The following is a 72,089-nucleotide window of genomic DNA, read 5'->3' as shown; positions in this document are numbered from 1 at the left end:
TTTAAATATGCAATTTCATTTAAATAGGCCTCTGGACCTGAGATTCACCTCTTAATCCGATCACCTGGCACCATGAACAGAGGCAAAAAACGAAACTTCACGGAGTCTGAGCTCGAGATTTTGCTCCACGAGGTAGAAATGCGCAAGCATATGCTATTGGAACCCTGTCAACAGGGATAAATGCAAAACAAAAGAGAAGTGAGTGGGAGTGTGTTTGCGAGGCCGTCAATGCAGTGGGGTCTCAGCAGCGCACACACTGAAATTAAAAAAAAGTGGTCAGACCTCAAGGTGGAGGTGAAGCGGAGGGTTTCTGCCCACCGCCGCAGCGTGACCGCAACAGGTGGGGGGACGGGAGTGGGGGAACTCTCCCCCTTCGATTTGAGAGTGGCCGCCTTGATCGGTGACACAGCTCTCACCGGAGTGGTGGGAGCCCATGAAGGGGACGCCGATCATCCCCAAGGTAAATATGCTGAAGTCATAAATGCTGTAATTATACTGGTCATACAATTGGCTGCTTGCAATACACATAAGTCGTGCGTAAAGATGCCAGGATATTAAAGACTTTGACTCGTGTTTATTAACTTATTTTTTTTATTTTTGAATAGACAAGCAAGGAGAGGGCACGGATTGCTCCGTCGGCCCCGGCGTCTCCAGCGCCCTTCGGATTTGACCATTTGCGATGTCCTCTAACAACGCTAACGCAGCCATTTTTTAAACTATTTTCTTCATCCATTGCGCATGCTTTTATAGCCACCCATATAATTGCAAGGTGTGTTAATTGTTCATTAGTGTGTCTCTGATGTGCAAATCACTCTGAGTCATTGTTTTCACCTTTTTTCCCAGTTTCCCAGCGTCACCTCTAAGTGTCGCCAAAGGAACAATAGCTGTAGAAACGTGCGTACGACAGCTCTGGAGCTGGCGTGGGGACCGCACATTTTTACGGTCATTTCACGTTTTGTACATCTGAACGTGAGCGTGGAAAAGGACGTACGCCACGTTTTTGTGCGTACGCAACCTTAGTACATGAGGCCCCAGGTCCGTGTGGATCATGGCAGAGAATTTTACCTGACACTGTTCATGCAGGAAAACCTCCAGGCATACCGAAACAATCAGGACAGGCGCCCATATCTGCAGACAAAATCCACTGAAGTATGCTTCCCAACTACATTTCGCACTTGATGTGCACAGCTTAGAATGTGTAAAGTGCTGTTGTCTAAATGTCTTGGTGTGTCCAAGCAGAGATGACTAGAATGATTTCACAGCTATGAGTTGTAATCAATGAAGTTTCACAACTTGGAATTCTTTTTCTGCTTTAGAACCACAGAATTGAAAGGATATGGGTGGAAGTTAACAACAGGGTGAACGATAGTTATGTTATTATAACTCTAGTTCTATGATTGTAGGCGTAGCCGTCTAGTTTCCCACCTGCTGTACCCTCCAAATGCTGAAAGAAAAGCGTGGAGGATGAGCGACGGTATTCACCACGCTATATACACGATACCGTGGGAAATGTGGGCGGTGCCCACGCTGATAGGTCCCCCTTATGGGGACAAGCCCATAAGGCGAAGCCTAGACGGCTACGCCTACAATCATAGAACTAGAGTTATAATAACATAACTATCGTTCTATTTCATGTAGGCTACGCCGTCTAGGCTTCGCCTTATGGGCTAAGGTGAAGCTGCGAGCGGAGCCCGATCAATGTACTCCTGCTGGACCCCAGTCAAAACGACCTAAGTCACCAGAACACATTAAGACTCAAAAAAGCCAAGGAAGTGTAAAACACAACAGCTTAATAAAAAACTAATTCCTCCTAGATCAAGCAAGGCAATGATCAAGGGAGAAAAATGTGAGTCTGTAAAGACTCCGGCTCTAATCCGTGCTTCATGGAACCCATGAAGGTGGGAAAAGAAAAAGGAAAAAGGAAAAGAAAAAGGAAAAGAAAAACCAGAGCAACACGGTTTCCATTAGGTCCGCTACTACCGGGGGCGGAGCCACATAATCCGGCTCTCCAATAAGGGGACTCTCTCGGCCGTTTTTAGAAGAAAAAACGGCGGGAGTGCCACACTGGCAAACAAAGCCACCTGACAATTGGCGAGCCAATAGAAAAACCTCCCTAGCCTGTTTTTCATTTGAAAAAAGGTGGGAGAGTGAGACTGGTAATCAAGTCCAACTCGCCGGCCGGCGAGAGGAAATTCAACCACGCCGCTTTAAAGAACATGTCTATATTCTTAAGCCGTAAAAGGGGTCCCGGACTCTAGCACAGAGTTGCAGAGTGAGCCCCTGGACATGTCTAACATGTACAAAAGGACAAAGGGGCCGGGGGAAGACCAAGACGCAGCCGCGCAGATGTCTTCCACCGAAACGCCCTTGAGTAGAGCCGTTGAAGCGGCCACGCTCCGTGTGGAGTGAGCTTTAACGCCCAACGGTGGCGCCAAGCCCTGCCGAGAGTAGGCTAAGCAAACACCCTCACATACCCAGCGAGAAAACCGCTGCTTAGAGAGAGCGCGGCCCCTGCTAGCGTCGCTATAACACACAAACAACTGTTGTGTGGAGCGGAACGCGGCCGAGCGATTCACGTACATAGCCAACGCCCGAACCGGGCATAGGAGATGCAACTCTGCCTCCGCCTCATCAGAATGAGGCGGGGGGTGAAAAGCCTTAAGCACAATATCCCTCGACCGAAAATAACTATTAATGTTCTTCGGGAGGAACGCAGGATTAGGTCTGAGCAACGCAAAGGAGCTGTCCTCGTTTAGCAACAAGCAACTCGGGCTGACAGACAGAGCGGTTAGCTCACCGGCCCGCTTGGCAGAAACCAAGGCCAACAAGAGTGCCGTCTTAAATGACAAGGCATCCAAGGGGGCCTGAGAAAGAGGCTCGAAAGGATCCCTGGACAATCCGCGCAACACGGTGGGGAGATCCCAGCGTGGTGTAAGCACGCGTGAAAACAGGCCTAACCCGTCTAGCCCCACGCAAGAATCTCTTGACCAGTGGATGGCTGAAGATCGGTCCACCATCACAGCCTGCATGGCCAGCCGAAACGGCTGCCGCATAGACCTTGATAGTGGAGAAGGACAAACCTTTTTCCAATAAGTTTTGCAGAAACGAAAGCACGCTTCCCACCTCGCATTGAGATGGGACAGCGTGGTTCCTCTCACACCAATTAGAGAAAGGCGCACCACTTCGCCGCATAGAGGGAAGAAGTAGAAGGCGCATGAGCGCTCTGAATAGTGTTGATAACCGTCTCAGGCAAACCTTTGCCCTGCAGAATCAACCTCTCAGGAGCCAAACCAACAGCCGTCCCGAGACATCGGGCGGGTGGTGCACCGTCCCGTGGGCCTGTGAGAGCGCATCCGGCCTGAACGGTACTGGCCACGGCGCTGACCGCAAGAGCGGGGCCAGCTCTGGAAATCACAGAGCTGAACGGTTCTCCGGGGCCACTAATATCAGGGACAGACTCTCCTGTCTGACCCGTTCCAGAAGAGGAAGGATCAGCTGGAGCGGGGAAAACGCATACAAGAGAGCCCGCGGCCAAGGTGTGTGTGCCAACGCATCTACCCCCAACGGGGGAAGATACCGAGGGCTGAGGGAGAACCACCACCTGCAGTGCGTGTTCTCCCTGGACGCGAAGAGGTCCACCTGTGCTGTCCCGAACTTCTGCCAGATCAGTCTGACAATGTCGGGATGTAACCGCCACTCGTCTCGGCGGGGACCGCCTCGAGACATGAGGTCCGCCCCAAAGTTCTGAGCGCCCGCGATATGCAGGGCTCTCAGACTGAGGAGATACTGATGAGCCCAAAGCCAGAGCTCGACCGCCTTTCGGTGGAGAGCAGGGGAGCGTCCGCGCACCAGGTGAAAGAAATGCAACAGCATTTTCCTCACAGCGTCGAGCTCCAACACATTTAAGTGTGCTGTAGTGGGCGTGCGCCACTTGTCCCCGACCGAGTGAGAGAGGCACGTTCCTCCCCAACCCGTCAATGAGGCGTCCGTGAAGACCACTACGTAGGACGCCACCCTGCCCAGGGGAACACCCCTGAGAAGGGCGGAGGGTCTTTTCCAATATTCCAGGTCTGGCGACACCGAACGGGAAACGAGGAGCACCCTGAGCTTGTGTCGCCTGGAGTCTAACCGTTGGCGAGCAAACCACCGCTGGAGTCTGCGCATAAAAAGCAGACCCAGGGGGACCACGGGGTGGGCAGCTGCCATCAGCCCTAACAGGCGCATGGTGGACAGGGCGGTCACGTTTCTGCGAACGCGAAAACGAGAGAGCGTCGACAGGATGGCGTCTCGCCGAGGAGGTGAAAGCATCGCAGTCATGGTGGCTGAGTCTAGGCAAAGCCCCAAGTAGACTGTCTGCAGGCTGGGGAGCGAGGAGCTCTTCTCCCAGTTGATGGCAAAACCCAGGAAGGCGAGATGGTTTATCACCAACATGGTGTCCCTTCTCGTGGTCTCTTCTGAGTTGCTCAGAAGAAGCAGGTCATCTAGGAGAATCCTCTTTTCCTGACGCCTGAGCGGTTCCAACGCCGTCTCCACACACTTCGAGAAGGTGCGCGGAGCCAGGGAATAGCCGAACGGCAGACACTGGTACTCGTATGCCATCCCCATAAAGGCAAAGCGGCGAAACTTCCTGTGCGCCTGCCGAACAGGGACGTGGAAGTAATCATCCTTGAGATCGAGGGATGTGAACCAATCGCCCTCTCTCACACACCGGAACAACGCTCCGACAGTGAGCATTCTGAACTTCCTCGTGGCAACGGATCTGTTGAACACGCGAAGATCCAGAATAGGTCTCTTATCCCCTGGCTTCTTGGAAACCAGGAAGTAGCGGGAATAAAACCCTAGGTGAGACTCGTGGGGGGGAACGACAGTGATGGCCCCCTTTACCAAGAGACGTGTCACCTCTGCTGCCAGAGCCCTGCTTGCAGCCGGGTCCCGTAGCGTGGTCTCCACCAACCCCATAAAGGGTGGGGGACGACGCTTGAACTGTATGGGATGGCCCCATCTCAACGTGGTGTCCAACCACGATGGCAGAACGCACCGCTCTTGCCAACACGCATAGCGGTCGGAGAGAGGGCGAGCCGACAACTGAGGAAGACCGTCCAGGAATAACTCGTATTCCTCTGCCCCTACCGCCTCCACACTGCGTGTGAGCCAAGGGGGGCTTCCCATGAAAGGGAGGAGGCACAGCGAGCGTAGGAGACGTACCAGATCCAGCCGCTGTAAAAACAACGAGCTGTCTAGACGTTGCGCTCGTGCCCGCTGAACAGGGAGCGAGCCGTCCGGCCGCCGCACCTGTGCGCATGCGCTGTCCGCAGGCTGTAGCCACAGCGCGCGGACCCGTCTCCTCACCTATAATTTCGGGGAACTGGGAGACCGGTACAAGCGGCCGTATCCACGGGCTTGTGCAACGAGTCTCTGATCCGTCCACGAGGCTCCAAGGGACGCCGCTTCTTAGAAGCAGGTGAACCAGAGGCCATGTGAACACGCCGTCCGACCGCCGTCCTACAGCGACAGGGCTGAGAGGGGAGGGGAAGAGGCAACATGGAGGAACGCACCACAAGCGTAGGACGCAGGTGGCCTGAGGAATATCGCTCTTTAGGTACCATGTAGCCTACCGCTGTTCGGCCGAACGGTCTTTACTTTTTTTTTTTTTAATAGGGAAAAAAAAAGTAGGAGCAAGCTTCCGGAACTTACCGGTCCGTGGCGCTGCTCTACCCGGCTGCTGCGGCACCGGGGCTGGAGTCGGAGGCGGCCCCCTGGAACGCTGGGACCGGCCTGGATCCCGCCTCCTCCCAGCCTGCTGGTGGGAGGAGCCCGTGAGAATCGCCCCGAACCGGGAACGATTCTCACGGACTGACTGCTGGTGCGCGAGCACCTCGGAGAACCGGGGACCAAATAGGCCATCAGGCGCTAGTGGACCCTGGACGAGGCTGGCCCGCTCTCCTTCCTGCACCGCAGTGTGGGAGAGCCATATGACCCTTTGAATCATGGTAGCCCACGCCGGCCGAAACGGCTATCGGCTGGCATAGCTGGAGGATGGCGCTGGAAAAAGCGGGAAACCGCCAGCCATCTCGCGGCTTCCTCCGGGCCGTAGGCCTCCCTGTCAGCAAACAAGGAGACCATGGCAGAGGAGAGCAGGGCCATGTTGTTGACCGCCGCCGCGGATTGCCGGCCTAACGTCCGTTAGGCCGACAATCTGCTTCTGGAGGCGGTCGGGGGGCATCGGCTTTTCGTTAGGGCGCCATCCGGCGCCCGGACAGAGAAGCGCTGCCAGTGGAGGCTCCAGGCGAGGGATCCCCCTCGCTTACCGGAGCCTTCAGGGTAGAAGGGTCCCCACCTGCAGCAGTAAACAAGTGCTGCACAGGCGGGAACAAGGGGTAACCCGCCGGGAAGCAGATGGGGTGCGAAAGCACTCGCCCTGCATATTGTCAGATACGGGGGTGAGAGGCGGGGCCGGCATGGGAAACCCTTTGATGGCCGCCGCCTCACCCATGATCTCCCCGCGACGGTGGCGGTTGTAACCCGAGAGCGGGAAAAACCAGACGCTGAGTCGCCGTCCATGGAGGCGTCGTCGTCGGCGTCGATGATGCCATCGCGTCAGGTCCACCGCAGGGGAAAAGAAGAGATGCCTGGAGAGGATCCCCTCTTCAGGCAGCTCCCGGCAGGCGACACAGGAGACGGGGGCCGCCATAGCAGCCTCGGCGTGGTCGGTGCCGAGGCACACAGAGCACGCCAAGTGCCCGTCACCCGGTGCCAGGGAGGCGGGACAGGAGGCGCATAGGAGTCCTGAAAAGGACCTAGCTCCAGGAGCGCTCTCAGGTGGCCCTGAAAAGGGGCCGTTTGTCCGCGGCCTCGCCCGAGCCGCTGCCACCGGCTCGGGAGATCCGTGTTTAAGTCTTCATCTTCTTCTTAATAGTAGTTCTCAATTTCTCGCTGATAAGCACAAGTGCTGAAAGAAAAGGGAGGATGAGCGGCGGTATTCACCGCGCTATATACACGATGCCGTGAGAAATGTGGGCGGTGCCCACGCTGATAGGTGCATAGTTTGAATTTTCAAGCCCATAAGGCGAAGCCTAGACGCCGTAGCCTACATGAAATAGAACTACCCTTTGAAAGCGGCTCTTGTGGACCTACAGGACAAGGAGCTTGTCAATATGGAGGACAATGCTGTGAAGTTCTGTACATCTAAACTTCTGTGCCAAGTGAGCAGCATAGGCATCGAAAGGGTAGTGGGAGCATGGAATGCTCATGCGATACCAGGTGAACTTCAGGGCTATGCATATATAAACAAGTTGGTGTTAAGACATTTAAGACGTGGCAGTTTTACATGGAACTACAAACAATGTCCCATCTCTGAACACATCACCTCATTTTTTTTTTTGTACAGGAAGGGGTGTGCCAAATCACTTGGCCGAAAATGGCTGCAAGGTCAAACTGTCAGAGGAGCTCTTGCCATCGCCCCCAGAGGCAGCTGCGTGGTATGACCGGGAGCTGAACTCCTCTCTGGCCAGGGACTCATGCTTCGGACAAGACCCTTTCACAACACCTGAAGCCAAGATGAGGGCAGAGGCAGAGTTTGTGGCAGTATTTACCAACATGGCTGTGATGTACAAAGGTGCAGTGCACAACCACTTTAAGCCTTTTCAGGATGCCCTGCTGTACCTAATTGACTCAGCAAGAAGGCATGCCTAAGCTGTAATCTGTAACCACAACATAATAAAAAATTGCTCATATAACAAATGAAACATGCCGTAAGCATTGGTCATTGTTTTTTCTGTCTCGATAAAGCTGATTGAAAACTGCAAATTAAGCTCAGGTGAAACATTTGCATTAGACTCACCGCCCATTTTCTGTGAAGGAAAACACAGTTTCATTTAGAACAACTTAACATTTGGTGTTAAAAAGGTACTGTAATAAGTGTATAGAACTCAAAGAGCAAGTGCACAAAAACAAAATAGTGTGTTGACAAAACAAAGACTTATTGAGATACAAGCTGTCACGACTTGGCTCGAAAGCCATGACAAAAGGAAGGACGCAGTGTTTAAATACAAAATAACAAGTAATTTATTATAACAATGAACACAAACAAAGACGAACAGGAGCAAAACGGTAGAGCGTGGAAGTCAGTAAAGTCAGTAATGTAGAGTGAGTGCATGGATGCGTGAACAATAGAGTGAGTGCATGGATGCGTGAACAATGCAGTGAGGTGCAGTGAGGTGTGTTGCATGCCAAAACGTAACGGGAGTGAAAAGAAGCTCCAACGGGTAACGGGGTGGAAACTGTCTTAAAGGAAACACACACACACACACACTAAAAAGAAATTAGGCATCAACTTCAAAGTCCCTGAAAAAATCAGCAGCCGGAGACAAGCCACACACTGCTAGGACGTTGGCAGCAAAGTTTGCTGCACGGCACTTCAGGCAGAAGTCGGAGGAGGCACACCACCGCTGCACACAGACCCTGCAGCCCACCAAGGATTCACAGCATGTCGCAAATTGTGGATCCACGAAAACCGCTGCAGAACACACAATGACAAGATAAATAAATGAGGTAAATTAAACAGGTCACATCCCAGCTGACATAATATAACCTACCTAAGACGTAGGCTACACTAAAGAATTTTAAACGTCTGCCCAGTGAAACCAACCCACCCTGCTCCGTCTCCACCCGTTCAGTACTTACAGCTTTTCTAAGTTGGTTTCGCACATTTCTCACAACAGAATTAAAATTCTCAAAAGTTGTTGTTCATGTTTAACATTCTGGTGTCACCTATGCAGTTCTAAAAGTCAGTTTCTCAATGCTTTCAGCAGTTTCCTTTTGTCCACCCATGCAAATGGCTATGTACAAATCTCAGTTTTTTCATCAGAAATCAATCGCTTTTGTAATGATAATCAAAAACTTTGTCATTGAATCTATGAATGCATAAAGAATGAATGAACCTCTACTCCACTCCTCCACTCCAGTGCTTTATACATCTCTGAAAAAAGACTACATGTCTCAGTTATGTGCATGTGTGGCATCAACGTTTTTCCATACCTTTGCAAACCAGGCAGGACATAGCATCCTTGGCGGGCTGCAAGCTTGGTCTTTGCAGGTGGGCAGTAGCCACCTCTGACAGCTTCTTAATGGCGTTAGCCACATTCTCCAGGGACTCGGCAGCCACCTTCACCTCCTCTGCCCGGTCCAGCACGGTGTTGTCTTCCCTGCGACTGCAAAGACATGGATGGACGAATAATGAGTGACAACATGTACGTACATACCTTTGATATCAGCTTTTTAATAGTACACAGTACATAGTACACAAAAAATGACACAGAGGAAGAGATTGTCATCGGTGACTGGACAGTATAACTATCTCTATCTCTCTGCCTCTCACACCCGTATCTCTACCTTTCTCCTTTTACTGAGGCTGCTGTTCTACCAAATCCCGCCACCCACCATCTGCGCCTTTTATCTGACTTTTATCTGACTTCTGCCTGCTTATTATATTATGAAATATATGTAAATGAATTTGTATGTATGTATGCTACTAGACACCTGCATTTCACTGTACTCTACTCTACTCTGTCAATTGTATGGATGAACTGACATGTGACAAGATGTTACATACCTCACTTTGGCCCGTCTTTGCTGCTGGAGGTCCTCAAATTCCCCCTCCAGCAGCACGAAAACATTTCGGCTGTTCTGCCTCCAGAACTGCGATGCTGAAGTACAAGACAATGTTTTAGATGACTGACTACTACTTTTGTAATCTTAGCAGAAACAGAACTTCTTTCTTTTGTCCTTTTCATGGACATAGACTGACCATTGTGTATGATGTGCTTTACAAATAATATTTCTAGTGCTATTGTTATGTGTACTGCGCAATTATCAGTCTCATAACTTACTTCTTGTACCATCGGAGTCCTGTATTTCATTGCCCTGACTGTCGGTCAGGACAAAGGTATCCTCCACCTGGCCCAGGGCCTCCCTCGTCTTTAGAAGGATGGCCTCCACATTCGCCTCTGCCTCTGAGAAGCGGACCACCAACGTTTTTTTGGTCAAAATGCGGTTGCCCGCTACCTCCCCCACATTGATGGGCCTACATAGACCATAAAAGAAATGTTATGTATGCAGTCAAATCATGTCATTTCAAAACATACACTTAAAAATCCTTCTGTCACCCTACCTTTGAAAGGTTTTCCCAAAGTGCCCTGAAGCCCTCGGGGGGGAAGGTCTTTGGCCCACCGGAGAAGGAAAAGGGGACAGGTGTAGGTGAGGCGGAGGGAGAGGAGAAAGAGAAGGGGGCTGGACCTGGCGTTGGAGGTGCAGCTGGGGTTGGCTGCCCCTGCACCTCAAAGTGGCCCATGGTCATCATGGACCCTATGGGGAATTCCCCAGAGGGCAGGGGGAAAATGGCCCCATTGCTATCATCTGTCAGGTACATGGCATCTGGAGCGACCTGGGGAGAGACAGAATCAGAGAACATGTATTTAGAAGTGACGTTGCAGGAATCACCCGGAAGTAATTTGTACATTGACATTAAATTGATGCTGAACATATGCACATTAAGACGTTGACATTGCATGGGAAAGATGTGAAAAGTCCCCTCATGTTGTGACATTCATACCGGAATTTCATCTGTCTGCTGTGTATGAATGGAGAGTGCACTTGGCAGGTTGCTAGTGCTAAAGTACGTTTGAGTTAAAATCACAAGCTGTTGCTTGCAAATACTGTTTTGCACTAGGTTAAAACTATTGCTCACACAGTGCTCCTCATTGTCACTGTAATTGTTCCTGTATCATTGGGATTGTGTTCTGGAAAATAAATAATGTAGTGGCGTAGCCTTCATACAGTGCTAATTCTACTCAAAACAACCGTTCCTCGTCTTTTTCAAAACTCAGAGCGCGATTCTATTTTTTCAGAGCGTCAGATTGAATTTACGAATGCACCCCTAATCCGCTTTTGCATTTGTTGTAAATTTACGATTTCATTTAATTTAATTTATATGGGACACCATGGAGGCAAGGAGTTGTCCGTGCCCTTGTTGCTAGAAGCTAGTCTAGCTGAAAAGTCATCATAGCCTGAGTTTGATAGCGGTCTTTCTCCTGTGTCACAGTCACGGTGTTGATGCATTATCTACAACATAACGCAAAGCAGCCAAGCAAAGGCAAAATGTTAATTTCAGCTCAAACTGAAGCGGACTCATTTCCCAAACCAGAACATGATGTTGCGCACTGTGAAACTGTGCACTAATTCTTTTTGACAGTAAGGCGAACTTTCATTTGCTTAGGCTAACGCCTCGTGCCCACTGCACCGTCAGTCAACGGACGTGGGAAGGCGTGGCTGACGGATGGGGGAGTAGTCTTTGCAGAGGCATCCGTCAGCCAATCAAATCGCTTCGCCGGGTTCTTCCCGCTTCTTCCTGCTTGTTGCGAGGCAAGATGACCCGCTTTCCCGCTTTCCAGTATCGTCAGAGCCCGAGTCGCGTCACAGTGCTTAAATTTGCATACGCGATCTGATTGGATGACGGAACCGTCGCTGCCGAAAAAGTTGAACATTTTTCAACTTTCTGACGGTGGCGAACGCTCCAACTCAACGGACGGATCCACAATGCATTGCGCGTCCGTCCCCATTCAAAGTCAATGGGCAACGGTCAACTGACGGAGGTAGTGGGCACGGGGCGTAAGCTAGCTAGCGCAGTTCACCTTGAGTAGTCTAAGCATGGCCCAACTTGCATAGTGCAATTTTACGACAAAATCAATAACCAACATGCACAATATTGCACGATGGCTAATCATCTTCGTGGTTTAATGTATTCACCTGAAAAATCCTCCCAACCTTCTCCACAGTTAGATCATCCTCCCGGATCCTCACTCTCTTTGGCCCTCTAAATAGTGTAAACGACTCCATGATTGATTGATGATGAATGAATTAATGAATGTCAATGTCAATGAATGTCATCAGCAGGGTTGCCAGGTCAGTGTGACAAAACCAGCCCAATGGCAAATCAAAACCAGCCCAAAGGCCAATAAAACCAGCCCAATATCAGAACTAAACAAAATATGCCCCTGCCAAACCATATGCACTGCTTTTTAAAGTCCAACAGCATTGCTATTGTGGCGACACGAGGAGGCTTTACTATTTTATGTCAGAGTATCTTCTCTATGTTACCGACAACGCCACCTTGGGTTAGGGCCCAAGGACCTATACACTATGAGTATAATTGTCACCTCTGACGATAAGACTATCAGGTTTGTTCAATCAGGGAGGGCGGGAGACAGAGTTCAAATATAACAAAGCATTTTATTATTATGAACACAGTTTGGCATAAAAGATGAAAAAGAGAAGTAAGCCCAACTGGGGAAGGAAGTGGGTAAAAGCTGAGGCGTAGGCTACCGGCTGGGAGAGTGGTCGTCAGGGGGAAATTAAATCCAACGAAAGAAACAAGGGCACCTCGCACACACAGCAAAAACGTGAAGTCCAAACGAATAAAAACTAAAAACAAAGCACACGCACACAAGGGATCACCACCACCACCCAGGAGGACCACCGCCACCACCGTCGGCCTTCAGCTCTACGAGAAAGGGGGCACAGTTAGGAGGGCTCACAACTGACAGACAATATCACATAACAAATCAAATCAATAAACTAAAGAGTATTAATTTGCAATAACCAAAAATCACTCAAAATGAAAGAAAACAAGAAAATTAAAGAGTCTCTGACCAGAGATAAACTCAACAAGTAATCATAACATATGTTTTAAACTAGGGTGACCAGACGTCCTCTTTTTCCCGGACATGTCCTCTTTTCGAGACCTAAAAAATGCGTCCGGCAGGGATTCCAAAAACGTCCGGTATTTTGCCTCGTCGCAAAAAAAAAAATATATATTGTTGGGCAAAATAACCTGCTGAGCACATCACATGTACATTATAAATATAGCTAACTCCTACCCCAGCCTGATCAGCACATCGCATGGCAGTCACCTTACAATAGTCAACTCTTAACGCCTGATGAGCACAACACATGGCAGTCACATTCAACTTTTAAACACATAACACACACATGATAACATAGTCAGGTCGAGGCCAGAGCTAAGGCCCCATTTCTCCGCCAGGCAAATGGTAAACACTCAGACAATGCACTGTTTCATCCTCAGAACGGGAGGGCCACAATCAGGAGACTCTTTGAGGCGCTCCCCCATCAGGAAGAACACGAGGAGATACACTAGGGCCTGAGAGCCAAGGTCACGCAAAGCACTGTTTCATCCTCAGAACGGGAGGGCCACAATCAGGAGACTCTTTGAGGCGCTCCCCCATCAGGAAGAACACGAGGAGACACACTAGGGCCTGAGAGCCAAGGTCACGCAAAGACACACAGAACCACATACGTCTCAAACGCACACACCTCACCAAGAGGAAGATACAGCATAAAACTGTATCACACAGACACTTCTGCCCCTTCTTCTGAAGCAGACCTTCCACGGAGGCGAAGCTCTGGACGAACCATCAGCGCTGATTAGGGACTTAGACATATTCGATTTCTCACGCTTTATGACTCTGTATAACCGTTGCCACTTTACTTAATAAATCCAAGGTCCTCGTGCCGATAGACTTTATTACCTCTCCGTCTCATTTTATCTGATCCAGTAACTAGACAGACCGTTTTTCCCAACAATTTGGTGACCCTCGACGTGATTTTTTCTGAATTGAACACGCAACGGGGAAACGAGAGACGGAGAGCGGCACGGCCTCGGGACCCCGGAGCACCGGACCGGTTCCTGCAGTCTCACCTCGCGATCGCACAACAAAAGGTAGGCAGAACCTGTTGATAAAATCCAAACTCTGCATAGTTATATAGGAATCACATTAGGAGGTGAGACTGTGAGAGCGGTTCGCTACGGGATATCTCGTGGGGACGAATAGGACTGTATCCCAGCATTTCCCCATAAACCCGATTAACCCTGAACGCGTGACACATCGAATATCGGCTCGTTGCATGGTGAAAGAATACCGACGAGACCATAGGGCCTATAAGAATCGGTCATAGTGAATGGAGAATACCGATGGCCAAGTAATGGATGTGTATCAAGCGGGTTAAAGGCCCCACCAGTGTATCAAGCGGGTTAAAGGCCCCACCAGTGTATCAAGTGGGTTAAAGGCCCCACCAGTGTATCAAGCGGGTTAAAGGCCCCACCAGTGTATCAAGTGGGTTAAAGGCCCCACCAGTGTATCAAGAGGGTTTGAGGCCCCACCAGTGTATCAAGCGGGTTAAAGGCCCCACCTGTGTATCAAGAGGGTTAAAGGCCCCACCTGTGTATCAAGAGGGTTAAAGGCCCCACCTGTGTATCAAGAGGGTTAAAGGCCCCACCTGTGTATCAAGAGGGTTAAAGGCCCCACCTGTGTATCAAGAGGGTTAAAGGCCCCACCTGTGTATCAAGAGGGTCAGAATCCCCCTCTTTGTTTGTGTATTAAATAAATAAACTAGGCTCGTTGCGTGGTGAAAGAACACCCTCGAGGCCTAAGGCTCGCCGCCCTTGATAAGTGAATCTGAGGTGCCTGAAGAAGCACAGCGATCTCTTGACCATATATTCATTGCATATGCGGGGACTGACGGACAGACACCTGAACTGACGCAGACTAGGGATAGCAGAGACCTCTCACCCCCACCTTCACGACCAGAGAGCAAGTGCGTGTGTATGGAGTCGAGAACGAGAGTCAGCGTGGGTGGAAGAATAGGAGAGCAAGAGTGGGTGTATGTTTCTGTGTGTGTGTGTGTGTGTGTAAGAGGCCCAGAGAGAGAGGCCCAGAGGCTGTGTGTGTGTGTGTGTAAGAGGCCCAGAGAGAGAGGCCCAGAGGCTGTGTGTGTGTGTGTGTAAGAGGCCCAGAGAGAAAGCGACGAAGTGGCTGTGTGTGTGTGTGTAAGAGGCCCAGAGAGAGAGAGAGAAAGAGGACGAGCGTATTTGTGAGCCGGTTAAATATAGAAATAAATCAATTAATGATAACCCGGCTATGTGTGCAACGCGTGCTTGCTTTGTTATGCTCAACGCTATTTTGCCGTGTCTGCTGATTGTAGGTGCGGGACACAGAATGAGAAGTCTGTTGATAGGTTTCTGTGTGCGTCTGTGAGAAAGAGGGAATCTGTGAGTGAATCAGTGGGTGTGTATGCGTGGTCCGCTCTATCTTCGCCCGTTAAAACGGGTAAAGGAAAGAATAGATAGATTGATAATAATGAATAATGTCTCTCGGACGTATTGCTTCGGTCTATGGCTTAACCTGCGGAAATAGATAAATTGACAATGATAAATAACCTTTTTTACTGTGTTGCTTCCATTTACTGTTGGACCCGTTAAAACTAAACTTAGATGAATTGACAAATGATAAATAACCTTTTTTACTGTGTTGCTTTCATTTACTGTTGGACCCGTTAAAACTAGACCTAGATAAGTTGACAAGGATAAGAGATATCTCTTTTACTGTGTTTCATTGAATTACTGCTGGACCTGTCGCATAGATAAACTGCGATACTAAACAACATCTCTTTGCCGCGTGGGTTGATGGTTTAGTCTGTTGAAGCGGATTAATCAATAAGGACAGATAACGATTATTGTCTATAAGGAATATCTGGATGTATTGAATAACGTCTCTAGGCCTTGTGATTGTTTTTTGCTTCCTCCCCCTCTGTTTTTTCCTCCTTTTTTCTCGTTCTCCTCCTCCAAGAGTGACAAGGGTTACCCCCTAGTCTCTCATCCGCTCTCGTGTGTTAGACAGGCCACACAGAGTTATAGCATCACGGCCGCCATTTTTTGAGTTCTCTCACTCAGTCCCAAGCCACACCTCCCCCTCCGCCAAATCTGGACCACTCCAGCTCTGCCCTTCCCCAACTACACCGCCCCCTGCTGGAACACTCCAGCCCTACCCTTCCTCAACTACACCGCCCCCTGCTGGAACACTCCAGCCCTACCCTTCCTCAACTACACCGCCCCCTACTGGAACACTCCAGCCCTACCCTTCCTCAACTACACCGCCCCCTGCTGGAACACTCCAGCCCTACCCTTCCTCAACTACACCGCCCCCTGCTGGAACACTCCAGCCCTACCCTTCCTCAACTACACCGCCCCCTGCTGGACCACTCCAGCCCTACCCTTCCTCAACTACACCGCCCCCTGCTGGAACACTCCAGCCCTACCCTTCCTCAACTACACCGCCCCCTACTGGACCACTCCAGCCCTACCCTTCCTCAACTACACCGCCCCCTGCTGGAACACTCCAGCCCTACCCTTCCTCAACTACACCGCCCCCTGCTGGAACACTCCAGCCCTACCCTTCCTCAACTACACCGCCCCCTACTGGACCACTCCAGCCCTACCCTTCCTCAACCACAGCGCCCACTGCTGGACCACTCCAGCCCTACCCTTCCTCAACCACAGCGCCCACTGCTGGACCACTCCAGCCCTACCCTTCCTCAACTACACCGCCCCCTACTGGACCACTCCAGCCCTACCCTTCCCCAACTACAGCGCCCACTGCTGGACAACAACAACCCTGCCCTTCCCCAACTACATCGCCTCCAAATAGACAGCATCAATACCAATCCAACCCCGACTCTCGATCACCCCCTGTTAGAAGAATTATCCCAGTCACTAATAAAGCTAAAAAAGACAAACCTCCCCGCATCCGGCCTTCAGTGCAAAGGCGTCCACAACCCCGACCACCCCCATACCAGGCTGTCGTAAGAAGAAGCGGCGAACGCGCCCACGATGTCGGACGAGCAGCGAACCAGAGCCCTGAGCTGGTTGTGCCTCAACGCTGAACCAGGGAAGATATTGAAAGGCCAAGACCGGAAGAAATGGGAGGACCGATGTGAGGTCTACATCAAAACCTGGCAGAAAGAGGGCGTGATCCGAATGGGACCCCTCGACCAGGCCGGCCGGGCCGCCATACGCGCGCACATTGGCAGCCAGTATGAGCAGGCAAAGGTCCGCCGCAACAACGCTGGAACCAAGGCGGGACGAACGGATGCACTCGAAGCCCAAGACCGGATAAAACAAAAGAGAATCTTAGTATTAAATGCATTGGCCTCTTGCCTCCTGCCCCACACCCTAAAACCAGCCCTCTCCGCCAAGAACCCCTTCCTAGCGGACCAAGAAAACCCTGCCCGACCGAACCTGATAGCCCCAGTCTATCCAACCCCTGGCCAACCAAGCCGGACAGCTCCGCTATATCCCTCCCTACCGGAGGCCGATGTGCAGGCCCGCCCACCTCCGTACTCCCTCCCCTATGCCCCGACCGACTTCCCGCCCCTGCCCACCCAGGTACCCGCAGATGGAGTAAGTGACACCGAGATGGGTCCTACCCAGGTCCCTGCGCTCCCCCATCTCATGTACCCAGTTATCGAAATAACCCACGCCACCCCTCAGTCCCCGGTCACGGTGACCTGGCAAAGCCCCGCCCCCCTGGAACCAGAACGAGCCAAAGAAGGGACCCACTTCACAAAGAGAAACCATCCACAAAGCAAGGAAAGCCTGAAGCTGGCCACAGCTTCCGCCCCATGCCCGATGATACCAGGAAGAGCCGGACCATTGGGGCAAGAACCACCCAGCACCGAGAACTGGACACCCCCCTCCTCCAGCCCCGGCCATGCCCAGGCCCCCGAAACCAGGCCACCACTACCAGAGCAAGCCCAGTCGGAAGCAGAAAGGATGATGACGCGGATCGGCGTCCCTGGCGCCAGAGCATTGGACTTGGCCGCCTTCCTGATCAACCTATCTTCTAAAGAAGAAGAAGCAGAAGTGGCAGGAGCAACAAAAGAAATGAGGAGACACTCCGGAATTCCCCAGGGGAGACACGGAAGAAGCAAGGAAAGCGATGAAGAGGCCGCAGACACCTTAGAGTGGGACCCACAGGGAACAAAATGGAGAGAAGAAGCGCTGGAAAGAATGACCCACAGCATCGAGACAGAAACCCAACTCCTGTCTCGACAGATACGGGAAAGGGAAGAAGGCAGAGACCAGAGGTGGGGAAGAAGCTCCATCCACAGGACAATTGGCTCGGGCAGATCACGAGCCCGAAGTACCGAAACCCCGATCACGACCCCGGTCGCCACCAGCACTCCACAAACTGGCCCCCCGACACAAAGGAGCCAAGCCCCCGGCCGCCGGATGAACCACGACCAGGATGAGGGCCCAGAATCAATGTACCCACTAATAGAAACCCCTGCAGGACGAGCCATGTACACTCCCTGGACCCACCGCGACCTCAAGGGACTAGTGGAAGACCTCCCCTCGCTCAAACTGGGGGCGGGCAAGTGGATCAGGAACCTCGAACGACTGACCACAGCCGACCGGCTCACCATGGGGGACATCCGAGCGGTCCTCATGAGAGGAGAAGGACCCCGAGCAGTCAACGACGTGGAAAACGCGGCCAGAACCACCAGAGAGCCAGACGACTCCCCCTTCGACCCCTTCCGCCCCCTATGGTGGGATGCCCTGAGGGGCCTCTACCCATCCCAGAACTCAGCAGCATGTATGACCGGCCTGAAAAGAAAACCCAGTGAATCAGCGGGCGAATACCTTACAAGAGCCACTGAACGATGGAAAGACGGATTCGGAACCCTACCAGGAGCCTCCGCCGCCACCGAAGCCATGTTCCGGATCGCGGTTGAGACGGGTCTCTGCACCAAAGTCCGCGAAGGCCTCAAAACAGTGATTGGACTCGGAAGAATGAACGCCATGGACTGGGAGGAGGCCATTACACACCACGTGACCCAGGAGCAAGACCGAGAAGACGAAGACCTCAAAGAAGAACGCGACCTGAAGAAACGACTCTTGCGCATGGACGTGAAGAAAGCAACCCAGGAACACAACCGGGACAAGAAAGAGTCCAACAAAGACCACGCCTCCGAGATCATGCCCCTCGAAGTGGCCCAGCCTCCGGCCCCGCCGCCTACCCCCAACCCCTTGGTACAGCCAAGTGGACCTCCTCCGACCCAGGTGCAAGCCCCTCCCGCTCAAACATGGGGACCCCAACCCCCGCCGTACCCGTACCCATATCCACACCCCCCCCTTCCCTCGAACCCAGCAACACAGATGGGACCCGGGATGTACCAGAACCAACAGTCCCAATATAGAGGCGGATCCAAATGGAGAGGAAGGGGCCGGACCCCACGCGCAAACCCTACCGTGTCCTACCCCTGCTACATTTGTGGGCTCATAGGACACTGGGCGAGGGACTGCCCCCAGCAGGGACCACCAGGGATGCAACACGACCAACATGACCGTCAACAGCAACCCGGTCCGCCCCACGGCAACCCTGGAAATGGATCAACGCATGCCTCAAACCCCGGAACCCCGATGTATCCTCTCTGGAGGGACCCGGGATACGACAGCCAATACTGACGGGACCCGAGAACCTCGAGAGGGACCCAGGTGGTGAACCTGGGAACGGGAGCCCCAATGGTGGACGGACTCGTAAACCAGACCCCGATTCGTTTCATGGTCGACACCGGAGCCACCGTATCCACCATCGGGGACCTGAACCATGAAACCCCACCCCTCTCCACTCGAACCCTGACTACCATGGGGTTCTCGGGAATAGAAAAAACCAACCCCCTCACCACCCCCTTGCCGCTCACCATCCTGGGGCAAACCTTCTACCACTCCCTCCTATATGCCCCCGAGTGCCCCACCAACCTCATGGGTAGAGACATCCTGAGCAAAATCAACTGCCACATCAGCTGTTCCCCCGAAGGGACTTCAATGACGACAGAAGCCGACCAACCCCTCCAGATGATGCTGGTGCATGAACCCCCGCCCCTGAGCCCCCCGTCAGACGTGTATTGGATCCGGAACATGACTACCCCGGACGGACTCAAGCCCCTAGAAGAAACGTATCAAGAGTGGGCCCCCTGGATCCATCAACAGGGAGACTCCTCCCCACCGCACGACCCCCTCCACACGACCCTTAATGTCCTTCGTGACCCAGACGAAAGCTACGACGAACAATGGAGACGAACAATGGAGGGAACCGGCCAGAAGTGCTTCTATGAAGAAATGTACATCGGACCTGAGGGGGTGGCGGCCCCCACCCTTCTCACCCCAGATCAACAATACTGGTACCGTCTCAAACCCGAGTCCCGACCACACGTGACTCTGGCAGTGGCCAGGCACCACACGGCCATGAAGCTGGGGCCCATGGTCTGCCGAGCGGCTCAAGTACGAGAGTGGGCCCTCACCGATAACCCACACATACACATAGCCCCTGGCACAGGCTTGATCCGAATCTCCTTTCCCCGGACGGCCTCCTGGGGGGTGGCAGAACGAGTGGAGCGCGACCGACCGCTCGCCCCCGAGGATGTCAACACCCCCAGCCCCCTGGACGCCGAAGACCCTGACGTAAAGAACATGCTAGACGACCTCCCTCAGAAGCTCTGGGCCACCGGCGCCTACGACATGGGGTTTACCCCCCAGCACAACATCCGAATACCTCTCAAACCCGATCAAACCCCGATACACCAGCCCCAGTACAAGGTCAGACCCGAGGCAGAAGTAGGGATCGCAGCCACCATACAGGGACTCAAAAAGGCAGGAGTCCTCCGACCCTCTCAGTCCCTTTGGAACACCCCGATTCTCCCAGTAAAGAAGGCGGACGGACTCACGTGGAGGATGGCCCATGATCTCCGTCTAGTAAACGACGCCACGGAAGGACCCCCCGAGAGGGTGCCAAACCCGCAGGTGGCGCTCCACGTGGTTAACCCCGACCACCTATGGTTCTCTGCAATAGACCTGGCCAACGCCTTTTTCTGCATCCCCCTGGACAAAGACTCACAAGACATCTTCTCTTTTACCTGGAGGGGAGAAAAACTCACCTACACCCGAATGCCACAGGGGTACCGATCGACCCCCACCATATTCAACGACTGTGTGCGGAAGGACCTCAAAGACACTGTACTTCCCGACGGAGTGGTTATGGTCCAATATGTAGACGACATCCTGCTCGCCTGCGCCTACCAGACAAGCCTGTGTGAACGCCACCAAGATCCTGCTCGAGACCCTAGGGAAAGCAGGGTACAAGGTCAAGCGGCCCAAACTACAGGCTGTGCGGCCCACGGTGAAATTCCTGGGGAGGTTAATCGGAGGAGACACCAGAGACATAACCCAGGACACCCGAGAAACCATCCTGAATTACCCAAAACCCGCCACGGTTCAGCAAATGTTGGCCTTCCTGGGCCTGTGCAATTACAGCCGCCAGTACCTCCCGGAATTCACAGAACGAACGTCCGAACTCCGCCAGATGGTCACCACAGCCGGGGCCCGACACCTACGAGCTCCGCTGGAATGGGACCCAGGAAAAGACACCGCCTTCCATCAGCTGAAGCAGGCCCTCCACTCAGCCGCCGCCCTCCAAGCCCCCGACTATACGACCCCCTTCCATCTGGACGTCACACAGAGGAACGGAAATGTAGCGGCCACCCTCTGGCAGGCAAAGGCAGGCACCCGAAGGATCCTCCACTACCACAGCTCGGCCCTGCCCACTCCGGGCCTAGGACTCCCTCACTGCGCCAGACATCTCATGGCCATCGCCATCGCCCTACGAAAGACACAGTTCCTCACCATGAACAACCCCACGGTGGTGCACACCACCCACGGAGTTAAGGCTGCGGTGGATAGCTCACTCTTCACCCTGTCGGCCGCCATCACCCAGATCCGGTTGACCGAGGCCCTGACAGATCCCTCGGTGAGCTACTCGACGAAAGGAGTGAATATGACCGGAGAGTATCCCGCAGACACGGACGGCACCCCCCACAACTGCACGCCTCGCATCCTGTCGGAACTCCGAGCACGACCAGACCTCCAAGGGTCACCCCTAGAAACACCCAAAGCAGTGTGGTACACCGACGGCTGCTGCTACAAGGATGCCCTGGGAACCAACATCGCCTCTTGGGCGGTGGTGGAACAGGGGCCGACAGGGGTCTGCCACACCAGACACTCGGGGATACTCCCGGAGTATCCCTCGGCCCAAAGGGCTGAACTCACTGGCCATGGTCGTAGCCCTCGAAGCCGCGAAGGGCCTACGCCTCGACATTTACACCGACAGCAACTACGTGTACGAGCTCTGCCATCTCAACGCTACCCAAGCAGAAAGGCGGGGTATGCTGACCTCTACAGGGGCGCCCCTGAAGCACAGGGACCTCGTCGTCCGCCTACTCCTCGCCATCCAGCTACCAGAGTCTGTGGCCATCATCAAGTGCCAGGGCCACACAAAAGGAGACTCCCTGGTCACCCGCGGTAACAACGCCGCCGATGTCGCCGCCAAGAAGGCGGGGGGCTACACACCGCCGCTAGTCCTTTCCCTGCTGGACCCCCTAGGACGGGGAGCCCTACCCGAGGAGCATGAGCGACCTCCTGATATACCTTGGCGAGATGCAAGAACACGCCGGTCCTTATGAGAAGAGCTGCTGGATCGCACGAGGATGCACTCGGGACGAATCCGAAATCTACCGCTACTCAGATGGCAAACCGGCACTCAGCTCCCGAGCTCTCTCTCTCATGGCTCGGTCACACCACTCCCGCACCCACCAGGGCACCAACGCAACAATGGAGACAATCCGGCGAGACTGGTGGCACCCCGAAATGAAAGCCAGCATCCAGGAAGTGATCAAGGACTGTCACGCCTGCCAAATACACAACCCACGCCCAACCCACAAACCCCCCAGAGGAATTTTCCCAGTTCCCCAACTACCCTTCCAAGAACTCTACATAGACTACACCGACATGGGGCCGGACAACCGCGCTCAAGGGAGACGCTACCTCCTGGTGATCGTCGATAGATTTACCAAATGGGTAGAGGCCTTCCCCACCAAACGTGAAGACAGCGCGTCCGTGGTCAAAATTTTGTTAAATGACATCATTCCCCGTTGGGGTTACCCCAAGCTACTCTGCTCGGACAACGGGTCACATTTCTCTAACGCCAAATTGCAGGAGGTAGAGGCCGCGTTAGGAATAGCACACCGGTTTGGCTCCGTCTACCATCCCCAGAGCCAGGGACTGGTGGAAAGGGCGAACCGGACTCTCAAAAGCGTGATCGCAAAGGCAGTTCACCCGGGGGACACAGGTCCCCAGCAACAACAATTGCTGCAGGAAGAGCTAGCGGGCTACGCCTCTAAGAAAAAGATGACCTGGATAGAGGCTCTCCCATTGGCGTTGTTCAGCGTGCGCTCCCATCCTAGCTCCCGGTGCGGGCTTAGCCCCTTCGAGTTAGTGACAGGTAGGCCCATGCCCGGGCCACATTCTCCCCCCAGGGGCCCGGTACTAGACCATTATGATGAAGCCCTCTTAGAATATGTACAGGCCCTGACTCTCGCCTCCCGAGCCTTGTACACACAGGTCACCTCCCTCCCGACCCCCGCAGATCCCGACCCCGTCCTCGTTAATCCCGGGGATTGGGTCTGGGTCAGGGTCCACAAGAGACAAAGCCTTCAGCCACGGTGGGAAGGCCCCTATAAGGTACGTCTGGCCACCCCCTTCTCTGTCTCCCTTTCAGGAAGGAGCGGCGCCCGCTGGCACCATCTGTCTACCACCCGCAAGGCCGACAACCCGCATGACCGCACCTTGGCGACCGTTCAACGCGACCTCGCACGGCTGCACCATGAGACTACCACTGACGCCACAGGAGGCCCGGACCAATAGACGTTGCATCATCGGCATGGTAGGAATAGCCGGGGCCATGATGGGTTTCTTCATCCTGTGGGGAGTGGACTTCCATACGGCCATCCCGGGGAGGTCCCCCACCATCAAGCCCCCGTCTACGACGACACAACCCTCATCGGGACCCCCAACCCAGAGTCCACACCGCCGCAGGAGACAGACACCCCTGCAAGCCGCCAAATCCCCCAGCGACCCCTGCCTCAACAAATACGGTGGGCTATCCCTAACCTATACTTATGGTTCCAGCGCCGCCTATACCTTCCTCCTATGCGACGTCGTTCCGTGCGTAGGCGGACCCGCAGCCTGGGAGAAGTACGATGCATACATCTGCGATGCACCCAAGGGTTCCTTATCGGGAGTCCAGGGCAACGGGGTAATGAGGTCCCCGGACTACAGCATAAGCCAGCGCTGGTGTCGAGGGTGGGGAAATGTACTATGGATGACAGGGAAGCACCAGGGGTACTATGTGACTAACCGCTCTCAGACTCTCCACAGGCCTCACGCGACGGCCGCACTACAGGCGAATGGCTTCCTCTCGGGAAGGCAACGGCAGAATCACCCTTACCCTCAGGAACATTACCAGCAACCCGTACCAAGGATGGGGTAACCCCAAATTCGGGTCGGCTCGGGTGTGCGGTGTGGACACTGACTCTGCCTATCTCGCGTTCGGGGTATACCATTCCGGCCCGGACACGCTGGCCTTGTTGAAAATAAATTTCAGGATGGCCCCCACCACACCCACCGCACCAGCCTCCAGGGCCATCGGGACAACTCCTAAACCCCCCGTCCGACCCATAATGACTCGCGACGGCCCGGTCACGATTTTTGATTTAGATACCGTGGGGCGACTCCCCACCCACGATTCCATCGCGCTCGCGACCGGCTACGCAGACGATAATGCATGGCTTAGCTGGATTGCTGCTACGGTCCGATTCCAGGGGCTGTCCGACTGCGTAGCCTGTGCGTCAGCTCGCCCCCATCTAATCTCGACCCCAGTACTGTTCGATTTTACCAGCGACCCCATCGGCTCTCACTGCATGTTAGCTCTGTTTGTTACCCCCGAACCGGCCGGCTGCGGCCTCCTTAGCTCTCTGTTTCCACCCGGCCTTAACGACTCAATTCCCCCGGTGTACTCCCCTGGGGAGTACACCCACTCTTGCATCACCAGGGCCGGAGCGGTAAATGTTGGGGCGGTACCACCATCGTGGTGCCACTCCATCACGAACGTTACGCTTTGGCCCAACATGACCGAACCGGGCCTAGGACGCCAAGACCTATTCTGGTCCTGTGACAAATTCACCCTTAGACTTACACTCCCGGCACACTGGTCCGGAACCTGCATTATAGTGCGCCTACTTATGCCCGTCACGCTCTTTACCCGGGGTTTGCCCGGGCCCGATAACCAAACTACCTCTCGACACCGCCGCGACTCCGCTCTCACCGACCACTTTGACCTAACCAAGAACACCCCCACGTACATGGATAGCATAGGCATTCCCCGGGGCGTTCCGAACCAGTTTAAGTTAGCAGATCAGATCGCCGCGGGTTTCGAGAACATACCCCTTATCTCTGCCATATTTCCAATCACCCCCAACAAAAACGTAGATCGCATTAATTACATTCACTACAACGTCCAGCGCCTATCCAACCTTACTCGCGACGCGGTAGAAGGCTTGGCCTCACAACTGGCCGCCACCTCTCTAATGGCGTATCAAAACCGTCTAGCCCTAGACATGTTGTTAGCCGAGAAAGGGGGGGTCTGTTCGATGTTTGGGGCTCAGTGCTGCACCTTCATTCCCAACAACACGGCCCCTGACGGGTCAGTGACAAGGGCCCTGGCCGGCCTTCGAGCTCTTTCCGTCCAGATGGCAGAGGACTCTGGGATCGACAACCCCATGGAGAAATGGATGACCGACATGTTCGGCAAGTGGAAGGGCCTTCTCATGGCCGTCCTGACATCCCTGGCCTGCTTCGTCGGGATTGTGGTCTGCTGCGGGTGTTGCTGCATCCCCTGTGCCCGCACCCTCTGCTCACGCCTCATCACCACGGCCCTCGAAAAGGAGAAACAACAGCCCCCTCCCTACTCCGAAGCAGCCCCCCTCATGCCCCTTCTGGATTGCCTGGACGAGCTTCCCCTGGATGACCAGATGGTGCCTGAGTACGAGCTCGACTGTGTCTTCGCCGAGCCGGACATCTACCCGTGAGTGCTAGTGGCCTCTCCAGGTGCACGGCCCCGGCGTCCTGTTTCCACCACCGTATGCTGAAACCCCACCACGACACCCCCTTTTTTCCCCCCCCCCGCCTATGACGTGCTAGTAACCTCTCCAGGTGGGCTGCCCCATTCCCGCATTCCCGTCCCCGCCAACGGCACCACCCCCCTCCCACCTGATGCACCCACGTCGCCCGGACCAGGGATCTGCGTTCCGGCACCAGGGACTGCGGCCCGTTCCCTTAAGGCTTGAGGGCGCCCCTGGCTGTATTTGCTTCTGTACGCTCCACTGTTTTTAGCCGCTCCCATATCTATGCCCGCGTCTACGCAACCGACGCCGGGAACGTAAATGTTGTTGTGTATATCGCTGTCCCACTAGATGGAGCTCGGGGATACACACGGGCGAGATTCCAGGGGCCTTGATTGCCCGTTTATCAGATGAGGTCCTGAGCGCAGTTGAATAAAAGGGTCTAATGCTCAGGTGGCGCCTTGCGTCCACCTGCCCGTGATGACGCTCAGGGCTATTCCGTGGTTTCAGTTGTTCCCGTGCCCCGTGCCTACCCTGGATACCCCATGCGTGTGATTGCTTATTGTTACACGACCAGCTAACTCCTCCTCACATCCTTAGTGTGTGGTCACCTAGGGATGGGTTGAGGGGGATTGCCATTCGTTATGCACCTCATATCTTTCTGATATTATTATTATTATTTAGGGACACATTTCATGGTTGCATTTCTTTCCTGTGATTGTTATGGTGTAGTGTTTGTGTGATTGTTGCGTTTTTGTTTGTATCGTTATTGTTTACTGTTAGTTTTATTGTTGCATTTTGTTGTTATTGTTATGGTTTGGTGTTGGTTTTGTTGTGTATCACCTGCTGCCACTTTATTTGGTATTGTCTGTTCGCGATGTAAGGCCGGGGTGGATGCCACCCCCTAGGTGGGGTGTGTATGGCATACCCATGTCTGAAGCATGGGTGGCGTTTCTCCCACGTGGTTTCCCCATACACCCGGTCCAGCGACTTATTTTAGTCCCATACTCATGGTTGTTTGTTTTTATGATTGTTTTGCCTTCTTTCTGTTACTTCTAAAAGTGTTATAATGATAGTCCCGCGCTGGAGTCCTATCCCTCGTATCCCTAATGAGTAAAAGTCGTCTTGCGACGACTTGAGGGGGATATGTTGGGCAAAATAACCTGCTGAGCACATCACATGTACATTATAAATATAGCTAACTCCTACCCCAGCCTGATCAGCACATCGCATGGCAGTCACCTTACAATAGTCAACTCTTAACGCCTGATGAGCACAACACATGGCAGTCACATTCAACTTTTAAACACATAACACACACATGATAACATAGTCAGGTCGAGGCCAGAGCTAAGGCCCCATTTCTCCGCCAGGCAAATGGTAAACACTCAGACAATGCACTGTTTCATCCTCAGAACGGGAGGGCCACAATCAGGAGACTCTTTGAGGCGCTCCCCCATCAGGAAGAACACGAGGAGATACACTAGGGCCTGAGAGCCAAGGTCACGCAAAGCACTGTTTCATCCTCAGAACGGGAGGGCCACAATCAGGAGACTCTTTGAGGCGCTCCCCCATCAGGAAGAACACGAGGAGACACACTAGGGCCTGAGAGCCAAGGTCACGCAAAGACACACAGAACCACATACGTCTCAAACGCACACACCTCACCAAGAGGAAGATACAGCATAAAACTGTATCACACAGACACTTCTGCCCCTTCTTCTGAAGCAGACCTTCCACGGAGGCGAAGCTCTGGACGAACCATCAGCGCTGATTAGGGACTTAGACATATTCGATTTCTCACGCTTTATGACTCTGTATAACCGTTGCCACTTTACTTAATAAATCCAAGGTCCTCGTGCCGATAGACTTTATTACCTCTCCGTCTCATTTTATCTGATCCAGTAACTAGACAGACCGTTTTTCCCAACAATATATATTATTGTTATTATTATCCTTTTATTTTTTTTTGCCTCGTCGCATATTTGTGTTTCTGGGTCTTTCACATAACCTACTAGTTATTACCATTGTATATGTCTATGGTTATTACGGCCTTCCAAGTTCTGGAAATGGTATCTCCCTTACGTTCCACGTTCCCCCCCCCCCCCCCCCCCCCGTCAACAATCTTGCCCGGGGTGCAATTGGACCTAGGATCGCCACTGTTTGCAGCCATGCCTAAACGTAAATGTAAGTTCACGGACGATCTAAAGAAAAAAATACCCATGTTTTCGCCCCCCCCCCTCCCCCGCGACGAAGTGTCCTCTTTTTCACAAACTCAAATCTGGTCACCCTATTTAAACAAAAATAAACAAGGGCTCAGATTGAGAAGTTCCCCTTCCAAATGAAAATTAAATGAACAACGACACAAAATTTAAGAGATTAACTCAAAACGCACACACACACACTCCAAACCAGGGATGAGTCCAGGGCCCTGTACCACGAAGCTCGCTTAGAGGGTTAGCGAGGTATGTTGAGCTCCAAGCCTGGGTTAGTTGTACCACGAAAGTCGATCTCTTTTAGCGTCGCTGTATCACCATGGTGACATATGCTCGCAACCAAACCTGGTCGGGAGCAGTTTTTCGGCTTAGTCTAGCCGGAGATCGGCTACTTAAATCGGCGTGCGCAGCTTCCTAGCCCCTCCTCTTACAATGGCGTCACCATTTGTGGGTGTTCCCGTGGACCCCGGCGCACTTCTCGTACAGGCGTCCCTCCGGAGACAGAGGGTTTTACGGGACAGAACCGATCCCTTGGCATTGTCTGACGATATTCACATTTCAGACTTTATTGTCATTGTGCAAACAAACGAAATTGGGTTCTTCATGAGAGATACAGATTCTCATAAGAGGGTGTTCGTTATTTGATCGTCCTTTTGGACCTTATGTAGACAATCCTTACTGTTGCGCATTGTGTCTCCGTGACAGAGTGCTAGAGTGGAGGTAGCGCGTCAGTCTTGAATATCTGCGCGGGGGGTTCGACTCCCAAGTGACGCGAATTTATGTGAAGCTTAAAAAGTCCCAATTATCATGCATATGGAATGCTTATTCACTAAAGCTTATGGAATTATATTTTTGTGCTTATTTCGAACTTGAACCCATATTTTAAAGGCCGTGCTGGCACCACATCTATGGGGGTAAAATGCATGATGATAGACCGGCGAATTTGAACCCCGGTCGCTGGCGTTCGGGTCTTATACTAATCCACTACGCTACAGCCGCTACCTCTCGGTGGTTGAAAACATGCGATACATTTCTTACATAGGGTGTATTTAAAGTGAATTCCCTAAATGATAGAATAAGGCAGGATGGACGTCGCTTATGCATTTTTAAATCATCATCATTCTATTTGGATTAATGGCGAACAATTCTGCATTTGGCATAGTTATTTTACAGACAATATGCAGAATATTTTCACTTATACGCATATAGACTTCTTGATCTATCGTAAAGGTGAGAAAAATGACGCAAAAAACGCCCCTTTCACGTGAACGCGCACTGAACCTAAAGCGGAAAACCTGGTTCAACTAATTGAATCTAAAGTGAGCTTCGTGGTACCATTTAACTCTGATTGCGAGTTGCGGCTCTGTCGAGCCAGGTTTTCCCAAGAAAGCCTGGGTATGTTCAGCGAGCTTCGTGGTATAGGGCACAGGCGGAGCTCGCAGCGGCACACCCGAGCGGCAGCCACACAGGCACACACACAGGCACACACCGCACCACGCACAGCAGCAGCGGGACACGGGGCTAACAGCTGGAGGCAAGCCGACCAGGGGCAGCAGACAGAGCCCCGAACCAAGTCGGCGGAAGTGGCAACGAAGCAGCAGCAATGACAATTAAGCAACGATTCAGTAAATAAACAAGGAAGGCTCAATTCTCCGTTATGCGTTCCTAATCCCGGTTCTCAGTCTGGTCATTCTGCGTCCCTTCTAACACCGGGATTCCACCGGACGCGTTACGGCAACGTTACGGCTGCGGCACGTCTTGGGCTCTGGTCTGGCTCTGGTACGGCTGCGGCACACGACTTTGCTGACGAGACGCGGGGCCGCCATCTTGGAGTGGTCATCCGCTCCACTCAGTGTAATCCGTTTGGCTGGAGCAATGAACTGTCAGCGCATTTAATTAATCATACCTCACTGAATACCACAGATTTTCATGCGGTTTTTTGTCATACGTGTAGCTATGATAAAGGCCACATGGTTTGGCGTGTTTTATTATTCAATACTAATTATACCAATAGTACGGTAATGTTAAATCTTGCTTGTGAAAAGTAATCCCCCGATTCCTATTATGGATTGTCCGCCGATTTGAGCAGGAATACGCTGAACAACAGCCCGGCATCCTGTTTCTACTGCTGTTGCTGCTCCCGGTTGACCACTCCAAGATGGCGGCCGTATTTCTCGCGTCCCAGCAGCCAATGCTCCGTCTATCTATAAGATGTCTATGTTTCCACCGGGCACGTTACGGCAGCGCAACGCTGCCTTGCGAGCCAGCCGTATTCACGCGAGATCACGAGATCCCGCGATAATCCTAAACCATAATGTAGGCCTACTCACCTTCCACTCCCAAAACTACTGCAATTAAATGCCAGGCTTTGTCCTTTCTGACATTGTTCTTATAAAAAGGATGATTTGAGACCCTTTGATTGATTGACTGCTGACCTGGTGCCACCTGTCATGACGTAATAATGTTGGTGTTTTATTTATTGTGTTTTATTTTGAAAATTGAGCGGAATGCTCAATGGCTTTTACTTTTTCACTTTCTGCCCTGATCGATCTGTTCTGTTGAAATTGACGCGGTTCAGCAGCGGCTCGCGGCAAAAATAGGAATGATAGCGCTGCGGCGCGGCACGCCGCTCCTGGGACGCTGCTGAGACGTTCCGCAGCCGCGCCCGGTGGAAATGGTCTCATTGATTAGAGTGGAACCTATCTGCTGCGGTGACCGCGGCCAAGACGTGCCGCTGCCGTAACGCGTCCGGTGGAATCAGGCCATAAAGAGGGAGAGGGGTGAAGAGTATCGGCGTAGCGGGGGAGACAGCCACCACGCACGTTAGAATAGGCCAGTATATACTGAATTAAAGTAAATTCAGCTTTTTTCAGGTCCATATGTGTACGTGCTGATCTGGAGTCAGTTTGGTAGGATTTGGGTAAAAATATTTTTTTATATTTAAAGATATTCATGTAATTGCCATGCAAAATTGGTTAACCCGAACCAGCGGACAAAGAATTCAACCTGCGGCAACACTTCAAAAGTAGCCCAATTCCGCGGTAAAACCGCGTACCTGGCAACACTGGTCATCAGCACATACAACAGAACCAGTTCCGGTTCATATTAATGCAAAATCAGTGATGGAAAATTGCCCCTGTTTTTATTTACCCGAATTTCCATTCATAACCGCGCACACGAACCACAGAAAACGACCCGTTCCCCGTTTCCCGTTTTGAAATCGGAAATGGGAAATAGGTTCGTTCCTCGTTTCCCATCTTCCGACTCCGAGACGGGAGACGGCTCGTTATCCGTTTTCCATTTCCTGGTTTTAAAACGAAAATCGATTGGCCAGAAGATCCACGGACCAAGGTAGACCAGAGCCCTATACCACGAAGCTCGCTGAACATACCCAGGCTTTCTTAGGAAAACCTGGCTCGACAGAGCCGCAACTCGCAATCAGAGTTAAGTGGTACCACGAAGCTCACTTTAGATTAAATTAGTTGAACCAGGTTTTCCGCTTTAGGTTCAATGCGCGTTCACATAAAAGGGGCGTTTCTTGCGTCATTTGACTCACTTCTGCAAAATGGATCGAGCAAGAGCGGTGTATTTCACTCAAGACGAGCAATGCATAATTATGAATTCTTACGAGGAATTCAAACAACAAATTACAGCCAAGGGGAACACGGTTGCCCATAATAAGGCTAGGGTTGCGTGCTGGCAAAAAATAGCCGATTGTGTTAATGCGTAAGTGAAAAGATTCTGCATATTGTCTAAAAAATATCATGTAGGCCTATCATCATGCCTTTTACCCCCATAGATGTGGTGCCAGCACGAACCTACGAACATGGGCCCAAGTGAAAAATAAATATAAAAACATAATTCAATGTGGTAAGTTGGAAGCATCCATTGTAATAATTTCAGGTGAATCTAGCCTATGATTTGCATTGGCCTAGGCTCCAACCTTTAATCTCATGTTGATTACCTGTAGCAAATAAAACAACAACAAAAATTAATACGACTGGGAGGGGGACCGCTCCACCGCCCTTCACCATCCCGGAGGAGTTGGCTCTCGCCAACAACAAAGGTCGGCCAATGATGGTAGGAGTGGAAGGGGGGATGTCGTCTGACCCCATTGCCTCGACATCGAACCCGTTTGTAACGAGAATGTATTCATGTATTGGCAATGGACATAAATAATTGTCTTGCTAATCAAATGTGAAATGATTGAGTGTAAATTAATCGTGTCATTTTTAGTTGAAGGTACAAACATTGTTTTGGAGAACCCGCCGACAATTAATCTCCAATCAGAGGTAGGGCCTATATAACTATCAAAGCAGTGTCAGATATTCTTCTAAATGTTTAATTTTTTTGAAAGAATGTCCTATAATAGGTGTCACTGATTCTTGCAGGAAACACTGTCGGCCTGTGACTCCAGGGCGACTATGGAGGTGATTTTTCGTAACAATTCTCACAGCTATAATATGAATTTGTAGATTAAAAAATGCCTAGGCCTAATTGAGTCACTGATATAGCGGTTATGTAAGGGATAGGCCTAATGGACAACACGGCACTTGACTAACCAAGGTTAATGTACGTTGAACGTGGGGCCATCTTTGAACTTTCTAAAGAGCCATCGCAATGGGGAAACTCAACCGAGCAGTGCTGTAACTGTTTCACATTACTCATTTATTCTATAGAGGGAAATGGCATTGGATGATCATGAGCCATCCACCTCCACCTCAACCTCAACCTTCTCAAGGCCTTCTCGGGCGAAAGACAAGGTTTTTATTTAGGTTATTCCTTTTGTAAAGTGCGCCACAAGGCTTTGACCACGGTAACTGAATTACGATTGACCCATAATTCCTTTAGATTGGAACAGACACTATAAGGGCGCTGTACAAGCGCAACTTGGAGCTGGACAACGACATCAAAGTCTTGGTGAAAATGAAATTGAAGCTCGAGATCCAGCTCCTCGGTAGGCTATTTTTTTGATTTTCTTTGGTGAAGCTCAACTGACTACTGAAATAGGCCTAATGTTCTTTTTCCTACTTTCACAGCAACTGCATGGCGATGCGACGGCTAATACATAAAATAATTGAACAAGAGCAAATGTTTTTCCGTCCATTGTATTTATTGATGGTGGTTAATATCAAACCTGGGTGGAAGGAGTATGTGTCTGAACACCATGCTGCAGCAAGGGAAGCCTTTCAACTTTGGATTGATGCAGGAAGGCCTAGACAGGGTGATGTGTTTGAGTGTAAAAAACAAACTAATGCCAGATATAAATATGCTCTTCGTCATATTAAGACAAAAGAGAATACTATTAGAGCGGACTTGCTTGCTAGGAATCTACAAAAGAACAACTATGTTGGCTTTTGGAAAGCAATCAAAGTGATGAATAACCATAAAACGTCTTTACCATACGACATTGAAGGTATCTCTGGTTCAGATAATATTGCAAAATTATGGCGTGAGCATTATATCAAGCTGTTCAACTGTGTCAAGAGTAGTGTTACAGTAAGGCCAGCGGAGGTGGCACATGCTATTGAGATGCTTGATAACAACAAAACATGTGGTACAGATGGTATTGCTGCAGAGCATCTTAAGCATGCCAGCTATAGGCTCTCTCCACTGTTAGCCATGTGTTTCTCTGGTATCATGGTGCATGGTGTTCTCCCTGATTCCATCTTGTCTGTTTTGCTGGTTCCTGTGCTTAAGGAGAAGGCTGGCAAATTAAACAGCATGGACAATTATAGGCCAATTGCCCTTGTCTAAGGTGCTGGAAAAAAATATTTTAAATAGGATCGAAATGTATGTATTAACTACAGACAATCAATTTGGGTTCAAGACAAAACATAGTACTGGCTTATTTATGCATTAAAGGAGATTGTTGCTAAATATCAACGCCAAAACACCTCTATGTTTCTCTGTTTTATTGATGCCTCTAAGGCATTCGATAGAATCAACCATGCAAAACTATTTGAAAAACTACTCATGAGAGATGTTCCTAAATATATTGTCAGAATTCTAATGTATTGGTATGCTCAGCAAACATTCCAGGTCAAATGGGATAATACTGTTTCTGATCCTTTTCATGTGGCGAATGGGGTCCGTCAAGGAGGAATATTATCCCCTATTCTTTTTAATGTATATATTGATGACCTTTCAAGACAGCTAAATTAATGTACAACAGGATGTATTGTGGGAGATCAAGTTGTGAATCATCTCATGTATGCTGATGACCTGGTTTTACTTTGTCCATATTCTGCTGGGTTACAAGAGCTGTTGAGGATATGCACACAATATGGAAGAGAATTTGACATCAACTATAACTTCAAAAAGAGTAAGGTTGTTGTTGTGAGATCTAGAGAGGACAAAAAATCCTCTTTTCCTGCTTTCCACCTCGCAGATGGCCCCTTAGAAATATGCAGGGAATTAAAATATCTAGGACATATCTTCTCAGATGATCTCATGGATGACGGTGACATTCGTCGTCAAAGGTGTAAAATATATGCACAGGCCAACGTGATGTTGAGGAAATTTTCCATGTGTTCCACTGATGTTAAGTGTGCTTTGTTTAGGGCTTATGTCACGCCGCTGTATACAGCTCATCTCTGGTCCTCTTACAGAGTGAGAAGTATGCAGAGGCTTAGAGTGGCATATAATGATGCCATGAGGTTGTTGCTCCGTGTTCCTAGGTGGCACAGTGCTAGCCAGCTATTTGTGTCCTCTAATGTACCGACATGTCAGGCACTGTTACGAAAGTTGATGTTTAATTTCATGTGTCGAATGGATTCATCAGAAAATAGCATCATTATAGCCTTAACCAACCCTATGATGGGCTATCGGTTCACATCCAGGCTTCGAAAGCATTGGCATGATAGCTTGCACCTATTTTAGTACAGTATTTTCTTTTGAGTATGTATTTTAATGTGTCATATGTGTGTGTGTGTGTGTATGTTGGATGTGAGTGGACCATCTGAGTCCTTAATAAAGATTTATTATTGAACAAAAGTCAAAATGAAGTTATGAGATTATCAAATGGAATGACACATTAACATTCATACCAAATGTAGCCTACTTAATAAGCAAAAAATAGACCAAGTGATCTAGAGAGTTTCACCCAGTGTATGGGTTGAATATGACATTTACGGAACACCACAGATTAGGGAATTGTAAACAGGCAGGACCCTGCAAGTGTAATTGAATGTATAGTAAGTGAAACTAAACGAAAATCATTTCTGATATGTTGACATTCTGTGGGCAAGACCTTGTAAAATCTAAATGGGGAAAAAAAGGCTCCAAAAGAGAACGTGCGTCCATTTGGAATAATTCCGTTAAATAAATCGCGTAATTAACGCGTTGACTTGCCCAGCCCTAAAAAAAACTAAAAAACAAACGCATCCTTCCAAGAGGGTAACAAAACGAAACAAAAAAACTAACCAAAGAACTGGTTAGTGATGGCCCGTCTGACCGCCGTTCCTGTGGGATGATCCACCGTGATGGGGTCCACCACATCATCTGCCACCAATGGCACATGTGGGGCTCTCTCTTTGCGAATTGTTGCAATATTGTGGAGCACCACACATGCCGTGATGATTTGGCTTCCTCTCTCCGGCTTGACCCTCAAACCACGGAGGCAGTTCCAGCGGGCCTTGATGATTCCAAAGGTCATCTCGATCCTCACCCGGCATGTGGTTAAGGCCCTGTTGAACTGTGCCTCCGATTCACTCTGTGGGTCGCCGTATGGTGTCATTAAGAACGGCATGCAGGCATACCCTCTGTCCCCAACAAGAATTCCATCATAACGGCCTATCAGAAAGAAAAAAGTGATCAGTGCCTTAATCGACATTTACAGTTAGTGATCTTGTGTATTGCGCCACACCTTCCTGAAACTGTCGGCAAAGACTTGACTCCCGAAAAATACGGGAGTCATGGACCGAGCCAGGCCATTTCGCATCCACACTGGTAACCATGAGTTGATGGTCACAAGTCATCTGAAAACGGCATTTCTGTTACAATAGTTGGGCCATTATGAAGCATATAACAGTTTTAGTAGGCTACCTGCATGCAATTTCACTGCATATGATAGGTCTATATCCCAATAGGCCTACTTTACCTGCACATTCATGCTATGGATTGACTTTCTGTTCACAAAGTCAGCCTCATGTTCCCCTAAAGGTCCAGTGATGGGGACATGCGTACAGTCAATTGCTCCAATCAGTTTGGGGAATCCTAAAGGGATTATGTAGAATGTTACAAATGCAAACGTGTACACACTGGGCATTATTCCGTAACCTTGTGAATAAGTCCCATTCCATATGGCATAAGAATTGGGACATTTTAAGCATACACATAAATGCACATCACTTGGGAGACGAATATCCCGCACGCAGAAATTCAAGACTGACGCGCTACCTCCACTGGACCTTTAGGGGAACATGAGGCTGACTTTGTGAACAGAAAGTCAATCCATAGCATGAATGTGCAGGTAAAGTAGGCCTATTGGGCTATAGACCTATCATAGGCAGTGAAATTGCATGCAGGTAGCCTACTAAAACTGTTATATGCTTCATAATGGCGCTTTTATTTTACCTGAAAGTGTGTAAAATCCTTCCTTGACAATTTGACTTGGCAAGAAGCTGGGAAACGCCACGAACCTATGGAGCAAAATATTGAGCGCAGCTACAACCTTGTGTATGGCACGGCACACCGTATTTTTGCTAATACGTTCTGCATCACCAACTGCATGTGTGCCCGTGGCAAAGAACCGCAGGGAAACACAGACACACTGCGCAACAGTAAGTGCACGGCTTCTTTGTGTCGCATTGCCTACATACGGTCCAACAAGGTCGATCAGATAACGAATACCCTGAATCTGATGAGAATCTGTATCTCTCATAAAGAAAATGCTAAGGGATCAGTTCTGTCCTGAAAAACCCTCTGTCTCCGGAGAGACGCCAGTACGATACTTGCGCCGAGGTCCACGGTAACACCCAAAAATGGTGACGCCATTGTCGGAGGAGGGGCTAGGAAGCTGCGCACGCCGATTTAAGTAGCCGATCTCCGGCTAGACTAAGCCGAAAAACTGCTCCCGACCAGGTTTGGTTGCGAGCATAAGTCACCATGGTGATATAGCGACGCTAAAAGAGATCGACTTTTGTGGTACAACTAACCCAGGCTTGGAGCTCAACATACCTCGCTAACCCTCTAAGCGAGCTTCGTGGTACAGGGCTCAGGTGTGCTGATAGGGTTTGGGATGGGGAGCTGCCAGCACTTGAAATACTTGGCCCAGACAGTACGTTGCGTCGTTTCATCCTGTATGATCGTTGGTCCTGAGCATCTTGTCCTATGGATGGATGGATGAAAGACAATTCCGTGAGCTTTTTTTCATACTTCAAAATGTATTGGATTGAAATGATGAGTTGAAAGGAAGGAATGACAGAAAGTGGCAACAACATTAGAGGTGGAGTCCTGACGGGACTTGCGATTGTAAATATTCCGCTCCTTCGGGTTTTCCTTTGTAGGCGCGTTGAGAGGAGGAGCGGGCGAATCCGTTGTCAGTGTGCACATATCAGTGATACGCGGGTTTATCCAATAAGTGGTAGTGAACCTGTGTGCGTGTGTGAATGAGAATGACAGGGAGAAAGCGTGCTATGCGGAGATGAATGAACGGAACGATATTTATGTTTCAAAATGGTGTAAAAATAAAAAATAAATAAATAGATAAAAGCAGAATCCATTTTTTTGATCCTCGGTGTTGATTCTGTGACACTGCGCCACATATTGGTCTATGTATGGGAAACACTGCTGTAGTAGGCTATGCCATGCATTAAAATAATGACAATAATAAACTCGAGCAAAGTAGGCTATATCCCAGCCTTCCAAAACAAAATCTCGGTTTAGGGTAGGCCTAATTTGTAGGGGTGTCAACAATAATCGATTCGGCTATGCATCGCAATGCGGGGCATGCACGATTCAGCATCGATGCGGCAACGTGCCATAATCGATTATGTCGCTGTTTATTTTCGGGCCTTGAGTGGACAATAGAGTTGTGAAGTACATGCTAAGCGGCGGCGCTAGCTAGCAACAACAACAACACTGGCCTGATTTCCACCGGGGACGTAAGCGCCGCAGAACGGCTGCGCCGCGGTCACCGCTGCTGATCGCTGCCACTCTAATCAATGAAACCATTTCCACCGGCTCAGCAGCGCCCCAGAAGTGGCGTGCCGCGCCGCAGTGCTACCATTCCGTAGCACTTCTATTTTCGACGCGAGCCGTTGCTGAACCGTGTCAATTTCAACAGAGCTGATCGAGCCGGGCAGGAAGTGAAAAAGAAAAAGCCATAGAGCATCCGGTCAATTTTTGAAAATAAAACACAATACTCAGCTCATGTAGCCTATCACAACTTCCCATCAACATAACGTCATGAACGGTGGCACCAGGTCAGCAGTCAATCAATCAAAGGGTCTCAGAGGGTCGGCAACATGGACGACGAGAGACTGATTGTCGAAGTGGAGCAACATAAAATAATTTATGAAATATATCATCCTTTTTATAAGGACAATGTCAGAAAGGACAAAGCCTAGCATTTAATTGCAGTAGGTTTGGGAGTTGAAGGTGAAAAAACTTGGCTTATTGTGTGCAGTAGAATTGTGATGCATCGCAATGCATCGTAGAATCGAATTGAATCGAATCGTTACCTGGTGAATCGTAATCGAATCGTGAGGGCAGTGCCAATGCACACCCCTACTAATTTGGTTAAATTATTTGGAAAAGAACAGCTGATGCAGCGGTAATAAGTTGTACTTAAATCAATGCATCTGCAAACACCGTAGGGCAAACACATATTTTTATTGACAGACATTGTGCACAAGCCCATAACTTTAGGATTGATGAGTATTTTGACAGTGAGAAATCGTTTTAAAAAAGAGTGAGTGTTAAAAAAGAATGAATGAAAGCGGGCGCGCGTGTGTGCATACATCTGTTTAAACACACACAAACTAAACACATAAAGCAGAATACAGTCCATGGCAATGAAGGCAACGCTATGCTATTGGTGAATTAGGCCATATTATTTGGCCATAAACTGAGCAATTTGAAGTTTGAAATTAATTTGTTCATGTATCTGTCTCATCAAGAGACAGCAAACGCACTGTCAAAATATTAATAAAGTCGTCAGGTTCAAATGCGCTTATGGCTCTTAAAGGGGATGGGAGATGGCACTCTCATTGGTTTATTGCACGTTACGCCCAAACCTCACCTACGGGTAATTAGGCTACTTCAGGGCAACCCTGTTTAGATTTGGGTCGGGCGCAAGAGTCGTTTATCCGCCGGTATAATAGCAACATCGCCATAGAACCGCCCACAAAGCTACTTGCGTTTGGCGCTTCTCACTTGCGTTTCAGACCGTTAAAATAGGGCCCTATGTGTACCTATGAACAATAATCTCACTTTGAATCATATAGTGATGTTACGTACGTGTTACTTTTTAAGCACATAAACTGCCCCAACATAGCCACTAGGAAGCAGGATCGAACACATAAGCTGCAATAACTACTCCAGCCACAGATAGCAGCACCTTTAGACAGGTGAGGAGGGCGGAGCCATTACGTCACACCGGCCACGCCCACTTCACATAGGCCACTTGACCTTATCAAGCTCGACAGAGTGATTGGAGGGCAGAGCTGATAGGCAGACCCGCAGAGAGAACCGGGCCTAAGCCCGGGGCTCGAACTAGCTCACGGTATTTCTCTAACACGTGTTAGATACAATTCCCTCCCTTTTGCTTCATAGTTACATACCGAAATACTTTAACAAATAAAGTGAGTTAAAAGCGATCCGGATTGGACTACTTTCTTCAAGAACACGGTAGTGAGCCCACTATAAAATGACACAATTTACAACACAATAAATGTTGATCAATGACGGAGACTATTTACAATGGTTTATTTAGCTAAGGTAGGCTACTAGATTTTACATTAGCCTAATGTTAGCTAACTTAAGCTGGATGCTAGCTAGCAATTCATTTTAGGCTGTAACTAAGAGATACAATTATGTATGGGCCTATAAATAAATAAACAACAAAAATTTAGAAAGCAAAATGATTTACTTACCATGTCAGAAAGTAATTTTGTTTGGAGCAGCGGCTAGTGTCTTCGACTCACATCCGGGAGACCGGGGTTCAATTTTCACGCTTTGAGAGTCATTTTTTACTCAAAACTAATGACTGGGATAGATTCAGCATCCTTAAAAATCCCTAGTAAGCCATCTCAAAAGGCACTTTTGGTAGATTTTATTTCACTATTTTTACCAAAGCCCTCTCTGGGCACCCAACTTTGATTGGCTCTCAAGGCGATTCCCACAGGATTTGGCCGTGGGTAAATTGGGAGGTGTTACTAGACACCTATAGGAACACATGGTAAAAAAAGCTATTGGTAATAAATTATTTCAGGAAATAGCAAAGAAAATACCTAACTTTCCCTAACTAACAGGTGGAACAGTGTTGCCAGTGCAAGATGAGCTCCCTGTGCTTGCCGACGGCGCCCTAACTGAAGCAGGGGGTAGCCAAAACCTTGAGGCCCAAGCAGCCTCTGGGGTGGAAGGCAAGGTAGGTGGACGGGTAATAAAAAACCCGTACACGCTGCCCCGCTATGATCAATCCCCTGCCAGTCCTGGCTCCAGAGACGAGGCCCGGGTCAAAGTTCGCCTTGCCAGTCTCAGGATGGAGTCCCAGGAAAAGGCACAGGACCGGCAAGCACAGTTAAAGTTCCAGCTGGAGGTAAGGAAGCTGGAGATAGAAGCTGACACAGCCGTGAGGCTGCGACAGATGGAGCTTGAGTCTAAAGGCCGATTCATACCTCCGGATCTGGACGAAATTCGTCAGTCCGCCCTAAACGTTGCCTCCGGAGCTACCCTTCATACCTCCGTTTGGTTTCAGCGTTGTTATGGATGTTACGCAATACAGTACATCCTCTAGAGGGCCCTGTCCTGTCTAAAAATACCAGCATCGACAATCTCAAAATCTATCAGTCTCAAACATGGCATCTGTAGAGGAGTTGATTTTACTTTGTCTCATCCGAAATCGCAGACAAAGGCGCAAAAAGTGTACGCGGCAGTGGCATGTGAGACCACTCAATGAGAACCGTCGAATCAATGGCGAGTTTGTTTCTTTAGTTTTGCCGATGAGAGAGCTAGACGACGAAAGGCACTTCCAATACTTTCGGATGTCCGCCGCTCCAGGGATCAGCCAGCAAGCCCTGGCAGCCAGCTACAAATTGGGCAATGCAATGGTCAGCAATATTATTAAGGAGGTGTGTCAGGCTCTGTGGACTTGGCTGAAGGAAGAGGTCAAGTTTCCGCAAGTCGCACAATGTGGGGCTATCAGCGATGACTTTTGGACGAAGTGGGATTACCCCAATTGTATTGGAGCAATTGATGGCAAGCACGTCCGCGTCAAAGCGCCAGCACCTTTTTCAATTATAAAGGTTTTTTTAGCTTCATTTTGATGGCTGTCTGTGATGCCAATTACCGCTTCACCTTCATTGACATCGGAGCCTTCGGCAGGGAAAGCGATGCTGGGGTCTTTGGTCGGACGAATTTGGAAAGCAGCTCATTCAGGGACAACTCCCTCTGCCGCCACACGCGCCTCTGCCTGGGACAGATGTGCTGACACCGCCTGTTTTTGTTGCGGATGATGCCTTCCTCCAGAAGGTCAACATCATGCGCCCATACCCAGTTAAGTGAATGGAGTAGTCTATCGAATAAAATATATCAATTTATATAGACCACTACAACAATAAAATGTGCTTCCATGCTAACTAGTGTAATGTATATTACCCAAACTGCCACACACATTAAAACTAATGAATCAGTTATTTTATTAAACTACAGCCTCAGGGCACTGACAGCAATACCTTCTGTCCATTGTTGCAACATCTCTTCTGATTATAAGAATCACAACTTTAGCCCACCTAGACTATTTTATTTCACATAACTCCTTGGACTTGCAAGCATACATTTACGGTACCTGACTTAATATGGCTCGATAGCATGCTCTTTAGCTCTTGCTGCATTTGTATTATTGGTTCAAGAAGGACCAAGGTTTTCTAATAAGAATGTTCTGTTAATAGGATCTCAACAACTGTCTCAGGACCATAAGGTGTACAATTACCGGCACTCAAGGGCAAGGCGGGTCATTGAAAATGCCTTTGGCATTCTTGCTGCCAGGTGGCGAATACTGGGAAGGGCTATGGAGTGTTCTAATGACACAGCTGAGGATGTCACAAAGGCTTGTGTGGCTCTCCAAAATTTTTATTTTTTTCAAAAGGAGACCAATCCCTGCCTGAACAAAACCGCTACATACCCCCAGGAATGATCGACAGGGATGGTGCACCTGGAGAATGGCGACAGGTGGTCCAGGGAGACACCAACCTTATTCGCACCAGACGCATCACAGCCGCAAGAGCCACCCAGGATGGCATTGCTGTCAGGGAACTCTTCAAAGAGAACTTCCACACAGAGCCAGGCAGGATTGACTGGCAGGACAGGCATGTCAGACGTGGCACGCTGTACGTATGAAAACTTTATTTCAGACTCAAGTCCATAAATAGCACATGTACAATACAAAAATATAAAAAGTCAGTTAATATACAAACATTTCAGCCAGTGCTCCCTCAGGCTGGAGGTATAGCGAGCACAGCTCAGAGTGGGATTTACAAGTACCACAATGATACCATTCCGAGATTCCTCCAAACGTTTCATAAATTTAAACATGAGATTTCTTTAAAGTGCATGGAATGTGCTCACTCCTGCAGTGACAAACATCTGGCTGGCACTGCCCCCTCTGGGTATTTTTAAAAGGATGCGCATAGCATCATTGTACGCAACTCTCAGCCTCTGCATGCTAGATTTCTTGTAGCTTGACCATAATTGAGCGCAGTAAAGCGGTGTACAATATGCTTTGAACAGGGCTACCTTCACCTCTGTTGAACAAAAGCTGAACTTGCGTGCAATTGGGTTTGCCTGGGCGTATAGTTTGCAGCATTGTCTGTACACATCATCATCATCATTCAACTGATCATTTATAAAATGTCCAAGGTATTTTATCCTTCTACATACATCTAGAATATTGCCAGACATTTGGAAATGTAGCCTTTTATCCTGCTTGGTTCTACATATTAAAACAGCACTCTTGCTAGCATTATATTTAATGTCATGTTTTAATCCATACTCAGATATTAAGGAGTTGCTGTAGTCCAGCACTACTTGGGCTCATAATGACCAAATCATCTGAATACATAAGGTGGTTCACCAACATCTCACCAGTCATACACCCTGTGTTGCAGGCTCTCAATTGCATGGACAAATCATTGACATACAAGTTGAATAAAATTGGAGACAAGATTCCTCCCTGCCTAACGCCATTGCCAACTCCAAAGGGTGCCGATATACTACCTCCCCATTTAATCTGCATCTTCTGGTGAACATACCAGTAGATCAGAACCCTTACAATATACCCAGGCACGCCCCTTTGTGTTAGCTTCATGAACAGTTTCCTGTGGTTAACTATCAAATGCTTTGGAGGCATCGATAAAGGACAGATGAATACACTGAAGATGTTTGATATAATGTATGTGTTACTGTCAGGGACTGTCAGGTCTCTTTTTTGTTTGAATAAAATGTGTTCTTTACGCCATACATTGTATACACAATCTCTGGGCATAACCATACATAAATAACAAACAAATGTCATAAGAGTGCTAATTTATTTATTTTTAACACCAAAGTGCAACGGTGTCAAAGGCACTTAACTTAAATAACAGTACAAAAACAATACAATTCAGGGGTCTTAAGTAAAGATAGAACATGTGGAACAAAACATTTACAACATAACAAATAATAAATAACAATTAAATGTGCAACAGTGTCAAAGGCACTTAACATTTTAAATAACCGTAGAATAATAGAATAAAAAGAACAAAATATTTGGAACAGAACATAACTTATGTATCTATACGTCAGCATTAGCTGCTGGATCTCCTTCATGAGCTTCTTGCCATCTGTGGCTGGAAGGTCCTGAAGAACAGTGTTCAGGTAGGCCGTAAAAGTGCTAAACACAATTTTATTGTCCCGTTCCTCACGCCGCAACTCCTGCAGTCTTTCGAGCAATGCTGCATCGACCGGATCCGGAGCCACCTCTGTAGTTCTTCTCCTCCTCTTCGTGGCTCCAGGTTGAGAGCTCTGAGAAGGGGGGGGGGGGCTTCCCACCTCAGTTGGTGGTGTTGGTGGTGGTGCTGAAGAGGATCCAGGCTGTGAACTGCCCACTTCCGCCGCCGCCGCCTCCTCCGCCGCCTCCTCCTCCTCCGCTTGATCTTGAGTCTATAAAAATACAAAATATATCATTAACTCTAAACTCCAACACAACATTCTTTGTTTGCAAAATATTTTCATTGGTGAGATGTCAAGGATTATAGATCGAACTGTATTTGACAGATGTAGGTTGCTAGTGAAAGAAGATTGGCTTTCAGTCTTGTACAGTTTATTTCTAAAGTATGTTTGATTAAAAGTGTTTCAATTGACCCGGTAAATAGGTAAACGACTCAACAATATTAATCATTTTATAAAGAAGACATAAAAGATACTTACATCAAACTTGGACGAGGTGTTTTGGTGTCTGATGTGCACCTTCAGCAACGCCAATTGCATCAAGATGGGATGTTCTGGGCCCCCAGCAGCATCCCCACACTTCTTGGACTTGCCCTTGTTAGGGGCTCCGACAAATCTGTCCCTGACAAGATTCCATTTATTATGCACAGTTCCACGGCAAGCGCTATTTCCTCCCAACTGTTCTTACATCTTTGTTTGTCGCGATGACCCGGATCAAACAGGTGGATATTAGGGTTGCCGCGGTATACGGTATTACCGGTGTTGAGGCCAACAACGATTACTCAGTGTTGCACACCGGCAACACCGTTTTTTTTTTTTTTCAGTAATAAAAAACTAATTCAGTTAAAATGAATAATATAATTATAAATAAGAAAAATAAAATGTGTAGAATAGGCCACAGTTCTGCTCTGTGCGGGAGAATTGTCGCGCCGAGAATTGACGTGCTTCCTTACGAGACCGGTAACCATAGCAACGCCGGTAAACAAACCCCGTGAAGCCCAATCCCTACGTGAGCTCCTCGCACTACGGCCATCCGGAGGCACACAGAGCTTTTGGCCGTGATATTATGATATATAAAATTATATTATACTTTATATATAGAACGTTATAAGACGCCGAGAATTGGCGCGCTGTCAGCCGCTGTCACCGAGTGTGAGAGGAGAGTTGACGGAGAAGATGGCGGTTGACCTATAGTTTCAAAGTTAATACCGGTAATACTGGTGTTGACACAAGCGTATTACTCGGTGTGAAAATGTCCACACCGCGGCAACCCTAGTGGATATACCCCCTCACCAACTCGCCGATCCTCTCCTCCAAATTTTGCGCCATTTTTAAATGTCCCGTTCTCTCTTCTTTGTTTGGTTTATATTCGCGAATGGTCTGACTTTATACTGTAGTCTCACTTTCCGGTGGTATTGCTCCGTTTCTCCCGGAGCACTCCGGATTCGTAAGCTCAGAGGCGACAGGCCCATTGACGGATGAAACGCCTCCGGGACCGGACGAAACGGTCCGTATCCGTATTTACCGTAGGGTGTGAATGGGCCTTTAGAGGGATGTGCCTGTACAAAATACATTCACTGGCGCAGGTATGTCTTCCTCTCCCACCAGTTCACCTCGGGCTACCACATTTGATATTAGTAAGTACATTGCTTTAGTATCCATGTTGCGCAAACCTGAAGTTGAGTATTTGAACGTCTCGCTACTGCTTTACAGTGGCCAGCTGAAGCATGGTCTCTCCTGCTTCAGTGCAAAATTCACGGGAAAGCCCAAGACGCTGTTGCTGCACTCCCTTTACAGGACAGCTTAGATTATGTCTCAGTTAAAGCTGCCATACTGCGTGGATATGACCTGGTCCCTGAAGCCTACCGACAAATTTAGAAATCACAAGAAAACCCAGAGGCAGACTTATGTTGAGTTTGCCAGGGAAAAGGGAACCCTGTTTGACAAGTGTAGAACCTGTAGTACAACCTGTAAAGTAGATAATTTCAATTCTTTGCTGTAGTTAATCCTGTTGGAGGAATTTACAAAGTACTTGCATGATCGTATTGTGGTATATTTGAATGACAAAAAGTAAATTCTCTCTCCGCTGCAGCCGTACTGGCTGATGTGTATGTGCTGACTCACAAGACTGTTTTTCCATCAGTCTCCATTGAGAAACCCAGAGATAATCCAGCTTCGTCAGCAGGTTTGCCCAAATTACTGTCTCCGAAGAGGAAAGAGCTGGAATGTTTTTATAGTCATAAACCTGGGCATGTTATCGCTAACTGTTTGACTCTTAAACGAAAGGAGCAGTCTTCCCATGGTTCACCATCTAAGGGAGTTGGGTTAATCAAAGTTGAGTCTTGCACAAACACCGAACTTGGCCACCATGGAAGTTTGGATGCCCATTTCAAACCGTTAGTTTTTGACTGTTTTGTATCATTAACAGGTGAGCCTGCTGATCAGCACTCGTGCGCGTGCTGAGAGACACAGCCTGCTCCCAGTCTGTGATCCTTGCTTCAGCCTTGCCGTTCACTGAGCAGTCTCCGTGCGGTTATGGTTCTATATTACGGGGCATTGAGATGGATCATATGCCTAAGGCGATACATCTTATACATATCCAGTCAAAATTAGTTACCAGGTTTTTTCCCGTAGCCATTTGTTCGGCCTTGCCAATTCGAGGTATTGTACTGTTAATGGGTAATGACATTGCCGGTGGTAAAGTGACCCCCACACTGGAAGCGTTGGATTCCCCTCAGTGTGTGGAGTCACTACAGGTAACCCAGCCACATCCTAATCCATTTCCTGTTTCCGTAGTCACCCGCGCCCAAGCACGTAAAAATTAAGGTGACGTCTCGTTGTCGGATAGTGTGCTTATGTCAACTTTTCCGGGGACACGGAGCAGGAGGAAGGGGCTGGGAAAGAGACTGAGATCAGTCCAGACAATGCACCCCCGGTTACCCGTGGCCGCCTGTGCGCTGCGCAGAGAGCTGATCCAACACTAAAGAGCTGCTTCTCCAATGTGGTGAGTACCGACAAAGCAAGCAGTGAAAAAGTAGCCTATTTAGTTGACAATGGTATTTTGGTGCGTAAATGGACCCCTTCTGTAGCTGTTGACTCTGATTGGAATGCCACTTACCAGGTCCCTTACCAAGCCCAGGTTCTCATGCGGCATGGGTTCCCCATGGACCAGTTTGCCGGACCGACCGGAAGCAGGGTAGTTGACAAACAAATGTATGTGTGAATTATCTAGCATGTTGTAAATAAATGGAGTGTATTAAACTGTGGCGTGTGGTTGTTTGTAGTGTGGTGCTATGTGTGTATGCCAAGGTAGACGGCTAAATGGTAGCATCTGGGGAAATGCAACCCTCGCTTTTGCCAAATTGCGGGTAAATCCCCCCGCACCATTACACCCAATGCCAGCGATAGAGCCGTTTGAGCGTGTAATAATTGATTGTATTGGGCCTTTGACCCGAACTAAGAGTGGAAATAAATATTTGCTGCCATCATGTGCACTGCCACTAGAGTTGCCAACTGTCCCGTAAAAAACGGAATTGTCCCTTATTTGGAAACTAAAAGACGTGTTCCGTAATGAACTGATACGGGACGCACTTTGACCCGTATTTCGGGTCGAGGAAGAATGAGAGCGATTCTTCTCTTCCGTCACTCCACCGTCCCGTAAAAAACGGAATCGGCTGTCATGAGTACCGACCAATGGCAGCAGATGTGTGTGGTTGCTAGGATACATTCTTCATAGTGATTGGCTCTGCTGCTGCCTGAAGCGGTTCGTCCGGCTTCATTAAACTAAAAACACGAACAAGAATGGCTTCCCATGCTGCAGCTACCTCGTCCTCGAGTGAAGACGACGACTTTCTACCTCCTCCTCCCGGCACGCCAAAACGAAAAAAAGGAAAAAGAAAAGCAAAATACAGAAAAGTGTGGGAAAGGGACTTTAAATGGATAGACAGTGTTCATGAAGATGAGTTTATGGCGAACTGTACTGTATGCAGACGTCAATTTTTGGTCAGCCACGGTGGTCTGACAGACGTAAGACAACATGCTTCTGGTGAAGCACACAAGAAAAACGAGACCCAGAGGAGAAGTCAGGGAGCTCTGACACAGTTCCTTGTCCGACAAGCAACTCCGGAGGCTAACATGGTATGTCAAATAACTAAGCATGTTTGTTGTATGCTAGTAGTAGCTTAGACGAGTGGATACTAGTGTGAGAACAGTCAGCACCTGCGTGAGCAGAAGAAGACTCACTACTGTGAGGTCAAGTAGAAGTATAGGCTACTGTATTTGATTTGAACATTTGACATTAAAGGCTTAATAAAGGGGATAGCAACATTTTAGGTCTGCACAGAAGTAATGTATACTTTACATTTCAGACTATTTTCCTAATCATACCTTCATTCACACTTTTTGTCGTCAATTCATGCTGCTAAATGTTCAATATAATTAAGTATCAACACTGATACACTGTGCTATTTTCTTTTTTAATAAGACCAACTGAATCATATTGTGTAATGCAAGCAGATATCATATAATTAATAATATAACAAAATATTGCATACTGTCTGTTTACAACTTTTACGCACCTCAAACAGCTCATGCATGTTTAACAGTGGTTCTCAACCTGTGGGTCGACCCCCAGGCCAGGGGGGTCCACTCCCCACATGATTTTGGGATGTCAATTTAAGGAATTTCAATACCTAATACGTAGCCGATCTACAAGCTCACAACACCTTGCAGATCTGCTATGTGTATTGTGGCATCCCACCCCGTAAACCTCGGCCCGGACCAGCCCGAGGGTTGGTCCGGGATGGCCGTTACCGCCGTCACCCACCAGCCGGCGACGGAGAGCGCCGACCGAAGCCCAATCAGCGTGATTGGGGGCCACCTGGCCGAAAGCCGAGGAGCCACTATAAGAGGACTGACATTTGGGCAGACCAGGCACGGGAGTGAGGAAGGAGGAAGCGCTCGTGTCCGCGAGAGGCCAGAGGCCCACGGAGGCCCTAGAGACCGCGTTTACTTTGTTTGATTTAAGTTGTCTGCAATAAATGCCTTTAATGGCTTAACCCACACTGCCAAGCGTGATTTATCCGTGGAACCCGGCTCAATCGAGGAGCGGGTTGCCACAGTATTTATGTATTTTTATTTATCTGTGAAACCATGTCAACTACATGTATTGCCTCAACTATTCAAATGTTGGCCTGAAAAGGTTGCGAACCACTGATGTACAATACAGCCAGGTCAGAGGTATATGTATTTTCTATTTCATACAGTATTTGTACATTTAGTGATTTTTCTTTTTCTATTACAGGTAACTGCTGCTGAGGTTGCTCATGTCTATCACACAGTCAAGCACAATTTGAGCTTCAACTCCTCCGACTGTCAGTTCAAATTGACCGCCCAAACACTCCCTGACTCCGCTATTGCAAAGAAGATGTCCTGTGGGAGGACAAAGGCTGAGGCAGTGGTTACTGATGTCCTGGCACCAAAAGCAGTAGAAGATGTGCTCACCAAGTTGAAAGGAGATGGCACGCCGCTCCAATTCTCTCTACAAACTGACGCCTCCAATAAGGGCAACCGCAAGATGTTCCCTTTAGCCGTTCAGTTTTTCACTCCAGAGGAGGGCATTTAAAAGAAGCTGATAGACTTTGTTGAAAATCCGGATGAGTCTTCCCAAGGTATAGTTGATTCCATCCAATGCTCTCTGGACAAAACAGGTCTAGCTTTGGATTTTTCTGCATTCAGTGCAGACATTGCCAATCGTGTCAGGCAGGAGTTCACAGCCTTCTTAGACACTGCCATTGGTTATGTGCGCAAGTGGTTCAACTTCTCTGACGACAACTGGCACTTTCACGTGGAACCACTCTGTCTGACATCTGGGAAGATCTCCTACAACGACATGGAGAAGATCATTGAGAAGCTACACCTAGTTGACAGGTATGTAGCAAACACACTGTACCACTGACTCCCTTTACTGGCATATAATGCCAAGGAATAATAATTTGCACCTGATTCCAGTCTACTAATCACTACCAGTGATTTTAATAACATTTTGTCAAATGATTTTAATGAGTGCCTCAGTTTTTAATAATGCCGATAGCTGTGAACTGAAAGCCATTTCATCTTTATTGACAGGCTTAACCTCTCTATGGATGAGCTCTACGATGAGTGTGTTACAGCAAACGGCGTCTTCGGTCACCTCAAAGGGCGTCAGGATTGGCCGCCAAAGGAACAGCTGAGAAGTGAGTGGAAGTGCTAAGCGGCTGGGCAGCTGACCTTCCAAACATCCTGGCTGTGGTGGCCTTTGTTCTCAGCATCCCATCCTCTACTGGGTACGTGGAAAGGGTGTTCAGATGTGCGGAACAAATGCTCTGTTGCACTGATTAAGAGTGAGCTAATTATCACTCTCGATTACGAAAAGTCTTGCTCAAAGTTTTACACTGAGGCTGTGGTGGATACACAACTGCTTGCTGCTGCCAGAGATAAAAAAAAAAATGCAAGTGGAAGAAATAGGGTTGTGTGATCCTTTCTGGGTCCATAGGCAGTATTAGGAACCGTAGGGTTTGCAAGTATGTGCCTTTTGGATTTTTTATTTTGTTTTATTTTTATTTATGTTTATGCCTGATTTAATGTGTACACACATTACAATGTATTTTGTATTTGCTACCAGAGCTGCAAAGATCAAAACAAAGAAATATGGTGTGTGATGTTCTATACCTGTTTTAGGGTTTGCCAACAGGGGGTGCAACTTGCCAGAGGCCTGTTTCAGGTAGCTGGTTTAACATACTCTGAGTTTAATCCTGCGCTCTGAGTTGGTTGACTCAGAGTTCAGGGTTGAAAAGCAACTCTGGGTTTTCGGTTTCAGAACAGGTGATCAGCGTTGGGTTAATCAACTCTGAGTATGTTCACTCTGGGCTGAGGGCGTGCCTGTTGACTATGAAGAGCCATCATCAATGGATCTCTGATAACATGATCAAACATGGACCAAAAGCGTAGATCCACTTACTTTTCCCCCACGGAATTGGAAATTCTAATGAACGTGTATGCCGAGCAGTTACCCATTTTAACAAAAAAAAGCAATACCGCCGCGGAAGCGAGAGCGCGAGAGAGGGCTTGGCAGGAAATAGCTGAACAAGTCAATGCGTGAGTCAAATAAATTAGTAAAATAAAATAAGAGGAAAGTTTAATATCTTCCACTTATTCAATATGTAAAGTGTGTGTGTGTGTGTGTGTGTGTGTGTGTGTGTCAATTTACGCAACCCCGAGTTGCCCCACGAGGACTTGGCAGCAAATGAAGTACAAGAATATAGTTTAAACGGGTAAACTAATGTTTGATTGAAATCAAATCAATTGTGCTGTTTTGCCTGCTCTACCTAATTTAACAGCTATGTTCAACATGTATTATATATTTGTATACTATATTTAAGCAGTAAATGTAAGTAGTACATTTCCCAGCCACCCAAACACTGCCAATATTTAATAGGATTTAGATATATTAGAAGGATACACCTAGGCAAAATGCATTATAAATATATATGTGTCTTCAAAATAGCGCTTACTGACTATTAGGGTAACATTTTCCTCCATGTTAGCAAATCGAAAAAAATGCAGAGGCCCGGCAGACTGGAGGGGGTCCACCACCTGCAGCCCTCACAGAGGCTGAGGAGATGGCCCTCAGCCAACAGAGTATGCGTCCTGTGGCTGAGGGCATCCCTGGGGGGAGCTCCTCTGATCCCCCCCCCACCCCCCAGGATAGAAGTGCCTTTACAGTATAAGAGGTTGGTTATTCAAAATAATTAAATATGTACACGCAACCCAGCGCGTTGCAAATTAGATGGGGCAACATAAATTCTGGCTCAAGTAATAATTGCACTGTCTAATCATCTTCTTCCAGTTACTGATGGCGTCATCGCCCTACTTGAACCAGATGCCCTCACCAACCGCCATGCAATTGTAACAATTCAAAAGATGCAAAAGGATGCTTTGGAGATCCAAATTTTGGAACATAAATTATAGGTGGGTGAGGTGCAAACTGGGATACTGTTCCCTGCTCTAAAAACATACCCAATATAAATGACTTTTTTTTTTTTGTGCTTTCAGGAAATAAAAAAATCCTCATAAGTAGATTGTCTTTATTAGAACACGGGCTGTGGTGGGACAAGTTATTTTGTTGAACAGTTTACTCAAAGGGTTTTACTTCAGTGAACAATGCAGACGATTATGCTGAGCATGTGCATGTAGAGAAGAACAGCATCTGGTTAAAAGCAGTACCAGGGTCTTTTCTGCCTTGCATTCTTAAAATGAGTTTCTTGACTTGCAGCAGTTATAGGTCCGTGGTTAGTCAGCTACTCTGATCATGGGAAAGCCACAACGTTGAAGTGACTGTAGTAGGCCTACAGAGCGGGTGGGATGCACGGGGCGGATCATTCTGCACATGCGTTAATTGCGATAAAAAATAAATAAATAAACTTAAAGCATGCCCCCGGTGCGTTTGACAGTTAACATGGGGGCTGAGAAGGTGGTCTAAATAAATGATAGATTGCGCTGAAAAACGATAGCGCTCGTGAAGAAAATTATCAGGAAAATAAAGTATATCCAACCGGGGTCTTAATAATCGTTCCTCACGGAGATTCCTTCTGAGGATCGCAGCCTCTACGTCCACAGGCTCTCGTAGAAAAGGACATGCCATTTCTAACACTTCCTTCTGTCGGAGAGCTGCCTTCAGCCTTATAGACAACAAACTCGGAGTAGGTCTGACCACCTCCCGAGCAGGTTAGACCCACGGCGTATGTTGCCGCAGCAACTAACTCTCGGTTGTGCTGAACCTGCTACCTGAAACGGAAAACCCAGAGTTTCCACTAACTCAGAGCGAACAAACTCGGGGTTGCCTCAAAACCAGCTACTTGAAACAGGGCTCAGGGAAGTATATTGTATTTATGTTTGTTTATTTTATTGTTCGACCGGCTGCTTTAATGTGCATACTTTTGCTGGCTACCCAGGTGTTGTCATGGCTTTGGAGGCCCAGCAAGTTTTGTGTTTACAGTTTGTGATATATAAGTGCTAGTTTACATTTCATGTTTTTGTTCCAATTTGTGATCATATTGCACTGTTTTTGTTTACAGTTAATTTAAGTGCTTACAGTTTGTGATCAATTTTGCACTAGGTGTTTTTATACTTTTGTTAGGCCTAAGAGGCCAAATGTTTGCACTACTACTGTTCCATTAAGAAACGCAATACTACTGTTCCAATTTTTTTTTTTTTTTTAACAAAATACTGGAACTGTTTCTTGTGTTGTCTGTATATACTGCAAATACAAAACTGAAGTTAAGGTATGTGTCTTTAGTACATGCTTATTATAGATGTGGTTTTTTACTTGATTATGGTATGAATTATTAAATGGATAGGACTTGCTACAGTAAGTCTAGCACAGTAGTAACACTGTAGTAGTGGTAACACAGTAGTAGCAAATGCATGCGTGTACACATGCGTGTGCGCGCGCTTTGTGCGCGTGCATGTGTCCCTTATTTACATTTCTGATAGTTGGCAACCCTAGCTGCCACCCACTTCCCTGAAGCTATGCCCCTGCGTAAAATAACAGCCAGTGCTGTAGTGAAGGCTTCGGTCTCCCACTTGTAATCCAGACTGATCAAGGCTCAAATTTCCAGTTCAGGCTTTTCAATCAGGTGCTTGAAACTTTAAATGTACGACATGTTGTGTCCAGTGCGTACCAACCCGAAACTCAGGGTGCCTTGGAACGGTGGCACCAGACATTCAAATCCATGCTACGTAATTATTGCTTGGAAACCGAGAAGGGCTGGGATGAGGGACTCCCATTAGTGGTGTTTACTGCTCGTGAGGCTGTCCAGGAATCATTAGGATTTAGTCCCGCGGAGCTTGTTTTTGGCCACATGCCCCGCGGGTCCCCTTAAAACTTGACATGATGTCGCGTTTTTGAAGAAGTAGTCCAATCCTTGGTCGCTTTTAACTCACTTTATTTGTTTAAGTATTTCGGTATGGTAACTATGAAGCAAAAGGGAGGGAATTGTATCCAACACCCATGTGAGCTACGTCGAGCCCCGGGCTTAGGCCCGGGTCTCTCTGCGGGTCTGCCTAGGTCTCTGAACTCTAATCTCAATGCCGCGGTGGTTAGGGTCAAGGGGGCGTGGCCGGTGTGACGTAATGGTGCTGCCATCTGTGGCTGGAGTAGTTATTGCAGCTTATGTGTTCAATCCTGCTTCCTAGTGGCTATGTGAGGGTACGTTTTTTTGATAAGTTTCTGGTGTCCGGCATGTCTGAGAAAAATGTGTTGGACTTTGTTAATCAACTTCAAAATTGCACCATGCCAATGCCTTAGCCAAAGAGTCCCTCTCAACCTCCCACACAGTAATGAAACACCACTACGATCGCTCTGCTGTTCCCCGGCGCTTCAAAGTGGGTGATAAGGTCTTAGCATTGCTGCCTATTCCTGGCTCCGCTCTCTCGGCCAAATTCTCCGGTCCTTATGAGATTTGTGACTTTCTCAGTGACACCGATTATGTCATTGGCACATCCGAGAGAAGGCGAAAAACACGTGTCTGTCATGTCAATATGTTAAAGCTGTACCATTGCAGGGAGAAGACGGAGAGCAGTCCAGTAGACCTTACGTCCTCCCGAACCGCTGCTAGCCAAGGCATCTCCGCGCTAATTGTAACGGATCACCCTAACCTATCAGAAGCTGACGACTGGATGCGTAATTCCACCCATTGTTGGGAAAAAATAACCTGCTGAGTACATCACATGTACATTACAAATATAGCTAACTCCTACCCTAGCCTGATGAGCACATCACATGGCAGTCACATTACAATATAGTCAACTTTTAACACATAACACAAACATGATAATATAGTCAGGTCAAGGCCAGAGCCAAGGCCCCATTTCCCAAGCAGGCAAATGGTAAACACTCAGACAATGCAACAGTCATCCTCAAGAACGGGAGAGCCACATTAATTCATCACACAAGAGATACTTCGAGCACACAAGAGATACTTCGAGAACAAAGGAGACACTGAGGAGCTCTTCCCCGTTAGTAGGAACACAAGAAGATACACTTGCATACACCAGGGCCTGGGAGCCAAGGTCAAGCAAAAACACACAGAACCACACACACCTCAAACGCACACACCTCATCGAGAGGAGGATACAGCATAAAACTGTATCACACAGAGACTCTTCTTCTTCTTCTGAAGCAGACCTTCCACGGAGGCGAAGCTCCGGACGAACCATCAGCGCTGATTAGGGACTTAGACATATTCGATTTCTCACGCTTTATGACTCTGTATAACCGTTGCCACTTTACTTAATAAATCCAAGGTCCTCGTGCCGACAGACTTTATTAACTCTCCGTCTCATTTTATCTGGTCCAGTAACTAGACAGACCGTTTTTTCCCCTTCACCATCAAGGTGCCCGCCTCCCAAATTCGGAGATGTTGAAAACACTGCCATCTCAGTCAAGTCACCTGACTACTGAGCAGCAGCAGGATGTAGTGGACTTTGTATACCGCTTTGCTGGTCTCTTTAATGATGTTCCGACTCAAACCACTGTCTTAAGGCATGACATTGAACTGAAAGAGCAGAAAGATCTGCTCCCTATTAAACAGCATCCCTACTGCGCTAATCAGGTGAAGCGTGAGTTAATGAAAACAGAAGTGGAATATCTTCTGCAGAATGGTCTGGCCACAACAGGGGCACCAGCCCCTGGAGCTCTCCCTGCCTCGTCGAAGCTAAGTCTGACGGTTCCCCAAGGTTTATTACTCATTTCCGTAAAGTAAATGCTGTTACTGTTCAGGACTCGTAACCCCTACTTCGGATGGTTACTCGTTTGTTTCTCCTGACCAGTTCTTACAGTATACCGTCATGGCGTTTGGCATGTGCAACGCACCGGCCACCTTTCAGAGATTAGCGAACACTGTTTTGGTCGGGTTACCTAAGTGTAATGCCTACCTTAACGATCTGATTATTTGGACAAGCAATTGGGAGGAACACATGCAGGGCCTTGAACAAGTTTTCAGTCTGCTCGCTCAAGCGCCACTTACACTGAACCTAGCTAAATGAGACTTTGGGAAAGCCACTGTCACGTATCTAGGGAGACAGGTGGGGCAAGGCCAAGAGTGCCCTGTGGAAGCCGAAGTCTCAGCCATAACAGAGTCCCGTTTCGACCACTAGAAAAGCCCTTCGTCAGTTCCTAGGAATGGCAGGTTACTACAGGAGTTTGTCGCATTTTTTCAGTTTCAGTTTTCACTGATCATAACCCGCTTGTTTTCCTGCCCGCATGTACAATCACAATCGGCGTCTCATGCCGTCGGCCCTGTTTGTGCAAGACTACAACTAAGAAATCCGGCATAAAAAGGTTCTGAGAATGTATTTATTTATCTAGATTATAGTTGTTCCTGAGGTTGGGTGGTTGTAACTTGCAAACCTTATAGGGTGTATTTTAAGGTTGGGGGTGTTACAGCCACCGCTGATTGTTTGTGTGTAACTGTCTCTGTTTGTAGTGGTATGCTTACCAGGCTGTGTGGTTCCTTGCTGAGGGACTGGGCCCAGTTTCCCGAAAGCATCGTTAGCCTAAGTCAGGGATGGGCAAATTTCATGATAAAGAGGGCCACATTTTTCATCATAACCATCGGAGGGCCACATGACTGCACACTTCAACTAAACGTGAGCTGAGAGAAGCTACACAATTTTGAATTTGGTAGATATGATTTCCTGTATTCTGGTGCATTTTGGGGATGGCCACTACCTAAAAAATCATCCAGAATCATAAACTATGTACGGTATGTTAATTGAACCAACATACATTCATTTCATGTTTTCCATGCTCAAACAGCCACATGAATGGTCAGTATTTGTATCAGTGCAAAGGGCTCACATACATCATTCAATGAAGTCAAAAAACTGAAAAACAGTGGCCCAACATTAAGTGCAACAACTCAATGAACTCAAACCCAACAAGCAGTTGTAGTAGTTGTAGTGGCGACTTAAGTTAATCTTTAATGACTGATATCGCTTCTAAGCAAACTAGATGCATGGGTTTGCCTTCGAATTCTATGAATTCTTCTCATCTTTCTTGACCGAGTTTTCTGTAACTCGATCAATTATTATTATTCTTTTTTTTATTTTTTTTATTATGTGCGGGCCTGACTGAGTGAGGATGCGGGCCGCACTGAGTGAGGATGCGGGCCGCCAGTTGCCCATCCCTGGCCTAAGTGGATCGTGAAGTGCGTCGTACGAGCATCGTACGTTTCCCGAAAGCATCGTTGGTAACGAACGTCGTGAAAACGCTCGTAGCTAACGAGGACTCCAGTGCCGTGTTCCAATACCCTTACTTCCATGAGTATACTTAAAGGAATACTATCCGTACTATTTTTCAGATGTGAGTGCGGTTCCAAATCGAGTACTCCGTGGTGCACTAACCGGAAATCGCGACTGCCGCCGCCGCTCCTCCCCAGCAATAAACATCCCGCTTTGAACGGTGAACTCTTTACACCTAGCAGCTATAAAAAGCTATACATAAACTACAAAATGACTCTTAATACAGGCTATGTGGAAAATGCGCCGACTTTGGCTCAGCCTGGCTCCGCCTCTTCCGCTACGTAGCTAAGATGCCTGCCGTTGAGTACGGAAAGTGTCCTCCGATCCACACTTCACGATTAGCCCGTTTTTCGTACGACATCCGGGTCCTTGAAGTATACTTCTTCTCGCCGGATCTGAATTGGAACGTACTACGTACTCACAATTTGGCTAGTAAGTATTGGAACACGGCACAGGGTACTCGTAGGTTGCTAAGAGCATCGTTAGCCTACTATAGCCTCAGTGGCGTCACCAGCTGACATTCCTAGTATTGGATGCGTTTGGTAATGGTGTGTCACGTCTGAGCCTATTGTGGGCCATTATGTTCTTATTTTGTCGATTGATAAAGAGAGAAAGAGAAAATGTTTGAGCAGGCAGGGCAATCAAAATGTGTGAGAGAAAGTGGGGGGGATTTGTGCATACTGTGACATAGGCTATTCATAAAACGTAGAAAAAAAGATAAAAAAATAACAAAGAAAAATAAAAAGCGCAAAGGAGCAGGCACAAGGCTGGGATATGGTGGGGATTGGTCACGTTGACGGGAATGTTTAGTGACATGTGGGAGGGGGGTTAAAAAAACTCTCAATCACTCTTCGACGTGCTTGAAAACCAGCCTTGAGTTATGTGGGAGGCCGCCCTCACACCGATCTTCCTTGTTGTCGTCTTCATTGTCCTCCGGTTCACCTAAAGCTACCCCAGCCTTAGCTGCAATGTTGTGTAACATTGCTGTCACACATATCGCAGCGCATGACTTGGCTGGCGAAAACTGGAGCCCCCCGCTAGACTTGTGGAGGCATCTAAAGCACAACTTCCACCTCCCGATCGTGCGCTCAACGATGCACCGGGCCAGACGGTGGGCTTCGTTGTATTCCTCGTCATGGACGTCTCCCGGGTTAGCCACCGGGTTAGGTGTGAAGAGGATAGCCACTGTCTCCGAGGAGCCGCCACCCTTCTCTGGAGGCTGCAGCCAGCCGGCCGATGGAGGACTCGCGGAAGACGAAGGAGTCTTGTGTGCTTCCAGGCCATCTCGCCAGGACATCAAGGATGATGCCCTGATGGTCGTTCACAGCGGCATATCCCTTCCGGAATATGAAAACGTGGGCATCCACATGGGGCGTATTAATTGGTACCAAAGTTCCGTACACGGCTCCGGCCACTTGAGGGATGCGGAACGACCGAAAAAAGTATTTTTGGGTCGCTCTCGTCTCTGGTGTGGAAACGGACGTGCTGCGGAACCAGTCGGACGAGGCTGTACGTCACTGCCTGGACCGACCTGCATACTGACGCCTTGGACAGGCCCTGGCCATCTCCGACGACCTGCAGAAAAGCTCCCTGTGGCGTAGAACCTGAGGGATGCCAAGAGCTGTACTTGCGGTGTGAGTGCAAAGTTCCTCCTGGTTGTACGTCTCAGGTCTTCGCTGATCGTCCCAAGCAGCTGTCTGATTGGCTCCCTGGGCGCTGGATGACTGCCGCGTCATTGTAGACCTTGAGGGGGTCAAAGTTTTCCCGTCTCTCTCCCTCTCTCTGCATGGCCACTTGCACTATACTGTATAGGCCTATGTTCCGAGACTAATTAATAAAACCTGTCAACGAATAGTGTTAAACAGTTAATTTGTTAAGGGTATATCAAACTCATTGCCGGTGTTTCCACATGTATTATTTTATAGTTCATATAATAGTATTATAGTCTTTATTATAATTAGATAGTAGTATAGTTAAAATTGCTTCTTAATGATGCTATGTAGTCAGACAAATGTTTTTCCTCTCAAGGATTTAAACCATGAGTAATTTTAACAGCTTTAACACCAAAACATGCACACATGTTCGACAATAATGTGCTTTATCATTTGTGGAGACCATTGTAGGTCATATTAGGCTGCATTTGACTGAAACATAGTAATTGCGTGATTTCCACACATCGTTTTTTTTTATTTCAAAACTCAAAGAAAAACGGTTCAAAGGTGCCCACACCAACAAGCAACATTAAAAAGTGGGGGGGAAATAGCTGATAATGAATGCGGTCACTAGGTCCGATGGAGGTGGGGCCAGCCGAGGTGGACTGGTGGGGGATCCTTGGTTCCTCATCCTCCTGCCATTGCTCACTTGAAGGATCTCCCACTTCTGTGATACCCGCATGGATATCCACTCCCCCGGGGATGTCTTGGGAGGCTGAGTAGCCTATGATGGCCATGGGTCGCTCTTCCTCGTCGTTGAGGGCCTGCGCCGTGTGCACCCCCGCACCAGTCAAATTGGATTGATGTCGAAATTCCGACGCTTTCTCTTTGGCAAGACTGACGAAGTCTTGCCATTTTTTCTGGACGTCCACATCGGACCTAGTGATGCCAGTGACCGCAGTCATTCTCTCAGCTATTTCTCCCCACTTCTTAACTTTTTGCTTGTTGGTGGTAGGCACCTTTGAAGCGATCAAATAAGAGGCCTTTGTTTGCCTCCACCTCCTCAAGCAGAATGTTAAGTTCCTCAGGAACTTAACATTCTGTTACTATTTTGCTTACGCGTGACCGTGACGAGTGTGTCTCTAACCTTCCGGGAGTAGTAGCAGGATTTGATACATTTAAATTCCAAAACGAAGAAAAAAATGTCACTGTATCCGGCCCTTTGCATTTAAGCTAACAGATATAGATATTCGATGTTCAAAAAAATAAATAAAAATAATAATAATAATAATATAACTTCAGAATAATCAGGCGGGCCAGATATGTCTTGCGGGCCAGTTATGGCCCACGGGCCGCCAGTTGCCGACCCCTGGCCTAGATGAACCTGTAGTGAACAATCTCTCCTCCAGGTTCTCCATGAGTGAAGGAACTCTGATGAATTTATCTGCCTTGCCCTCAGGGTGCTTCTTAGGTGCATTCCGTTAAACTCGTGTTCTTCTGCAGCTTGAAGGGCTTCCTGCCTTCTATCACCTTGACAGGTAATCATTAATGAAACCATACAAATTTTGTCTCATTAATGTGTCTGCTCTTGTGAGGGTCATTCCTCTCTCTTGCAAGTTTAGAGAGGTGGGAGGTCTCCTCTAATGTGTCATGCATGAGGGCTAAGGCTACGTATACATGATGACGGTGTGAACAGAAGACGCAAAAGTGGCATCGCGTCTTCACTTTTTATTCCGCGTTTAGACGAGCGTTTTCGGGAGGAAATCTGCGTACGGTGACGCAAAAGTGTGTGGAATTCGATTGGGTATGCATGCCAGGCGGCTAGGTGGTGCTGTGCTACACTATCACACAACACCGCCATGTCTGAGCGCATGAGTAGGATCTTCCTTCTTCTCTTATCCGCGCCGCGAAAACCAAAAAGATCCTTCTCTGTTCAGTATTACTATCTGTACAAATCCTGTACATTTCGTGTAAAGACTCCTGTAAATTTATTAGAGCTGCCAGAGCAGCTTGAAGGTCCGACGCATGGAAATAATCCAACATGTTTGTTTATTTCCCTGTACTGGCGCATGTATGCGACATAAACGCGTAAGCGACGTGAGCAGATCTGAGCAGAGTTTTGCGTCTTGGCCGTGTACTTGAATACGGCGGAGCGTATTCAAGTTTTCCACTCTGGAGGGTGGTTTCAGATTGTTGCGTTTTTAAGCCCCAAAAACGCCGTCGAACGAAAGGCACTTCTGATAAAATATTTTTTAGTTTTTACCCGCAAGCGTCCTCGTGTAAACGGGGCCTTGATCACATAGGATCTATATCTATTGTGACATCCACTGAAGCAGCACTGAAGTGGTGATATAGGGCCGTAGGAATTCCATACAGCTTTCACATTTCTGAAACAGCTGGCTGCCCATCTCACATGAAGGACCCTCCCGATCTTTAGCATGTTTACTTCAAATTGTTGTGCATGCTCAGCCAGTTCCCAGCAGTTTTTTGGTGACCTGTGGTACAGTGTGTACATTTTGTCTAAAAAAGACTTGAAATTATTGACATTGTTAGTTTGCTTGACTGTGTCTCCAACAGCCAATTCCAGCCTAAGGTTTAAGCAGTGCCACACAATGAGATGTGGATACTAGGGATGGGCTGATAGTCGATTCTATCGACTATCGACGATAGATGGATTCCATCGTCGATCGTCTCCATCGTTCCATCGAAGGCTGTCTCGCTTGTATTTGTGTCCCCGCGAGAAGGCGCCCAGGATTGAGGGCTGCTTTGAGGTTGTAGCAATAGCGGAGGCTGCGGCACGTGGACCTAAAGTAGCATGATCTGCCGGACGATGCACTCTTAAGTGAGCGTGTAAATTGGTTTTACAATTTACAAAGCCTTTTACAAAGCCGACATATAGGCTGGTTGGGGTCTTTAGGTTCACCATTATCATTTGGCTTGAACCCAAAAAACTTCCAGATGGGCTAAATTGCTGTAGTCTTACTAACTAAGATGGCCTCCGTTTTGTGTAACATGTGCTGCTTAAACAGCGCCAGTAGGTTTCACTATCGAGACACCGTGTGTTAGCGATGCGCGGGTCAGGTTTTTTTAACACCCGCCCCACCCAACCCGTTAGGAGATCTGGATCGCCCCGCCCAGCCCGCAAAAATATGCGCCGATAATGACCCAAACCCGACCCAACCCGAGAAAAAAAAAAAAAAACGCCAGTGAGCCCATTGCCGTGTTCCAATACCCGTACTTCCATGAGTACACTTAAAGGAAGTTTTCTATCCGTAGTCCGTACTATCCGTGCTCACTGAGTACGTTAATTTTTCAGATGTGGGTGCTGTTCCAAATCGAGTACTCCGTGGTGCACTAACCGGAAATTACGATCACGTCCGCCGCCGCGGCTCCTCCCCCGCAATAAACATCCCGCTTTGAACGGTGAACTCTTTACGCCTAAAAACTATAAAAACTACAAAATGGCAGGCTATGTGGAAAATGCGCAGACTTTGGCTCAGGCTGGCTCCGCCTCTTCCACTACGTAGCTAAGATGGCTGCCGTTGAGTACGGAAAGTGTCCTTCGATCCACACTTCACGATTAGCCCGTTTTTCGTACGACATCCGGGTCCTTGAAGTATACTTCTTTTCGCCGGATCTGAATTGGAACGTACTACGTACTCAAAATTTGGCTAGTAAGTACGGATAGTACGGGTATTGGAACACGCCACATATTGCAATGGAACCATAGCCACAGGAACGTATTCTCAGCAGGGGGTGCTGGAAAAAAAAAGCTCAGCCTGCACTTGACTTTCAACTCGCTACATTGATAAAAAAAATAATATAGCAGCGCAGCTCGATTACACCAATGCAATATTGTGCATGCGCGCACAGTCGAAAATCTATCGTTGTGCCATTGTTCACATCCAGCTGCTCAAAGAACAAGTTTAGCGCACCACTGCTCCCCCTCACACTTTTTCAGATAACTTTTTTTTCAGCACTAGGTCATACGAGCATTAAATAAATGCTGCGGCTCAAAATGCCTTGGACAGCAGCGAGGATGACTTGCTTTGCCACGGGCCGAAACAGTGCGCAGCGACCACAGCCAGAGCGAACACAGAGTGTCAGGAATAGTCTTTGGTGGACACATCAGTTCGGCCTATTTGCACTACTGTTTCGTGGCAATGCAGTGTTTTATTCTATGCCTTTTTATTTTCGTATATTATTTCAATAAATACAATTTATTTTATTTATAAAATCTGGTGTTCAAATCTTTTTTCCAAATATAGGTCATCTTACAATGGGGTTTGTGTTTATATTCGGACCAATAGGCCTGCGGTATACGCATTTATATGAAATGAGGAGAAAATCATGAAACACAACACTTAAACACAATGAGATGAGATCAGTTGTCAATCAAAAACCGAAAGGAAGTTTTAATTTACAGATAATTCCGAGCTGATTAACCGCAGCTTTATAATAACAATAATAACAATGAACCTATGTCTGCAAAAATTTTAACTGACACACAATAGAGGGAACTAAAATAATTAGGTATTGCGGTGTGAATGCTACAAATTGAAAACTCAAAATTGAACTAAGGGCTACTGTATTCATGACCGCTGTTTGGAAGCACTGTGGAGAAAGAGGATGGCATCCACGGTGCCGGGGTTTAGCCTATTGCGACGCGCTTCCAGCACGTGACCTGCTGAACCGAAAGCGCGCTCGCTTGATGCGCTGGTTGCAGGAACGCAAAGCACCGCTCTTGCCAACATCGAGAGGAGAGGGAAATCGTGACGTGATCCCTCCAAAATCCAAGGACGTCTTCTGTGCAGTCCTCAAGACTGAAATGTGACAGCATTTAGCGCTGTATTTCATCCGCCTCAATAAGGTCGGGAGTGTCTTCCGATCCTGGAACATTCTGCGCTTTTTCAGTACATTTTCTATCAAAAAGAACAAGGCGCGTCTGAATTTAAATAAAGTCAAGTAGGCTATAAACATACAGTCAAGGTTTGCAATTAAAACTGTGAAACAGTGCACATAATTCACAGCCTTTTGTGGCTGTCATCTTGCAGGTTGGGCCTACCTTCTACTTCTTCCCTCTGTTGCACTAGTCCCGTCCGCTGCTAAAATGTGAAAGGGGTATTAATATTATTATTATTATATACAGAGATCCTCCAATATATAGGCAATTTAATTTTGGTAATATGACTGGAAGCTACACTGAGGCTTCAATTTACCTTGACTTGTACTTAGCGCAGACTGAACCTGCAGATTTAGAATGAGGGCTGTTGTCAGTCTCCTTGCTTCCACTTGGACTGCCAAGCTCTCATCTGGCGAGAGCATCTTTAAGGCTCGATTCCACCGGAGGCATACGCGCCGCGACACGGCTGCGCCGCGGTGACCGCTGCTGATCGCTGCCACTCTAATCAATGAGACCATTTCCACCGGGCGCGCCGCGGAACGTTTCAGCAGCGTCCCAGGAGCGGCGTGCCACACCGCTGCGCTATTTTTCCGTCGCACTTCTATTTTTGCCGCGAGCCGCTGCTAAACCGCGTCAATTTCAACAGAGCAGATCGAGCAGGGCAGGAAGCCAAAAAGTAAAAGCTATAGAGCATCCGGTCAATTTTCAAAATAAAACACAAATACTCGTGTAGCCTATCACAACTTCACATCATGGCCGGTGGCACCAGGTCAGCTGCCAATCAATCAGAGGGTCGGCAACATGGACGACGAGAGACTGATTGTCGAAGTGGAGAAACATAAAATCATTTACGTAACCAATCATCCTTTTTATAAGGACAATGGCAGAAAGGACAAAGCCTGGCATTTAATTACAATAGTTTTGGGAGTGGATGGTGAGTACAAAGTACTACTTAAAAGATTATAAAAATGTGATTTTAAATGAACTGTACATAATCTACCTTTTAGTATCTGTAAAATATGTCCTGATCAGTGCAAAGTTACAGAACATTTTTACTTACTTTAAATATTAGTTTTCTTTAGAAGTACTTGACTGAATAACTTTTAAACTTTTGTACTTTCTGGATAAAAGATACATAGAAAATATTTCACACAGCTATGGTATTAAAGGTGTATACAAATATGAAATACTATTATAACTACCTATTGAAAATGTAACTACCCAGTGTTAAATACTGTTGATATAGTCTATGGAAGCATATATGTAGCAAAATTCCAATGGCAATGCAATTTGCAATTACATTATGCAATTGACAATTCATTATGCAATTTTATAATGTAATTTGTAAATACGTTATTCAAGTGTATTTTAATATGCAAAGTGACAATGCAATCCTCAATTAAATTTGCAAAAGTTCTAACAATAAAAATAGAATAACATTTTGTCAAATTCTTTGAGTTCCTTTATTCAAATTGAAAAGCTATAGCGTCCCCGTGATTGCAATCAACTTCGCCACGCTCCGTGTGTTGCGATATTCAAATGACATTTCAATCCGCAAAACGAACGCTTTGTAAAAGATTTAGCAAAACGTTTTGCAAAATGTTTTCCAAAACGTCAATATGCAAAGTGTGAAACGTATCAGCCAATCAGCGTCTGGGCGGGAACTACGTCACTTGCTCGTAATTTTCTTGTTCACCTTCACTTCGTATGTGTCACATCCATTGGTCACCAATGGAGATTATTGATACGATTAGTGGTAAACACAAAGATTTCCCAAGTGCTACAGGCACTGCGAAACATAGGGTCGGGAGACCCACCGTGGAGATACCCTTGGAGGCAATAGAAAGTGACGTAGTTCCCGGCCAGACGCTGATTGGCTGATACGTTTGCCACTTTGCAAATTGACTTTTTGGATAACGTTTTGGATTACGTTTTGCAAAACGTTTTGCCAAATCTTTTGCAAAGCGTTCGTTTTGCGGATTGAAATGTCATTTGAATATCGCAACACACGGAGCGTGGCGAAGTGGATTGCAATCACGGGGACGCTATAGCTTTTCAATTTGAATAAAAGAATTTGACAAAATGTTATTCTATTTTTATTGTTATAACTTGTGCAAATTTAATTGAGGATTGCATTGTCACTTTGCATATTAAAATACACTTTGAATAACGTATTTACAAATTACATTATGAAATTGCATAATGCATTGTCAATTGCATAACGTAATTACTTATTGAACAGCTGTGGAGGAAGTGTGTAAACTTTCAGTCTCACCTCTCTGTATTTTGCTTGGAGTTAATTGTATCTAGTTCACACTTTTACCCTTTTGTTATGGAGATGAAAAGAATACACACAATAAACAGTAGATTAATTTTCAAATGTTTTATTTACAATGAATGATGACATTTTTAGAATACAAAGATTATCTCATCTGTAATGAGCATGAAAAAACATCTATTTACAAATATAGACATTTTCCCCACTTTTGGCAACACTTTCAAACCATCCTGTCCTGCCAAGACACACTGCCTTGTGGGGAGTTGAAATAGGTGTCGAAGATTTCCCTCACATTACAGGCCTCTCTCGAGGCTGTTTCCTCCCATGTGGCGTACTGATGCGGGTTTCTCCCCTGTTGCTCTGCCTCCTCCAGCAACCTCACATTCTCTCTCGGGAAAAGCAGGAAGTTATGGAGAATGCATGCAGCGAAAACAAGGGTGTCCACATTTTATGGGTGCAGGTTGATCCTGCGATGCAAGATTCTCCACCTGGAGGACAGAATGCCAAAAGCATTCTCAACCACCATCCTTGCCCTTGAAAGTCTGTAGTTAAATATCCTCTTGGTGAGTGAGGTTCTGTCCGGGGTATGGTCTCATTAGGTATGGCTTCAGTGGGAAGGTTGCATCACCCACCATGACATGTGGCACATCACCCAAGTGAGCAGCGCCAGGCAAAGAGGTACTGGGTGGGACATGAATCGTTTTGGTCTCCATTCCTCTTCCGAGAGCTGACCCAGCATATACGCCGCCATCACTGGTTCTTCCGAAGTCCCCCACTTGAATGACCCTGAACCTGTAGTTCGAGTCCACAAGTGCCAAAAGCACTATTGAGAAAGTTTTCTTGTGATTGAAATACTGACTCCCACTCTTGGGGATTGGATGGTCACATGCTTCCCATCTATTGCTCCCAGACAGTTTGGAAAATTCCACTTCTCCCAGAAGCCTTGAGCCACTTCCTCCCATGTCTCTTGTGTTGGCCTGGGTAGGAACCTCTCCATCATCATTTTTTCAACGGCACCACACACCATGTGGACTGAGTTCCTTACAGTAGTGTGCCCCAGGCGGTAGCTATATGCCAGACTCACTAGTGAATCTCCAGAAGCCATGTACCTGTGAGGGAAGAAGCAAATAAATATAAGGTATGTTTGAACATTTTTAATTCACCTGTGTCTCTCCTTTGTTTCAGCTGACATGTGTAAAGCAAGATGGAAGGCTTTAAGGGACGCATTCGTAAAAAACAGGAAAAAAGGCATTCCAAGTGGATCGGCAGGTGCAGTACCGCGGGAAGTAGGGGTGCTGGGGGTGCTGCAGCACCCCCTGTCTGAGGCTCTGTCTTATCACAGAAAACGATCATTTCTAAAAACTCTGGCCAAAGTGGAGATTTCTGAAAACGCCGGTTATGTGTTGTCGTGTCAACGGGGAGAAACGGGATTTTAGGTTCTGATGCGTCACATTATGCACCAGGAAATGCTTAACGTCAGGTGAGCGCCCGCTGTACCATATTGCACTGTTTCGGCCCGTGGCAAAGCGAGTCATCCTCGCTGCTGTCCAAGGCATTTTGAGACGCAGCATTTATTTAATGCTCATGTGACCTAGTGCTGAAAAAAAGTTAGATGAAAAAGTGTGAGGGGAGCGGTGGTGCGCTAAACTTGTTCTGTGAGCAGCTGGATGTGAACCATGGTGTGAACACAACGATCGATTTTCGACGCGCTGCTATATATCTTTTTTATCAATGTAGCGAGTTGCGAGTCTAGTGCAGGCTGAGTTTTTTTTTTCAGCATCCCCTGCTGAGAATACGTTCCAGCGGCTATGGGCAGGTGGCACACAGAAGGACTGGAAGTATGCAGAGATCATGTCCTTCGTTTTGCCCCATCTACAACCAAGAAGGTCTGTATAAATTACTTAAACATAAACATTTCATGAAATAGTTGAAGCCTCATACAACAGTATTTGTGTTGTAAAAAATGTATCTTTAAAGTGCGCTATTAAAGTGGTGAGAACTTGTATATAAAACTTATGTTCATATGAAAATTGATCCTATGTATAACTTTTTTTTTGTTTTTGTTTTTATACAGTTCAAGAAGCAATGTCGGGTCGGGTACCCCTCAGTCAGACCGGTCTGAGGGTCGGTCCAGCACCCCTGGCATTTCATTGCAACAGCCTTCGACATCTCCGGCTCCATCAACCTCAGCACTGTCTTCCTCTAGGTCCCGTAGCCCCAGGGAAGGAAATATTTCAAGGCCGGCTGTTGCAGCGCAGGCCCCCTCAGGGAAACCAGAAGAGGCCAAAGACCGATAGACACAGGCATTGGGGACCGGCTGATGTCTTTGCTGGAGCAGCCGGTGCCAAAACCCCATATAACCGATGACGAGCTGGATGAGGCATATCATTTTGCGATGAGCATTGTGCCAATGTTGCACCGCTTAAACAAGGACAGTCGGCAACAGGCCAAAATGGAGATCCTCACTGTTCTTCACCGCCTCGAAAGTGGCCAACTTCCACCTTTATCTCCCCCCGCTCTGGGACAAACATCCCGACCCCCACAATCTCAACCTCCTCCTCCTCCAACACAGTTGCCGGTAACACTATATAATAAGGTGCCATAATAAATAGCAAACTAGTCATTACCTAACCCTTTGTTAATATGTGTTAATTGTTACTATAATATCTATTTGGCACAAGTTAATAGTTTTTTCGTCATTAATAAAATATTAGTTGTTTGCATAACCTTATCCCAACCCTAACACAGGACCCTAACCCTAACACACGGCCCTAACCCTAACCAAAACACATGGCCCTAACCCTAACCATAACACATGGCCCTAACCCTAACCAGCGACAGGTCAGTGAAAAAAACCCGATTAACTTGCACCTAATAGATACTTTATTAACAATTAGCAAATATTGACAAAGGGTTAGGTAATGACTAGTTTGCTATTTATTATGGCACCTTATTATAAAGTGTTACCCAGTTGCCTTCTCCTATTCAACCAATTCACCCCCCCACACAAACAGTCGTTCACACAAATGAGTCCTGACTGGGAGGACCCGAACGACCCATTCTACACGTAGTACAAGCGTTGCTTGTTTGCCAGTTTTCTTTACATTTGTTACTATTTTTAAGTTTTTTTTCTTGTTTTTGAAAATCTTTTTTCACTTTATATATTTATTTATAACGTAAATATAGAAATTGAGTAGCAAACTTACCCATGGTAGAAGCAGAAAATTGACTTGTTCAGCTATTTCCTGCCAAGCTCTCTCTCGCGCTCTCGCTGCCGCGGCGGTATTGTTTTTTTTGTTAAAATGGGTAACTGCTCGGCATACACGTTCATTAGAAATTCCAATTCCGTGGGGGAAAAGTAAGTGGATCTACGCTTTTGGTCCATGTTTGATCATGTTATCAGAGATCCATTGATGATGGCTCTTCATAGTCAACAGGCACGCCCTCAACCCAGAGTGAACATACTCAGAGTTGATTAACCCAACGCTGATCACCTGTTCTGAAACCGAAAACCCAGAGTTGCTTTTCAACCCTGAACTCTGAGTCAACCAACTCAGAGCGCAGGATTAAACTCAGAGTATGTTAAACCAGCTACCTGAAACAGGCCTCTGAACAGCCTAACTAAACTTAAACCTAGTCAACAAAAAATAATTACAGAACTAGAAGTGAATGGTGTTAATAGCACAGATAACTCAGCTATAGCAAATGAATTTAATTACTTTTTTAAAAGGTCAGTAGAGGAGCTAGCAGAGAATTTTGAACCAGCAATCTTATCCCTGCCCACAAATTCAGAGCCCTCAAAGCTCTTCCATATTAAGGAGGTAAGTCAGGAACAAACACTTAAAATCATTAACAAACTAAATGCTTCTAAAGCAAAGGACGCGTTTGGACTTGATACAGCCTTCATTAAAACTCATTGTTCTGTCCTGGTGAAACCCATAACACACTTAGTAAATCTCTCCATCAGAGTTGGCAAATTTCCACAAAGCTGGAAACAAGCTATTATAACACCGATTTTTAAGGCGGGTGCAAAAGACCAGGCTTGTAACTATAGACCAATCTCTATACTGCCTGCTCTTTCCAAAATCTTAGAAAAGGCTGTTACAGAGCAATTAATAGACCATCTTGAGAGTAATGGTCTCATTAACAATAAACAGTTTGGTTTTAGACTAGGATACTCAACAGAACTGGCGAACTGCTACCTCACAGAGAATATCAAGAGTAGTCTGGACAGAGGTAATGTTGTGGGGGCTGTATTCATAGACCTTAAAAAGGCCTTTGACACTGTCAACCATAACATACTTCTAAACAAGCTCTGCACTTTTAATATGTCAAAACCCGCCATAAGCTGGTTTGCTTCATACTTGGAGCATAGGGAGCAGAGGGTCAGGATAAACTCTGAGCTATCACTGCCATTAGGTGCAAACTTAGGTATTCCGCAGGGATCGATTTTGGGGCCTCTGCTCTTCAGTCTCTGCATAAATGACCTGCCCACCTGCTGTCGGTCATCCAACTGCCAAATGTACGCTGATGATACAGTGATTTATGCGTTAGCCAGAACATCAAGCGCAGCAGCGGACATATTAACTAAGGAGATGGAAGATGTATCCCGTTGGCTTAAAGACAACCATCTCACTCTTAACATTAAAAAGACAGTATCTATGTGTTTTTCTATAAGAGGGAAAGCCTCCTGTTCTATCAAAATTGACCAGGACACAATTGACCAAGTCAATTAATTTAAATTTTTAGGAATCATCATAGACTCACAGCTTAAGTTTAATAAACACATTAAGAAACTCACTACAACGCTCCGAACAAATTTGAACTGTTTTAGATTGACAAGTCATCATATACCTGTTAAGGCAGCCTTACTGTTTTTTCATGCCATGATACTGTCTCACTTGTCTTACTGCATCACCGTATGGAGCCAAGCCTCCCAGACATCAATTAAACCTATTTTATCATTATACAAACAGGCTTTAAAGATATTGGATCAGAAACCAAGAAGGTGGCACCACTGCATCATAGTAAAGAAATATAATCTCTTGAGCTTTGAGAATTTTAAGTTCTCTTCTCTTAAACTAATTTTTAAATGTGCAAATAATCTTGCTTCTGCAGTATTATGTCCTTTTGTAACAAAAATAAGTACAAGAAGGGTGGCCACCAGAGGAGCAGTGAACGGCAACTGCATAACAGAGGTGCGCAAAACTTATTTTGGCCAGTCGAGTTTCTCAGTTATTGGAACTCAAATGTGGAACAATTTACCAACTATAATAAAAACACAAACTGAGTTTAAAACATTTAACAGACAACTGAAACACTGGCTGAAGGAAAACCAAAAATGTAATCATGACAACACACAATAGATAACACACATACATGCACACACAGCATATATAGGTCGCACTCATCATATTGTTTCTTCTCTCTGCACAAGGTTTTAATGTTATAGGAAGTATGTTTTAAGATAGCATATATTTGTATAATTGTATAATTGTATATTTGTAGGCCTATATATTGTTTAATTGTATAATTGTATATTTTAGGTGACTTATATATTTTATTAGAATAGGTAGCCTGATCAGGGACTGAGGTTGCAAATTAGCTATCTAGCTACAAACCTTTTATGT

General features: G+C 47.7%; 1 protein-coding gene, 1 long non-coding RNA gene and 1 pseudogene across 2 annotated transcripts; 1 reads left to right on the top strand and 2 right to left on the bottom strand.

The window, feature by feature from the left end:
- Positions 1-34,168: 34,168 nt before the first annotated feature.
- On the bottom strand, positions 34,169-36,169 carry LOC130387568 (putative nuclease HARBI1). The gene is made up of 2 exons (XM_056596737.1): positions 36,004-36,169; positions 34,169-35,930 (listed from the first exon to the last, which is right to left on the bottom strand). Exons 1-2 carry the CDS (start codon positions 36,113-36,115, stop codon positions 35,557-35,559), a joined length of 486 nt encoding a protein of 161 aa, XP_056452712.1. The 5' UTR covers positions 36,116-36,169; the 3' UTR covers positions 34,169-35,556.
- A 28-nt stretch (positions 36,170-36,197) lies between these two features.
- Positions 36,198-37,699, bottom strand: LOC130387567 (putative nuclease HARBI1; annotated as a pseudogene).
- An 11,302-nt stretch (positions 37,700-49,001) lies between these two features.
- LOC130387570 (uncharacterized) lies at positions 49,002-57,630 on the top strand. Its single transcript, XR_008896329.1, has 3 exons — positions 49,002-50,608; positions 51,869-52,054; positions 52,171-57,630. It is a non-coding gene; the product is annotated as an uncharacterized LOC130387570 (long non-coding RNA).
- Positions 57,631-72,089: the final 14,459 nt, after the last annotated feature.

The sequence above is a fragment of the Gadus chalcogrammus genome, chromosome 8, assembly GCF_026213295.1.
Source record: "Gadus chalcogrammus isolate NIFS_2021 chromosome 8, NIFS_Gcha_1.0, whole genome shotgun sequence".
In the NCBI taxonomy this organism is placed as follows: domain Eukaryota; kingdom Metazoa; phylum Chordata; class Actinopteri; order Gadiformes; family Gadidae; genus Gadus; species Gadus chalcogrammus.
Note: the sequence above shows the minus strand (reverse complement) of the source record. Positions and strands in the feature narration are given on the sequence as shown.

What these genes read in the sequence shown, in the direction of transcription:
- LOC130387568 (XM_056596737.1), bottom strand. Translation starts at nt 36,115, where the DNA reads ATGACTTGTGACCATCAACTCATGGTTACCAGTGTGGATGCGAAATGG. An exon ending in TTGCCGACAGTTTCAGGAAG is followed by an intron (nt 35,931 to 36,003) that starts GTGTGGCGCAAT and finishes TCTTTCTGATAG; the next exon opens with GCCGTTATGATGGAATTCTT.